This window comes from Podarcis vaucheri (genome assembly GCF_965113315.1).
Source record: "Podarcis vaucheri genome assembly, chromosome: 8".
NCBI lineage: Eukaryota > Metazoa > Chordata > Lepidosauria > Squamata > Lacertidae > Podarcis > Podarcis vaucheri.
In genome coordinates, this window is record NC_138766.1 from 64220901 (window position 1) to 64275677 (window position 54777).

Consider the following 54777-nt stretch of genomic DNA (forward strand, 5'->3'; position numbering starts at 1 on the left):
TGGACTTCATGCTGCCAAGGGTTGAAGGAAGAGCCCCTAGCAGTGGAGGGGCAATGCATTTGCTACTTCACAGTAGGAGCTATGATGTCATCTGCCAGAGTGGCATTTGTGGGGGTTCAGAGACAGATCTCATCTGGCACATGAGCCTAGGGTAGACTCAGGTCTGAAGTCACCCAGTACACATCATGGCTGATCAGTATAGGCTTCTAATTCTTGATTAGGTGTATTGTGATGTGTGTGTGTGTGTGTGTGTGTGTGTGTACCTGTCATGATGAGCTCCTATGGATCATAAATTACCACTAAACCACTGTTTCCTGCACTGGAAAAAAGACAATACCCTAATGCTCTTGTATCCCCTCTGAGTATGACTCAAGGAGCCATTACCTTTCTCTCTCTTATCTGTAAATGTAAACTACACGCACGCGTGCACGCACGCGCGCACACACATACACAGAGGCCATCCCCTTCCCCACACCCTCTCTCTACTGAGCTTTGCTTTTTAAATTGTTTCAGAAGAGAGAATCTGCTTTTTAAGATAAAAAGTAAAGATTATTTTATGGCTGTATCTACAGAGGCCACATTGTGCTACACAAAGAGTTAACTGAAGTCAGCCATTTGCACCCATTCATCCTCTACATCCCATCTCCTATTCCTAATCCAGCTCAGATGGGAGGGAGGGAGGATTTAGCTTTCATGCTTTATAGCCAGACGAAAGGAACAGAGTGAGAATATAATGAAACATAACTGTATAATGAAAGTGGCAAGGTACTGACAGAAACTACTGATTTCTTATGTTGGAGAAAATGTCATATAAAGAAAGGAAGCAACCGATACACACAGGGGGGGGTTCCCCAAGCTAGACCCTGATTCATCATCCCCCCCCCCCGCCGCCCCCCAGTTCCAGTCATTGCTGTGGTTGAAGGAAGCTTTCTTATGATTCAGCTAAGTCATTCGATTGGCAATGTAACAGTCTGGAAAGCTGCAGAGTGTTTCAGTACCAAGGACAGCTCCAGCACTGCTCCTCACTTGCGTTCTTGCCTGCCTGCTGAGCATAGAAATCCTGGACAAAGCTTGTGTGTGAGGCAGCCACAAGCTAATAATTATGACTATTCTGATCTGCATCCTCATTGTGGGTTGGTTTCTGTTTCTTAGCCTAGATTTTAGAACCTTTTGATGAAAACCCAAAGATTGTTACCAATGTTTGAGGCTCTTGCTACAAGAGCTGTCCTCTTATTTCAACACATAAATCCTTTTTTTCCATTTCAGTACAGCTAACATTGTCTCATTCAAAGTGAAGCGGCACCTGTGCTCTCCCGCAAGACTTCGCAGTGCATCAGCACTGGTCTGGAAAATATCAACCATCTGCCCTCTCAGCAGGACCACAATGGTTGTTTCAATATTTGTTTCAAATAACCTGGGACTTTCAACATCTTAGTGGGGATATGATCTGAGAATTATACCTGCCACATGGTGGTGGGCTAATCTTTGGCCTGTGGGCTAATCTTGGCCCACCAGAGGGTCCAATTTGGATCATGTGGCCATTGCCCCCAAACCATGCATACCCACCCATCAGTTGACATCACTGATATCAGTTGATGAGCAGGAGGACAGTGTGGGCTGTGCAATCCTTTCCCCACCAGGGAATGCCACTAGCATGGATGCCTAGATGGAAATATGGTCTCGGGCTGAAAAGGGTTCTCCATCAGTGCTGCAGCTCAAGGCCTTGAAGAGATATTCCAGGGTCCTCACATCATACTGTAAACTGCCATCCCAGTCTGAAAACTTGGGCAAGATTTAACCAATATACCAGGGACTACAATTTGGGGCTTCTGCTAGAATGCCCAAACATCTTTTTTCAGTGTTGGCTGATATGCTGGCTGTGCCTTTTCCGGGAACATCTCACCTAGTCCTAGCTGTACATGCCCTGGCCACAGCCAGACCAGATTACTGTCTATGTGGACCTGCTTGTAATAGCTGCTTAGAAATTTTAATTGCTTCAAAATGCACCTGAGAGGATCTTAACTGGGACTCATTGTATGGAGCCTATAACATCAATATGACATCATCTTTATTGCCTTGCAATTTACTTCTGGCCCCAATTCAAAGTGCTGCTTTTGTGTTTTGGTGCCCATAATAAAAGAAGGAGGGGGGTTTTCAGTAATTGCATCCAGACTCTGGAACCCACTTCCTGAGAAGGCTTTGCTCCTTCTTGGTTTTCAGAATATTGTGAAGGCGCAGGTGTTCTGGGGGGGGGGGGGGGGTTGGAGTATGACAAATGAAATCTGCCCTGATGCTTACAAAAATTAATTGTGTTTTAGGTCTCTACTGGATTTTCTGGGGTGATGTTGTTTTAAATCATAATAATGTGATTTTAGCATTTTTGGCTTTTTGATATTCTTATAACCTGCCTTGGGTGTTCAAGTGAGACAAAGGTGAGATGTGTTTTAAAATTAGAGAGTGAAAATCCTAACATCACACACACACACACACACACACACACAGTGGGTGCCTGAAAAATCCCTCCCACCAATCATTTTCATCATAGCTGCCTCACAATTATTTTCACTCACAATGAAGTGTGTGTTGTGGTAAATCTCAGGGTACTACTTAATTCCATCGCTTTGACTATCAAATAGTACAAAAGAAAGAACATCACTGGTATTAGTTCTTAGCTCACCAAAGCTGTGTTCATAGTCCTTTCTAGCACAGCATCTTTGAGTCAGTATCTTACATGAATTTCAATTCTCTCCAACTTAAATTATCAGGTGAAAGCACAAATTGATGCTTTTGCTCTATTGGATCAGAAGGGAGGAGGGAAAGTCCTTCTCTCTCTCACACACACATACACATACACACACACACACACACAGCCCTTTTGGCAATCACATTAGTGCTTAGTTGTGACAAAGGAAGGGAAACATGGCAGCAGAAATTAAATCAGATAATTATCATCACCTGGATATATAATTGCATCAGAGAGAACAAGAGAGATGTTGAGCCACTTGAAACACATTTTCCCCCTTAGGATTATATTCTGACCATTTTGCAATTTCTCAGCTGCTTATATTTATATTTGCTAGTCTCAGGCCAAGCTCTGCCACTTTCTTATGCATGATAGTTGACCCGTGTGAAACCTAATACCCACCACCCCCAGCAATGATCCTATATTTTTAGAGCACTAAAATACTGGAAGACAGTGGTGAACAGGCCATTTCCATTCTTCATTTTAAAATCCCTATGGTTTATACACTCTCCATCTAGCTAACAGTTCTTTTCACACTAAATTGAATAGAAGATAACACTGATCCCTCCCACACTCCAATAAAATATTATTTCTCCATTGTCACCGCACCGCAGAAGAGGAAAGAACAGGTTCATTCTTGTCCCACACTGGATTCACAATAGAATTTCGCCTGTTCCCAAATTTCAGACACATACTGTACATAAGCAAATGAATCTGTACATTTACCATTAATGCATCTGGGAGTCATCACACTTTCTCTGCCTTATCATTCTATATTTCTTAACAATGTGAATGTCAGACTTCATATTTTCTATTCTTATTTTGTAAGCTTGCAGTGATGATCCCACACTTTGCTTTTTTCAGCTCTTGGCCACCTGCTATTTCTATGATATGCACGATAACAAGAAGAGCTTATAAGAGCAAACTAAAACACATTAAAAAGCAGCAAACTATTGGTGCTAACAATACACTCACAATGAAATCCGATGCATGTCTACTCAGAGGTAGGTCTCCCTGACCTCCATAGGCCTTACTCACAGGATAATGTACATAGGATTACAGCCAATATATATATAATTCCACTACATGGGCACAAAATCAGCTGTAATACTAGGTAATTTTTGTTTAATGTTCTCCCCTGCTTCCTCCTATTTGTACCATAAAACGTGTTAAAGTGCATTTGTGCATGTTTTACAGGTAGCAACAGCCAGAGATTTCAAGACCAATAGGCTTTTCATGTAAGACATTAAGCATTTGACATGGAATGTACCACTGAAACAAAAGCGAAAGGGGGGTAGCAGCATTCAAGAGCCAATTTCCATTTCAAACTGCATTCTGGCACTTTATACTCCATCACCATTGGCAGATCAATATTTAATGCTTGGCGATTCTAGCTCTGCAGGAGTCATGTCAGGGGACCTCTCGAGCCAATCTGCTTGGACAGAGGAGTGATAATTATTCATGGGCTCCTGCCTCTTGCTCTTTCTTTTGCACAGCCCCACTCTGCTGACTCAGTGCCTTAGTCTTCTCTCTCTCTCCCTCCACTGCTGTAGCTGGACCTCTTTGCCTTCACAACCTCTGAGCGTCTGTACATCTCACAATGGCTAAAACTGCAATGGGTAAGGAAATAGTACCATCTCTTTTGTCTTCATCCTGTATAATAGCTGCTCTATTCTAGAAACCTGCTGTCCGTGGTGCTGACGGAGCGCTGGTAATACTAATAATCAAAAATACTGTTTTTATTTCTATTATTCTCCTTGGGTTGTTGTTTTTTGTGTGTGTGTTTTACAGCCCACACCTGGAAGCGGCTGGGAATTTGAGGGTTCCTTATAAGCCTCTGGTTTACTTTTAAAAAGAAAAATTCGCTTCGATTGTTTTGCACCCCTAGCCACATATCAGTTCATCCGGAGTATTAACAGTGCAATCCGATTGCAATCCTAGCTGTCTGCTTTAGTGTTTTGGGTCAGGTAAACCCGAAGCTCCATTTCCAGAGCACTTTTATGGGACTGGCGTGTGGCAAAAAGGAACAAGTTATTCTGTGTTTTATGCGGAGTTGTTTCCAGTCTCCTAAAATCACGCCCTGCTCATCGCCTGGTGTTTGCAACCGGAGGCGGTGCGAGTTTAGGAGAATGCATTGGGGGAAACTGACCAGTCCTTTTCGACTTGAAATTGGTCAGTCTTTTTGAATGAGATGGAGACGGCATTAAATCCAACTATATTTATTGCGTGAAGAGGAAACGAAGAAGGGGTTTAAGAATTAGGTTGCGCTGCCTTTGTGTTAAAGATGGACGGGTGGTGGGGTTTTCCCCTCCCTTTTACCCCGTTGTAGGGTGGGGATTTAGGGTTGCGGTCGCCTTGGCTTTCTTTGTGTAAGGCTGTTATGCAGCCGTTGCTCCGGGCGTTCCCGGCGAGAGCGCACCTGCAGAGAGAGCGACGCCACAGACTCCAGCAGCCCGACACAATGCAGAGCGACCCCACCCATATCGTTGTTGGTGCTGCTGCTGCTGCTGCCTAGTCACAGGCGCACTGGGGAATCCTCCCCCTCCCCTGCTTTTTTCTCTCCCACCCACTCCCAACGCTCAGCTAGCAAGGGAGAAAAAAGAAGGGGCTGGAGGACAGGAAAGAAAAGGCACTTCACCCTTTCCAAATTGCAGCTATTGCTTATCAGCGTCGGTTCTCCGCTCCCTTCCAGTTGTTTGTTTCTGCAGCAACCTCTCCGATCCCCTTGATCTCTAGAGGCTGGTTCTCTTAGTAGCCAGATTGTGGGGGGAGAGGAAAAAAAGTAGGTCACTGGATTACAAACCTCTACCTCTTCCTTCTCCCCACGCCGCTAGAATTGCCCCACCTGCTGTAATGCCTCTAGCGCCCTTGTTTTTATTTGGTCTCGTTGAAAGCAGAAGCAAATCCCCCTCTCCACGCACACACATGTAGACTCAGCAGCCCCCCAGCCACACCCCTGCACCGCACCCAACCTCCCTCCGCATCTGAAAAGAGGTTCATTGCAGTGCTAACCGAGAGCTCTCCAGCAGTCAGGGCTGCAGGTCGGGGAAGAAAGATAGCTAGCTGTGTTTTCGGAATTTATACCTAGAAAGGTTATTGTTGAAGTCAGTAAAATCTCCTGATTTATTTATTTAGCATCGTTTGGAAGAGTGCTACGAGCTTTCCTGTCCTCTTGCCCCTCTGATCCCTCTTTCCTTCTCCCCTTCTCTCTCTTTCTCTGACTTTCTCGTCTCCATCCCAAAACTGAGTCTGCAATAAAACTGCTTTATGGTGGGGAAAACAGATATTGCAGTGAAGGGCGCGGTGGGTACTGGGGAAGTGAAGGGAGACGGCTTGGCGACCAGCATCACACATCTTGAAATGGCTTTTTAAAGTATCCAATTCTTTTCTCCACCTTTTGCAAAAAATGAAACCAATATATTATAAGGGGGTGCCGATTTCCCCCCAAAAAGCACCAACTGACACACAGGCAACTTGGGGAGATATCATATTTCTTTTTTTCCCTTCCCCCTGGTCCTCCCTCTTTCAAACAAAAGCCTTGTCACCTAGGAATCTTGCTCATTTGCTGCACTCTCACTTGTCCAAAATTAATATGGATGCTCAATGAGCCCCACTTTTTAAAGGCTGCATTCTTTTGGCTTCGAGGTGCTCAGTGCTGCAGGAAGCCACCCCAGCCCACTGGCAGAGGGCTTTGTTATTCCTGAGGGAAGGGCATGAGACAGCTGTTTATGCCAATGCAGCCAGACAGGAGTCTGGCCTCATCCCCTTCCCACTCCTCCCCAATGCTGCAATCGGGTAATCAGTATTGATCATTTGTAGTCAGTCAGAGACTGGTCACTGCAGAAGGCCCCTGTTCAGAATTCCATAGCCACAGCCAGCAAGGGATCTTCAGGGTTTGGCAAAGGAGGATTTCATGAATCCAATGCAGGTGAGATGGTGGCAGTCACTAGCGGCTGCCGATTAACCCTGATGATTAATAGACCCTTCCTAGTCACTCCAGGCCTGCCTTACTTACTTACCAAGGGTATTGTCTGCTAGCATAAATAAATGCAGTGCCTTATTCTTAAAACTCCCTCATGAGTAACTGCATTACCGCATAGACAATAACATCTTCATTTTCAGTTAAAAAAATAAAATAAAAAATGGAACTGAAGTCATGGAATCATACAGCTGAAAGAGACCTCTGAGATCATCCTGCCAATACAGAGATTCATTGCTAAAGCATCCTTGAAAGGAACATAGGAACTAGGAAGCTGCCTTAGACTGAGTTAGACCATTGGTCCATCTAATTCTGCATTGTCTACCCTGATGGGCCGTGGTTCTCAAGGTTTTCAAACAGGGTCCTCTCCCAGCTGTACCTGGAGATGTCAGGGATTGTACACAAGACCTTCTGCATGCAAAGGAGATGGTCTACTACAGAGCTGCAGCTCTTCCCCCAAAATATTTTGAATATTAGAACATGGGAACAGAGGAAGCTGTCCATTGGTCCGTCAGACTCAGCATTGTCTACACTGACAAGCCTGGTTTCAGACAAGGGTCTTTCCCAGGCCCACCTGGAGATGCCTGGGAATAATGTGGAACCTTCTGCATGGGGAGCAGATGTTCCACCACTGAGCCATGTCCCAAGTGGACATGTCCAGCCTCTTCTTCAAAACCTTTGATGAAGGAGAGTCCACCACCTCCTGAGACAGTCTGTTCCGCTGCCAAACAGCTCAAACCATCAGGAGGCTCTTCCTGACACTTAGTCTAAATCCTTTCTCTTGTAATTTGGACCCATCGGTTCAGGCCCCACCCTGGGGAGCAACAGAAAACGTATTTGCTCCATTGTCTATGTGGCAGCCCTTCAAATATTTGAAGATGGCTTTTGAATCTCCTCTAAATATCCCTAGTGAAAAACTGCTTATGCAAAATTATTTTCAGTTGTTTACACATGCAAATTTGAAAGAATGTTTTGGTAGCTAAAATATAATCCATCTGTTCCCCCTCCCACTGGGTATGGTTGTCATCTTCTTTCCTTACTGAGACTCTTTGCCTTTTCTCACTAAAAGATGCAGTGATGGGAAAGCTGTATCTATTGAACTTAAGCCTGTAACAGCACCAGAGTTCTAGGGGGGAGGGGGGGGCGACTCCTATATCAGTTGAAACATTCTCTGATTAATGTCCTAGGGTAGGCAAGTAGAGTTGCTATTGCAGAGGAAACGCAGATATTCAGTCCTCATCTCAGTGTGGGAGAGAAACACTTGGTTCTCATTAAGCTGGAAGGCTGTCAATTATTTTTAAGACAAATAATTGCACTGCGGGACATATACTTCCACGGAAAATGGATCAATGAATAGATGAAGAACTAGACACTGATTTGACAATAGATGTATAGCATTATTTAATGGTTTAGGCTGACTTTCCATCATATATGGGCCCTGACATCAAGATACCAGCTTTCCAAGAATTGCATGAATTTTGGTCATTCAGCTCAGCACAGAAGTCCTCGCCAGTTACTGATTTTCAAAGAAATGTGCCAAGGGCATATGCTCAGATCTAGAAGCACTACTCCTACTAAAATATAGGTCAGAGTGAGCAATGGGTGTTTAGTTGGGAAGTTAAGAAACCTGCACATGTCAGAGACATTCTCTTTCTACGTGAAATTACAATAAGGGGCAGCTTGCTGGAATAAGCCCATCTAGTCTGGCATTCTGTAAATGCCTGCAAAACAGGGTGATGGAATTTGTGGTCCTCCAGATGTTGCTGGACTACAAGTCTCATTATTCTGATGATTGGCCATGCTGGCTGGGACTGATGGGAGTTTTGAGTTCAAAAATGTGATCTGGAGGATGGCTACTCCTACTGTAAAATCTTACCAGGAAGAGTTGGTGATGGCTATCACCAACTCTTTGTCCCACCATCTGTTACTAAGCCTGTGAGCATGAAGGCTACAGTTAGCTAACAATTGAGCTGGTTTACTTCCAATTAAATTGCACTTAGGGCTAAGGTGCTTACTGTTAATTGTGAGCAAATACTTGTACTGGGGAAGGAGTCTTAAAAGTGGTGGCCCCTTTCTTAGAAAAGTTCACTATCTGCCATCTTGAGACCAGCTAAGCCATTCCTGTTTAACCCACCTTTTATTCTACCATTGAAGGTGATTGTGATCTTCGATTTGTTAAATTACAGTGTTTTTGTTTTTATTTTATTTCATTTTTATTAATGTATTGCACTTATCTTTTATGTATTTTTAAAGCCATTGGAAGCTGCCCAATTTTAAGATAAAGGGGGATGTAAAATGTTTAAGTAAAAACATGTATAGTTCCCTGTTTTCTAGGAATATTGATGCATATCTGTAGGGGTTTTCTGCATCTCCCATGACAATTTGTTGCTGCTTTGGTTATGTTTTTCCTGTCAAAACCTAACTATATCATTTCTTATTCTAAATACATCAAGAACAGCCAAATTTAAGCACTTTTTTAGTGCCACTGATTTAAACGGGAGAGTGATTTAAGCACATACATAACACTCACACTGAAATCAATGGAACTTAAAAGAGCTAAATTCTGACAGGAGCATGTTCATTGCTTTCCAGTCTAAAAGCTTCACTAGGTTATGGCACATGATGCTAGACAACCACATGCTTAAGTGCCTAGACAGATACAGGCTAATGGATTGTGTCTCATCTACCAGCATCATTAATGTGAATTTATTAGAATATTGGGCTTAATGTGGGGAAATGTCTTAGGTCATAACCCTCAAACTATATCTTCAGCACTTCAACTTTATTTCATGGTTTGATTTCTAAATCATAGCCAGATTGACAAAAATGTGCTGATAACTGTAATTAATGTGTCGCTTGCGCAAAATAGTAGGGCAGAATTTGGCCTAAAACAGAACAAGAATGCTATTATTTTTCTCAGAATGTCCACTGTTCTTTGGTATTCATGCTTATATTGTTCAACTTGATTTTTAAAGACTAGTAACTCAGTCTTCAGAAAGTGTCAAGGAGTTCCTGTTGCCAAATTTATAGGAAGCTGCTCTTGATAAAAACATAAGAAAATAATGATCCAAAGCCAGTGCACACTTCTGAATATAATTGTCTATATAATTAATAAAACATCAACAACATGGATAAGTGAGGATTAAAGAGAATGTATAGTCCTAAAATCTCTATTGGCTTATTGTGGTCTCTGGAATCCAGAAGCTGTGTCATATGGCAAGGCCAGAGAAGTCTCAGATACCTAGTTGTTACTGGTTTCCAGAACTTTCCTCCTCTGCTTTATACAATTCTATACTAAAATTTGAAATGTGTCTCTGTCTGAGTTATAAGCAGTTACAAGTTGTGTTTGTAATGTTTCCTTACTAATTATATCAAGGTTGGGGAACCTGTGGCCCTACTAATGTTGTTGAACAACAGCTCCCATCATCCCTAGCCTTTGGCCATGCTTGCTGGGGCTGATGGGAGTTCATAGTTCAGCAACATCTAGTGGTCTACAGGTTCCCCACCCCTGATTTATACAGTACTTGGTTATTAGGTTTCTGCCTTGGCCTTCCTTCAAGCCACTCATGACAGAGAACAAGCCCTGCTCACATTTATCCTGGGCAGGGGCAGAGATCATCTATTTAAACACATATCTGCTCCATTCCCAGAGAAAATGAGATGGTCCACATTTAAAGGAGCATTATAAAGTGGTTCTCCAACTCTCCTCTACATCAGGGGTAGCCAATGTACCCTTGAGAGGTTGTGGGACATCAGCTTCCATGAGTCCCAGCCAGCATAGCCCATAGTTTGGGATGGTGGAGACTAACAACATATGATGTACACACACTGCCAGGGGATCTTCCTCTGTTGAGCTCAGATATTGGAAATGAGTTTGACTGTGGGGGGAAAGCACATTGAGAGAGGGGTTGTAGAAAGGTAGGTGGCAGTCAGAGTGAGGCTCCTACATTCCTTACCCAAGGAGATGTTTTGCTGTTACAAATCATATCTACACAGCAGTATTATTTTTCCAAATAAATTAAAAAATTAAAAAATTGTCCAATAGCGCCTTAGAGACCAACTAAATTTGTTCTGGGTATAAGCGTTTGTGTGCATGCACACTTCTTCATGCACACGAAAGTGTATACCCAGAACAAACTTAGTTGGTCTCTATGGTTCTACTGGACAATTTTTAATTTTTTTTATTTATTTCAACTGTGTCAGAACAACACAGCTACCTACCTGAATATTATTTTTCTGTGCAACTGGGACATGGGTCTGGTGTCAAACATCTGAAGGGAGCCATAATGGCAGGTCCATAGACATCCAATCAATTTTGTGGCAAAAAGTAGGAATTTGAACCAGAGTCCTACACTCTGTACACTACCCTAGCAGTGGCACACTAGGTCATCATCCATTTGATTATTTTTCTCCAAAATAAATTCTTTAAAGGTGCTAGCTAATGAAACAAAAGCAGTCTGTCTATATATAAAATCAAACCCATCAAAATATATATACATTTATAATATAACTATAAAACAAATTTCAGTAGTCGTATTTATTAAATTTGCTAGTCACTTTATCTTACCCAAAGCAACTTACAACAGCAATAATAGTAATAATTGAAGGGTTCAAGATTCCTCACTATAACTCAGACTTCCATTCTTTGCATGTGATGGGGGCAGACAGATGATTAAAGACACAGGTCTGTGACTATTCTTTTGGACCACCATATATCCCATAGGAATTATGTCAAACAAAAGCAAACTGGCAACAAATTAGTGAGGATGTTGGAATGACCCATGCTGAAATCTGGAGACAGGCTGATTTGATCTGTGAAGCCAAATATATTCTTGTTGTTGACTTTACCCAAAATGGTATCCAAGTTCTTTAGAAACACTACATTGAAAAGTTATGTATTCAAGGAAGAAAATATTTAGGCATCATAATACAATGTCCACAATCATAATCACAACCACATGTGGTCTTCCAGGTGTTGTTGGACTACACAGGATAGTGGCCCCTAGTCAACATTAAGTGGTAGCAGCTGTCCAGAGTTTCACACATGTCTTTCTTTCTGTTGGTCAATGGCCCAAGGGACACCTCTGAAATTTCAGATCAGGTCAACTAGCAGTTGGACTGATCTACACTTTCAAAGCTCTTCTCCCATGGTTGCCATTTCTCTTGCTCTCCTCCCTGCACCCCTCCTGCCCACCTCTGCTAGAACAAGCTATGGCAGGCCACATCAGGCACATGGCCTAGAGGTCATAGATGATGGAACATAAAATATGAGCATGCAAACTTGACCTTTAAAGCCCTAACCCTCTGGTACGCCCTCCCATCAGATGTCAAGGCAATAAACAACTATCTGACTTTTAGAAGACATCTGAAGGCAGCCCTCTTTAGGGAAGTGTTTAACATTTGATGTTTTATTATGTTTTATAATGCTTTTAATTCTGCTGGGAGCCGCCCAGAGTGGCTGGGGAAACCCAGCTAGATGGGCAGGGGTATAAATAATAAATGTAGTAGTAGTAGTAGTAGTAGTAGTAGTAATAGGCAACAATACCTATACCAAATCACCTGCATTTCTCAAAATATGCAAAACCTCTTAATACAGTTGACTGTGGGTATGAGTGTGCATACTGTGGAAAGCAAAATGTCTTATTGTATCACTTCCAACTCTGAAAGCAGTTAACGCCCATCTCCAGACACTACTTTAGAGCCAAGTCACATAGTTCTACTTACACAATCTTAATGTTAAACACTCTCATTTTATACGCTGTGCATGTAAGGGCTAGTATACCCATTTCTGCCTTGCCGCTTCAGGCTGAACTATGGACCTTTCTGAAGAACCATATTTTGCCTCATGTAGAATTATGATGATAAGCTTTTATATCCTGCTCACATGACAGCCTGAAGTATATACATGTTTTTAAGCCAGCCACTTTCAAAGCTGATAAGAATTTTTTTTGTTAGGATATCTTAGGGCAATCCAAAAACAGAACCAGGATTTATTTTAATTTCACCCTGTGCCAATTCGTACATTTGATATTGATTGTGCAGCTGTGTCAGAACACAATAGAATTTGTGGGAGCAGAAAAGTGACATTAATAATTACTATTTTGAGTTTTGGAACAATATTTTCATGCAATATACTGAAAATGACATTTGAAGATTATGTCATATTATGAGGATTATTTTCTTAAAAATAAGTAGCTCTTTCAGTCATCTGGTTTTTTAATGGTACTATTAAATACAAGTGTATTTTTACTTGATCTATTCATCTTAATTTGCAAAGACTGCTTTTAAAGGTTGTATTCCAATCAACCATAACTAAAATGGATTTCTGAGATAATTGTCATGAGAAGAACAAAACTAAAAGCAGAAAATTGCTAGGAACATATCAAAGACTTTAATGTGACTCAGATAAAAATGGCAGTGTTGTCCATGCCACACACCCAATTTCAGTAATTGTATATATAAAGGTAAAGGTAAAGGTACCCCTGCCCAAACGGGCCAGTCTTGACAGACTCTGGGGTTTGTGCGCCCATCTCACATCTATTGGCCGGGGGCCAGCGCTGTCCGGGGACACTTCCGGGTCACGTGGCCAGCGTGACAACGCTGCTCTGGCGAGCCAGAGCCGCACACGGAACGCCGTTTACCTTCCCGCTGGTAAGCGGTACCTATTTATCTACTTGCCCCCGGGGGTGCTTTCGAACTGCTAGGTGGGCAGGCGCTGGGACCGAGCAGCGGGAGCGCACCCCGCCACGGGGATTCGAACCGCCGACCTTTCGATCGGCAAGCCCTAGGCGTTGAGGCTTTAGCCCACAGCGCCACCCGCGTCCCCCCAATTGTATATATAACAATTATCAATTTATCTTTAGCTGGTTGCAGTGTAAGTTTCCTTTTTTATCTAAAACACTCACATATATATTGTAATTGTCCTGAAGTATTTCAGTTAGGATGAACGCTTGAGATGGATGAATCTGACAAAGGACTATTTAAACTTTAGGCTGCGTTAACAGGGTGATCCTATGTTCTCAGAAGTAAGGCCCACTGAATTAAATGTGACTAACTAGCCTATGTGTATCTACTGAGAAGGAAATATCACTAAATTCAGTGGGACACACTCCAGTGGAAAGGGTGCATTAGATTGCTCCCTATGCCTGCTAAGATATTTTCTTCTCCTCCTGCTTCCCTTCCTATTGTTGTTGCTTCATTCTGTACCTTTCTTTTCTGCTCCTGCTGGTAATCAACCACTGTTTCCTTTGCTTAGGCTGAGCAAATCTTCTAAGTGTGGGTGTTTTAAGAGTCTGGTCCATTAGGGAAAATGGGGCACTTCCCCGCCAGTCTGCCCTCAGCCAAATCCTACCTGCCTATCTTCTTGCTTACTACCAATTGGGGAGTTGGGGCGTGGCACAGCCTATCCGTTTCTTCCTCCTTACTGTTGTAGAACTCGACAGGGATTAGGATGGAGGAAAAGTTAGTTGGCTGTGCCTTGTCATTGTCTCTGGCTCTGCTTTCTCTGGGGTTCCTTGCCTTCTGCCTTATATGTTTTGTTTTGTTTGTTTTTTTCATTGAATGTGTACACTGCCCTCAATCCACAGTTCTCAGGGTGGTTCACAACATAAAAACACAATATAAAAGCACAAAATACATGATAAAAAATAAGAACACAAAACCCACAAACCAATAATCACCGCTCTCTACCACCCTTACCTAATGGGCTCCAGCTACCAACAAATACCACTACAGTTTTGAAACATGGTGCCCAGTGCCCTGCTTACCACTTATGACTTTATTTATTTGAAAACATTTTACAAGTACTTTTGAAGAGCTCAAGGCAACTTCTACCAAAGACAGAGTTATTGTCCAAACACTAATAGCAATAACAAAGGATACCTCAACACTGCCCCCAAACCCTCCACTAAAAATTCATTACAGTACAGTAGACACATAACTGTAACCAAGAACCATCAGCAGCAAGAGAAGACGATGTTTCTTTACATGCGTTATCTCAGAGGTGACAAAAAAAATATGCAAGATAAAGTCAAAGCATTAGACATGCCCATTCTAGTATGGCCCTCCTGTATCTGCCTAAGGATCTGTGCTACATGTAGCATCCATGCTACAGAATGGACCTCCATCTTCTAGGGGTCACCAACCTTTGGGGGCAAGTGAGCACATTTGGAATTTTGAGCAAGGGCCATGGGTGTCAGTCACAAAATGGCTGCTATGCGATGTCTGGCATAACACAAAATGGCTGCCACATCTAAAAGAGCAGAAAAAGAGGCAGAAACACAAAAGGATACAGGCATGCCTCCCCTATGTCATGCACTGTGGATTTTTGAGGGGATGTTTACTGAGGCCTTTTGTAAGGGCCATAGGACATACTTGTAAATGCAGTGACTCCTTTCAATTTTTTACACTTCTCATGAGTGAGCATGTGAAGTATCATTAGAAAACATGCAAGCTGGGACTTGGTATTCATATTACTATGGTATTTACAAAATATATTGTCTGTGTTACAAATAGAAGACCTTACATGCCTCCAGTAAATCACCAAAACAAATTAATCAGGTGAATAGAGGCTGTTAGTAGCAGCAGCAGCAGGAGATAAGCAAGACTAATAAACATCCCAAAGCAGCAACTCAAAGATGTGGATAGCCCAACTGAACATTCAACCAAATAGCCCTAATTTTAAGAAGCATTTAAAAACAGGTATTCAAAAATGTTTGCTTCATACAAAAGCAATTCTGGTTCTTCATTCACATTCTCTACAACACATTCACATTCAATTCACATTCTCTATAGCATCATACCAATTTATATCAGAAGTACACCTAACTTTTAACATTGTGGGTTATATCCAGAGTTACGTACCTTCCATGAACAGAAAGACTTCATCCATTTTCAAAAGGGACCTAAGTCCAGTGGAGACCAGTAATGTAGTGGCAAAGTTTAAAATGCAGGGTCCCTTCTTGATAAGTCACAGCCATGTCTCCTCAGAACCACCACCCCACCCCCACAGCCATGCCCCTTTTAAGATTATACAATAATCTTTAAATTCTACAGTAATAATAATTAGGGGTGCATCTCAGAGATCAATGCTGGGATCTCCATGTGTTTCCTTTCAGCTAGATCTGCTATTTTATGCATGCATACATGGACAAATGATTTGGAGTGCTCCAGTACCTTATTTTGGAGTGACCTAAGCTGCATTTTCCTTGAAGTTCCATGGTCCATAATAGCATTTGCACACCATTCGCTTGAAACCGAAGCACCCTATGTTTTCAATGTTCCTTAATGCTTAGTTTGGGGTGGCATACAGGAAAAACTCCTCCTTGGTGTTGTTCCCACTTGCCTCCTATAAAGTGACCCTAGGAGCCAATCCTCTGGCTGACCCATCTCCTTTCACTCTGATTGGCTCCAATCAGTAGCTTTTTTAAAAAAAAACCTCCCATTTCATGATGAATGGACAGCTCTTGGACATTGGAAACAGGGTCTCCGCCGAGACCCTGCTGCAAATATAGTAATGGGTCTTTGACTCACCAACCCCTCATGATCCCAGACCACTACACCTCTTGTGGAAACTCCACCTGAAACAAGGGGAAGGAAGTAATTTTGGCTGACTCATCCATCTCCCTCCAGCCAGCTTCCACGTGGTTCCAGAAGGCCTCCTCCAATCCACAGAAAGAGATATCTAGGGGCCGCAGGAGGGAAAAACCAACTTCCCACCACTTCTTAACATGGGAGCAAATGAGATCTCAGGACTGAGTCCAGTAGTAATATATAATAAGATTGCTGGTAATAGTTCAATCTCATGTTGATTAGACAGACTGACTAGTTAGCAGTACGTATTTTGGAGACAGTCTTATATTCACAAGGAATCAGCAAATTTCCTGTTTTCACTGTTTAAATTTTAAAATATGAGATTTCCAAAGGAATGTTTTGAATGGAGAATATTGCATCATAATTTTAAGTGGTTTGGTATTGTTAGTACCTATTGGTTGTTTTGTTTTTGGAAGCTGTCAAATAGAAAAAGCTGCCAACTCTCTAATACTAAATTCATTGCATTCTATTCAGCAGCACTGAGTACTGTCAAAAACTATTACATGCCAACTAGCAACTACTGCCAGGTACTAGATATCCTTGCGTATTACTAAACCATAGACTAGTGTTTTTAAAACTATTGTACACCAGTTCCAAGATACTAAATATAATTGTGTGTCATCCATCAAGTACTCTCAAAAGCTAAATTAAGCCTACACAGCTTGGGATCGCTCCCTCCAAGCTAAATGCAGCCCTATAGCCCACCAGGGATTTGATCAACCCCCAGGTTCTGCTGCCTCCTTGGGAGCGTAAAAACACTGGGGAGGGGGTAGTGCTAAGCAACTGTCGAGCAGGCATATATTACATAGCAGGTGGGCTCCATTCAGCTTGCCTGGCCTCAAAATTGCACACAGACTGTATTTTTACTATTTCCCATCAGCTATCAAATACCAGCAGGAGCTTGATAACACCTCTTTCGCAAATCTTGTAGGAGCAATGGAGGTTTTCTATACCTCTGGTGAGACAGCATATCTAGATGGGTCACAAATTGTGTTGCCCTGATTTAGGAGCTCTTGCGTAGAATTTAGTCATCATATTTTCTGTCTTGGGGCACTATTTTTAGGGATAACTTAGGCTTTATTAAGCTGTTTTGGCACAGGCTAGAGAAAGGATGTGGAAAGTTTTTCAGCCAAGGTTGCATTTCCTTTGGCTAACTTTCTGGGAGGGTACCACATGCTAGTGGCAGGCGGAGCCCAAGGCAAAAGTAAGCAGGTCACTGAATGTGAATTTTACCTTTGCACAACAGGCTGGTTTCCACCCATGCATGCACACATCTGTATCCTCCATCCAGGCAGGTAAAAGGCCTTATCAGATTTCAGGGACACATTCTAGTCAGGCAAAAACACTTGAGCAGAAGGTGCAGCAGGGCTGGTCGTGGGGAAGTGTGGGCTGGGAGGGGCAGACAAAGAGGCTTGGCCACCCAGCCTGAGGTACCCGGTCTCTGGGTTAGAGTAAAGTAAGTTGAAATATTAACTCCAAAATGTGGCAAACTTCTACTGTGAATTCCTTTGTGATCCTTTGAATGGACATCTACCACCCTGGCTCTATTCAGAATTAGTTCAATATTTATGAACATTCTCTGCAAATTCTTAGAAAGTCCTTTAACTCATACAGCTGACAAATGTAAGTTGGTGCTTCTTTGAGAAGCCACTGCCGAGCAGTGTAGACTCTGGCCCCAAATATCTGAAAGACCACCACCTTCTCTAAAGACCCTCTTGGGTGCTGAGATTGGCAGATGGGGCTCTCTTGGTAGCTCGTCAACCCTCAGAGGTTTGGGATCGTGGCCTGGGAATGGGCATTCTCTGTGGTGGCCCCTAAGTTGTGGAATTCCCTCCCCACAGAACAGAGTCTGGCACCTTCATTATACAGCTTCCAGAGAATGCTGAAAACACACCTCTTTTCTCTGGTTTTTGAATCCTGGGGGTAAATTTTTTTAGAACCTATCTTATTTTTTGTGGTTGTAAGTTGTTTAAAACTTTTTTTAATATTGTGTTTTCATGTTGTAACAGAAGCCCTAGGGACATTACAATCTAGATAAATTTGTACAATGACGACCTACTTAATTATGGGCACCGGTGATGTCTTTACCTCAAGCCAGTTTAAGAGTCTTTCCCTCTCTTCGGTGAACCCTGGGGGCTGTAGTCCTAAATCAGGAACTAGGAATATCTAACAGGGAGTTATCAGCATCTTCACTAAACTACAATACCTAGGATTCTTTGAGAAAAGCCATGGAGACAGTTAAAGGGATAAGCTTGCAGTGTAAAAATGCCAGCTGTATTCCATGCTGATTGTCATCAAGATAACATATGCAAATTCATGCTGATATGCCAGCAAGAGACTCAGTAAGAGGGTCTCAGCAAACAGTTGCTTTCATGTATTGCATTTGTTTGCTTCTAATTGATTCACTTGCAGTTGTTTTGTAATTGTATATGTTCTACCATTCTATGTACAGTATTTACCAATTCCTGATTAAAATGTAGCACACATTTGAAGTCAGCCTACCACAGGCTACAGTTAACATATCATAGCCTTAGGAGAACAGCACCCGTGCTTCTCTGTTTAAATAACAGATGAGATGCTTAGTGTTAATAAGATGTAAATCACTTGCCTAGTCTGCAGCCAACAGCTTTACATACAATTCTATCCCATGTATCTTCAAGAAATTCAGGTATCGGTCAGTACCTGAGAGTGAAAAAAGGCATTGACAAGAATGAACTTCTTTGAGAACTATGGATCCTTCTTCCAATTAGCACAGGGTGGTACCTATCGTCACAACAACTCTATGATGTAGATTAGGTTGATAGGGTAACTGGGCAAATGTAACCAAGTGAAAGCTTCCCAAGCAAAGTACAGTGGTACCTGTACAGTGGTACAGTGGTACATATGCTTCAGGTTACATACGCTTCAGGTTACAGACTGCGCTAAGCCAGAAATAGTGCTTCAGGTTAAGAACTGTGCTTCAGGATGAGAACAGAAATCTTGCTCCGGCGGCACAGCAGCAGCAGGAGGCCCCATTAGCTAAAGTGGTGCTTCAGGTTAAGAACAGTTTCAGGTTAAGTACAGACCCCTGGAATGAATTAAGTACTTAACCCGAGGTACCACTGTAGTCAGTTTCCAGACTTGTGGAGCAGCCACCAAACAAGGCTCCTCTGTGCTCCCTTGTGTTGTTGTGGACTTGGACTTGTTCATAAAGAGCTTGCCTGATGTCTGGGACTACAAGTATCAACTATCCTCTCCAATCTCCTGGACAGCTTTCATCCTGACATTTAGAAATGGATAATGGACAACAGTTTGTTTCCAGTATTCTCAAAAGAGCCTAAGAAGAATGCCTAGTCCAGTATTCTGGTTTCCAGAAATTTGCAACCAGAATGTCTCAGGGGATTATGAAAATAAAGGCCATCAACTCAGTATTCTTCCCCTGTTGTTCATTCCCACCATCAGAGGTTGACCACCTTTTGAAATTTCTGCTGCTTTTCAATCCTTGCTTGCTGCATAGTTGCCTTGCTGATTTAAGAAGCAGCTTGAGTCCTTTGCTAGCATTCACTTCAGTGACAGAAGGACAACCATGCAAGGAAGGGGAGAGGCAGCCCTGCAAGCTCTGTCCCACTTATGCTGCATCACATCTGCGTTGAAGGACATTCTTCCAAAGTGAGGAGGCTCTTCCTCTTGTGGAAACTCCCTGCATGATTTAGAATCCTGCTTTAATCTCACTATGAAACCAAGTCACACCTATAACTCCATAGGCAGAGGAGGCTCCTGATTTCAGAAGAATGACCTTCAAGGGAAGGTCATGTGCTGGAGAACACGACATAGGATAAACCCTGCAGCTGGATCAGACCAAGGACTCATCTAGCTCAACACTCACTTCTCACAATGGCCAACCAGATGCCATTGGAGAGCCCATAAGAACACTCACCTCCCCACCTGCAATCTTCAGCAACTGATACTTAAGAACCATGCTATATCTGCCAGCGTAGGAAGCAAGAAGGCTTGCCAAATGCATGATTTATTTATATATTTTATTTGTGAATCATTTCCCATGAGGCATCTTGAAGCAATTTGCAATATCATTGTAAAGCAATTTACAATATAATTATGTATTTGCCAACAGGATTCCTTGCCGGCCCTGCACCATAAGGTCCCAGGGCAGGTTATAAAAATACAATATTCATTGCATAAGTGAATTGAATGCCTGAACAGGCTTTTGGTGCCCCCGGGGGCAAGGACAGCTCAGAATTACAGTCCTTTTAGCTTTTTTTGCTCTTTAGGTGGCTTGACTGAAATGTAAGTAAATTCATTGTTTGAAGGATGCTTGCACACATTTGATCCCCCCTCCCTTTTTTAAAATTGATATATATCTGGATGCAAATGCTAGGCAGCAAGTCATATCCACTCTCAGTCACATCAAAAGCCAGTGCAAGAGCCCTTGCTTTCCTCTGGTGGAAAATAAAAGGCACAATTAAAATTTCATTTTGCATTAGTGTTTGCATTCGCTCAGCAAAACCGACACATTAACTCATGTTTGAGAAGCGAACATAACAATATTGAGACTAGGAATGGATTCTCTGTAGCTTGTTCAAACAGAACTGCAGGAATGAAGATACTGTAAAATGGCAATTTCAAGCCTTCAGGGATATTATTACCTTTTGGCATCGGTAAGCAAGCAATATTAGTATTACCTTAATATATACCTCAGGATCAAATCCTGTAAGTGCAGCACAAACAATTCAGCTTGGCAAGGGGTCAACATGGAAATGATAGAATGGCATATCAATCAGATCTCTATCCAGTGTTTTTTTAGGCATCCAAAAGAAGAAGTACAATGCCCATATACCTGTGCTTATTTTTTGCAACCTTATAAGCATCATAAATCCAGTCCCTTAACTATTCATTGTTAAGCACCCACCTGATCACTATGGCTTCTTTGGTCATTGTTTTCTCAACGGACACATACAAATTTCTGTTTTGAAGATTCATGCTGAGCAGTGCAAGAGAGCCATGGTGCAAGGATAAATTTCTGGCAGTGGTGATGATCTTCTGTCTGGCCCATGGACCAAATTAGGCTAGCCAGGCCTCCCCATGTGGTCTGCAAGACCATTTTGGCCAAGCCACACCCACATGCTTGACATGGGGTGTATAAAGATGTGGCTCAGCTGAAAAGGGGCTTTGCAAGCACCACAAATCATCTGATTGTCAGTGCCTGCAAAGCACCATTCCACTTCCCCACACAATTTGATTTCAAACCACACAGGCAAATGAAAACTGGTCATCTGGTTTCACTGTGATGTCAAGTCACTGACAGATGGGCAGCCCCACTCACTTGTCAAACGGCCCATGTGAGGTGGGGGAGTTAAGAGTCTAGTCTGTTAGCCAGATGCAGTTTCCCACCCCTAGCCTATGAAGAGTATTTGGAGTCCTGATGATAGCTATGTTTAGGTTGTCCAGCTAGCTGGGAGGTAACTAAACAGTCAGAATGTTTGGGCAGATGAACCTTACAGCAAAAATATGTGCAGATTAGCATGTTGCTCAACAACTAGACAGGAGCCTAAAGAGAGTTTATATGCTGTGGCACGCTCCTTGCTTCAACTTAATGGAAATGATAGACTACTAGTTGACTTCAGGACAGTACATCTTCACACAGTGCATAGTTAAACCATGGAACTCACTCCCACAGAAAGCAGTGATTGATGACAACCAACTTAGATGGCTTTAAGACTGGTATGACCTGTCTCCCTTCTTATTTATCCTGGCTCTGGAACCCCTAGCAATCCGCATCCGAGCAGCCACATACATCAAGGGAGTGGAAATAAAAGGCAGGACCTATAAATTAGGACTCTTTGCAGATGACCTAATGGTCACAACACCAGACCCCGTAAGCACAGCAACCTCCCTAATCAGAGAACTCAACGCATTTGCAATGGTGTCAGGCCTACAGGTAAATTTCACAAAGTCAGAAGCTATGTGCTTCAATACCCCTCCTCACACCCAAAAAGAACTCACGAAGGTCACCAAAATAAAACTTTGCCACACCAAGTTCAGATACCTAGGGGTACAAATAACCAGAAACCTCAATAAATTGTACCTCCACAACTACAAGCCCCTGTGGCGACAAATTAACAAAGACCTAAAGAGATGGAATAACATGAACCTCACTCTCTCAGACAAAATAGCCATGATCAAAATGATCACACTCCCAAAACTAACCTACCTATTCCAAACCCTCCCAATCTGGATCCCCTCAACCCAACTTCACAGTTGGCAGAGAAAACTACACTCTTTCATCTTCTCACATAAAAAACCAAGAATAAGCCCCAAATACCTGCACCTCCCCACCTCAGAAGGAGGATGGGGAATCCCCAACATAGAAGCATATTACAACGCCAACCAAATACGCCATATAATCCCATATATACTAGAAGATGAGACAAAACAATGGGTACACCTAGAGAAGGACACAATTGAAAACACCTGCACCACAACATACCCACTCCTCCCAAACAAACTAAAGAAAATTCCCACAACACTTAACAGGTACACACAGACCATGCTCAAAGCATGGAAAACACAAATAGGCAAACTATCCCCAACCCCATCCCCACTAATCCCCCTGGCATACCACCCATTATTCCACCATGCAGCACAAAACCTCAAGATAAAAACCTGGCGAACCAAAGGCTTGTATCGCCTAATAGACTTTTATAAAAATAACAAACCCTTGTCAACACAAGAAATACAAGACAAACTAGAAGACACCCAAATGCCCTGGTTAACACAACACCAACTACATGCCCTCTTAAACAACCCAACAGTAAAATCAGCAGCAACTAGGCCCCTGACAACCTTCGAAAACCTCCTTCTAACAACAAAGGGAAACGGTAAAGGGATGGTATCCGCAATATACAAAATACTACTCCAAAATCTCGCAAATCCCCTAGACGCAATCAAAAATCAATGGGAGAATGACATAGGCTATGAGATAAACCCCACTCAATGGACCAGAATGTGGTCTAAACCCCCCTTTAAATCCATATCAACGAAAAGAAAAGAACTCACACTGAAACTCACCTACAGGTGGTACCTAACACCAAGGAAACTAGCACTAATACACCCAGGAACCTCACCAAAATGCTGGAGAGGGTGCACCTCCACAGGCACATACTTCCACATGTGGTGGGAGTGTCCCAAAATCCAACTGTTCTGGACAACAGCCATACAAGAAATTTGTAAAATAACTAAGCAAGTAATAGACACCACCCCAGAATTGGCCCTACTAAACATCTTCCAAGACAACAATGCCCATTTACACCACAAAGAACTCATAACCCACCTGCTCTCAGCAGCCAGAAACACCATAACCAGACACTGGAGAGACCTGTCAGGAGTAAGCATGGACCAATGGTATCAAATAGTATGGGAAACAGCCCTACTAGAAAAATTAACTAATAAACTGAAACTGACACGGGGACAAACGGAAGAAGATGCCTTCACCCCGGTATGGCTCCCCTTTATCACACACACAGCCCAACAGGACAATGACAATAATCCACCAACAGCATACAAATCAATATGGCTAACCTGATCCAAAACACCCACCCACCTCACTCACACACGAAAACAAAGATCACCACAGCCAATCACAAGCAAACAATCACACCCTAGGCCAACCCCAACCTCTCTCACCACCAAAGGAACACAAGTGAACAACAAAAGCACGCTGACACCAAACTGTACATACATTAAACATAATAGAAACACCGCCACCCAATCCCACCCTTATCCATCTTCCCTCTCTCCACCCCCCTTTCTTCTTTCTCTCCTTTTTTATTTTTATTTTTATTTTCTTCTCCCCCTAATGCCTCAGCAAATGAAACGGATTTGTAAAAATGTTACATGGGGAAAAAATATATATGAGGCACTACACTTCTGTAAAACAAGAAAATCCTTAATAAAATATTTAATAAAAAAAAAAGACTGGTATGACAGATGACACTTGTAGCATCAATTTGAGTTCTCCCAGATTCTCATATTCTCAAATGCCAGCTCCCTCGGCCTGAAAAGCAAGATGAACTCTGCACCCCAGAGTCGCCTTTGACTGGACTTAACCATCCAGGGGGCCTTTACATTTTACCTATTTCCAGTCAGCTCACCACATTTCTGCAGCAATCAGCATTTTTAAAAAAATCAATCCTTTTTGTATGCAGCTTTAACTAACATACATATTTTGCAAGTGGTTTCCCCTAATGTAGTGCATACTATAAGAATGCTTTGCATTTCCACAACAGTCTGCAGCATGTAGATTGGTTGTGAGCCTGACTAATTCATCTTAGATTTATGTGAATCCACCTATAATAGTGAAAGTCAGTTGATTTTTAGTACTCACGTTGGCTCTGGAGCCCAATCTACACTATACATTTAAAGCAGTATCATACCACTTTAAACAATCATGGCTTCCCCACCAAAAATCCTAGGCACTGTAGTTTGTTAAGAGTGCAGAGCTCTGTTAGGAGAGCCCTATTTCCCTCACAGAGCTACAGCTCCCAGAGTGGTTTTACAATTAATTTCTCTTCTCTTCTTAAAGTACTATGATACTACTTTAAATGTATTGTACAGATGGGTCCTCATTACATTCTTCTTTATCCCTGCTTTCTATGGTCAAAAGTATGGAAGACAAGTAGTGACCGAAGTGAAATATCCACCCCTGAATTACTGGGAAATAGACACTCACATGTCTCTGGTACTCTGATTTCGTTCTTCTACATGGCAGAAAATTAACCTTGAGAAGAATGGCTATTCCATGTAGCCCTCTACTCCACAGTCTACTATATGTGCTAATTCCACATACCATTCTTTGAGATTACATGTGGTCCCAGGGTTAATGACTTGCCTTTGGATCATAGAATCGTAGAAGAGTTGGAAGGGACCCTGAAGGCCACAGTGACATGAAGGTTCAAACCCCACTTCTGTTACTAACTTATTATGCACCCATGAGCAAGTTGTGTCAAAAGGCCTAAGGCTGCAATCCGCAACACTTTCCTGAAAGCAAGACCCATTGAACTCCATGGGAACTGACTTCTTAGTATAAAAATGCATGGCCAGTTTCCTACATGCGTTGTTGGATGAATTGTGGCCTACTTCACGGTGTCGATCAGGGGTGGGGAACTGAAGGGCTGGATTTGAACAAAGCCAATCCTCCAAGAGTCCAATTCCCATAGTGGCAGGACCCAAAGTAGAAGTGGGTGTGGCTAAAGTACACAGGGCTGAAGACAAAGGGAGAATAACAATAAAAGAAGAACTGAAATGAAAAATTTAAATCACGTCTCTGAAAGAAATTAGAGGGTCGCTAGCAACCAAGAAGTCTACTGACATCTACTGGAAGGAAATCAAGTCTCAGAAGAAGAAGAAAAGAATATAGTAGTACAGGTTTGCTACACCAAGTGAGTCCATTCCCCTGCCAAAAGCAGCAGGGACATGGGTGGAGGAAAGGCACCAAAACCAACCAGCACCTCAATTTCATCCAGATTCAAGGTGCTAAATGAACTGTCAAGCCCCAGCTGCAATCAGGAGCACACTGCATGAGCTGTGGGATGTTCCCTAATGCTCTAGGTGCAGGTGACATTAGGTGATGCTGGATGATTGACAGTTGTGGGAGGGCTGGAGGGTTCCCACTGCTGGTGCAGACAAATAAAAGAACATACATGTTAACTCAATCAGTCGTTAACAAAAGGGGGGGAAACACAGTGTTTAACATCACTTCCCTTTGTGACCATTGCCTATTACTATTTTTAACAGTAGTTGTATTTTAACTGTCAGTCAAAGCAGTCTTAGCAATCTAACCAAAGAGTAGATACAGCAATGTTTTAAAAACTAGGGGAGGAAATATGAGGCTAATGCCTAGTTCTAGGATTTCTATTAATGTAATTTTTCCATAACCATTTATTCATTGTGGTTGATCAGAAGCGTGAAACTCCACATTGCGAATCACAAAGGGAACCAAATTAAGGAAGCTGCCCAGCAAATCTGTGTCAGTTTGACACTGAAAGAAAAATGCAGGCTTTACGCCGGCAGCATATTTAATACAAACCCAAAAGGCACGCGGCATAGCTGAATCGTTTAACCTTCAGAATTCGAGAAACTGCTTTTGCCAATGGAATGACCGAGGGATCAATGTAAATGCAGTTATGATGCACTAAAGGAAATACGACCCTCGCATGGCCTGCATTTCATGCTCCATCTAATTTGAACCTCCTGCCTCTGCCTCTCGTGGCGTCTCTCCCAAAGCAGAAAATGAAATTGGATTCAGGGTCGGGAACTCAAATGCATCCTGAAAGCCTGCCTAAGCAGCAAAAGGCTCTGCAAGGTGGGGCTGAGCTAGATTATTGTTTCCCCTTTGAGCCCACTCACCACAAAGGAATCAGCTATGCCTGTATCTGTGTCAGCAGGTTCCAGGAACCCTCTTGGTTGAGAGATTTTGTGAGTGATGTGCGAGTTTGTTTGGGCCCTGGGTGAGAGATGGGAGGCTGAGAGGTGCTGAGCATGCCGGAATAAGGATTTTTATATCCATATTTATTCATTCATCATTTGTATTAATGGTTTTATTGTGCATTTTTGTAACGTGCTGCTGTTTTGTTTGCTGTACGCTGCTTAGATATATTTTATGAATTAAGTGGTTCAGATGTCTAAATAAAATACATAAATAAGGTGGCCAAAGGGTGTTTTGTCTTTTGTCTGTAAATCATCCCTCCAGTGGTCTGCACTTGGTACCCTTCCTTAGATGTCTGTGCTTCCTGAAAACCCCATGACGTCCTCAGCTGGGTTTCTAGGAAGCTCAGAAAGATTGGGAGGCTGCCTACTCCTTGCCTGACAGCTGTTCGACATTTTCCTTTTAAAGAAATCTGCATGGAAAGACTTGGCTAAAAATTACAAGGAAGAAATTCCCTTAAAAATGAAATTGGTGAGTGCACAGCCACAGGTGCTCAGTAGACAGTTTCCCCATGTTCCAGTTAAAGCTCTGAATGAACCCCTCCCATGTGGCTCTTAGTGGTGATGTTTTTTATGAAATGGAGAGAGAATGTACAGTATTTTAAAGCAAAACAATGAAGCACCGAGGGGCCTGCTCACTCTGCTTTTATGTTCACAGAATCCACAGCAATAGGCAAATTATGCTTTTCTTCCCTCCCTACATTAAAGTTGATCCGGCCATAGATCAGATGGATGGATGGATGGATGGATAGATAGATAGATAGATAGATAGATAGATGATAGATAGATAGATAGGATAAAATTTGTGCACAGGTATCCGCAGTGTTTATTTTTACTGGGCCATCTGCAGGCATCTCAGTGTATGTCCATACATCCATCTCTGTAGGAAAAATTTAATCTGTAACCTCACTGAAAGCATTTCAATTCTATTTTATAATCTCAAGTCCAAACTATGTTAAATATGTAGCTTGACATTGCATGATTCTTTTTTAAATATTAAATAGCAGCTTCTGAGAAGGGAGTTGAGCAAGATTGGACTGCAGTGAGTGAAACAAGCCACCTTCAAACAATGGATTATAAAGTTGGCTTGTTTCAACAATCCATAGTTCATATTAGCTGCAGTTTAGAAGCAAAGGTCTCTGAGCTTCTAGGTGCCATTCTAATGGAGAGAAAAGGAAGGGGTATGCAGAATCAAGGGTTACCACTGCCATAATAAACCATAGTTTCTTGTGACATGCAGATGTAGCCACGGTACAGTTTTGCTGTGAGATTCTTCCAAAGTTACCTCCTACTGAGATTTCTCTGATGGGATTGTTTACATCCCATTCAGCTGCTACTTAGTTTTTAAAAGAATCACACAAACCCAGACCATACACCTGCAGTTTGGCCTCCAGTCCGTATGAAATAATAATAATAATAATAATAATAATAATAATAATAATAATAATAATAATACATTCAAAACCAAACAAGGCAATCTCAGTTGTTAGCTAAAATTTATATTTAGATCTACAGTGTATGTTTCATGCAGCATTATTTAAATGAAGTGCATTGTTATGCAGTTCATTCCTCAGATGTTTTGAATGCCACTCACAGTTTACTATATTTTACTCAAAGCCCTAGATTCAAAGAACTATGGACTTTGGACCTGCATTCAGACTCCCCATGTCATATTGCAGAGCTCTTTTGACACTGACAGGAGTTTGTGACATGGCAGTGAGGTAGGGGATTGATGAGAATGCCACTCAAAGAGGGTAGGGGGGGAATACTGAAAGTAGGTTTTGGAATCCCAGCCAAAGTATATCCTATTTGCAATCGTGCTGAGAAACATGCAGGTTAGATGTTGATGTATTTGCTACATATATGAGACAGACAATTCAAGGCTAAAAGTAACCTCTTGTCTTTGTGAGTTTTCTTTGCATTCACATGAGCTGGACCTTGGAGTACTTGAAGAGTTGGCACTGTGGTGCAGGATCCTGGCTTCATAAATGCAGATTGGCATACATTATAGGTTCCACACTGTGCATCATGTGTGTAACATCACACACGCATGACAGTTCCCCCCCAAAAAAAATGTTGGGCAGAACTCAGAGCTTCTGGACCTACGTGAAAGCCTTGGGGGAAAAGAGGTTGAAGCAAGAGGTTGAAGCAAGACTTAAATCCTCAGTGCCCTTGGTGGGGAGACTTTATTCTTTCACTTCTCATTGGAAATAAACAGTTATCAGTCTTTAACTGCCCATAAGTGAAAGACGATCCCTAATGGGTGAGGAAAAAAGGCAGAAACTACAGCCTTAGTCACATTTACTGCTACTGGCATGTTGAATGTGTGTATGTATGAGAGAGAGAGATCAAAGATTCTTCAATGCATAAGAAATTATTTTAAAAAGCCACCGTTTATGAGAAATCTTTCATCTTCTTAGATATTTTTTACAAAGTTTTAGTTGAGCAATTCATTTTGCAGATCTACCACCAACACTAATTGCCATTTAAATTAAACATTCTGAAAGACAGGAATCAGGAGAGGTGAAACAGATTAATACAGTCTCTTTCATTTCAGCCTACAAGGAAAAGATGAAGGAGCTGTCGATGCTTTCTTTGATCTGCTCCTGTTTTTACCCTGAACCTCGAAACCTGAACATATACACATATGATGGTAAGTAACTTTCAGTGGATATTCTTTGGTTTAGCAAAGGATTCCTTGGGCTGCCTTTTATAAGGGGTGTCACCCCACCCATATATATATATATATCTGCCCAGAACGTTGGAGGCTATACACCACACCCCTCAACAGTATTTATAGGAACTCAAACACCAGATTCTGCTCTGTTCCAGTAACAAGAAGCCGAAAGCACCAGCCTGAAGATGACGAGTGAGACCTCGTCGAAACGTCGCACAGACACCCCGACTCTTACACGGGAAGACACCCGAAGACACCAAAACCTGCATATATATATATATATATATATATTGTGTGTGTGTGTGTATTCTAATGTCTGTGGCAGCCCAAGAAGCCATGTGCATTATCTGTTGCCATTGCTCTTTTATCAGCACAGATTATTAGCACAATATTGGGTTGAAATGTTATAACTTTTCCTTTACAGACATGGAAGTGAAACAGATCAACAAGCGTGCCTCTGGCCAAGCTTTTGAGCTGATCTTGAAGCCCCCTTCTCCAGTCTCAGAAGCACCACGGACTTTAGCCTCTCCAAAGAAGAAAGATCTGTCCCTTGGAGAGATCCAGAAAAAGCTGGAAGCTGCAGAGGAGAGGAGAAAGGTATCTAGCCACTTACTTCACGGTCAAAACATGTAACTGGGAGGAGGAGAAGGGATCCATTCAAGTTAATCTACTTGCAATCCATGTTATTAATGGCATCAAAAATGGTGAAGGAGCACTTGCAAGTTATACATTGCAAAAATGTTGTTATTGTTCTTCTTCTTCTTCTTCTTCTTCTTCTTCTTCTTCTTCTTCTTCGTGGCTCTCCAGAGTTTCTGGCAAGGGTCTCCCTCGGCCCTACCTGGAGATGCTGGGAATTGAAACTGTGAGGAAAGATGCGATTCTTCACTGCTTTCCTTAACACACAGTGCTCCATGTTGAATCAATGAGCTGCTTCGTTTGCAGAAATCTATGGTCTGTGTCTGAAAGCAAATGGAACTGTCACATAAGAATAACCAAGCATATGACTGTTTCAGTGCTGAGCGGACATGGCTCAGTGATACATGCTTTGCATGTAAAGTATCCCAGGTTGGGCTAGGAAAAGACCCCACCCTAAAATCCCAGGCAATACTGAGCTAGATGGACCATAATCTGATATAGCATGACTGCTTGGTGAGAACATTTCCAGTTGTTGCAGCATGAAAAGGGGCCTGAGCTGATGCTAGCATGAAGCTCTACTATGGCACATTCATTTCTGCAAACAGGCATCTTAAACACCTCTAGATTTCTGTAACCTAGTTAAGATATGGTCTTCAAAGGTACAAGCTCTCTTAAAAGTCTTGTGGCACTTTTAAGACTAGCAGATTTATTGTGACATAAGCTTTTTGTAGACCAGAGCCCACAGCATCAGAAAACATATGTCATGGTAAATCTATTTGTGTCTAAGACTCTCATGGTATTCCTACTTGTTTTGAGTTCTTACACTGTCCCCCAAAGGCAGGAGTGTGAAACAACACTTCAAAATGAAGTTAGACACATAGGAGAGCTAATATTGTGTATGTGTCTGTACTATTGCTGTTACTGCTACTACTATGCTTTAAACAATTTAAATGTCGCCTAACTGCAAAAGTGGTATACAGGAAATACAATTCAGAAAAGGTAAAAATCAGTCCCTACACATTCAAGAAATCAGTAGATCACTTGCTTTTTCACACATCCCAATCTTGTACCTAGTTTCTCATTCACATTCCTCCCCACTTAGATCAATAGCACTCACCTGTGTACAATTGGTATCAAGTTTACACCTGAAGACTACAGGCTTGCTTGCAGGTTACACTGAGCACAGGTGCAAGCCATCTCCACACAAATACAAGTGGTTGTTTGGAAGAATGTGCGCTTGTTGATTTGGATGGCTCCAGTGTTGTGTACACAGACTGCACACTCAAACACTACAAGTGAATAACTGTACGTGTACAGCTCAACTTTTTGTGTATACATATTGCTCACTTGCTTAATGTAATGTGTGAAATCCCTGTCATGATACCCATGAACTATTTCAGATGTCATGATAACCAGGGCTTATTTCCTCTGCCATTTCCACCTCTGTCACAATTAGCTACAGTTTAGCTTGTCATCTAAACCCTGAATTGAAGCTTTGGTGCATAGCTGTCAACGTTTCCCTTTTTTTAAGGGAAATTCCCTTATTCCTAATAGGATTCCTCGCCAAAAAAAGGGGAAAGTTGACAGCTATGCTTTGGTGGTGCTATGTGGTTGGCTGTATCATTATGAGCACCAGTGCCTGTAAGTAGTATTTATATTATTTCACATCCACCCCTCTCATTTTCAAGAACCACAAATAAAATCCATCCAAATATATGCTCCCCAATGCACTAAAAAAATGTATATGAATATCAGTGAAAGAAAGAATTCATGCCATAGCATCTATTACCCAGTCCTTCCCCAACTGAGTGTACTCCAAAAAAAAATGGATACCTGTGGCTGATGGGAGTTATAGTCCAAAAAATCTGGAGGGGATCACATTGGGGAAGGTTTCTATAACTACTGGACTCAAAATACTTAGCTGTTAAACCAACTTCCAAGGTTTTAAAAGCAAAGATTGAGTTGTACAGTAGGATCTTCCTTAGCCAGAACATTAATATGAATTATATTCCAAAGGGATTCATATTCTTAGTAGCGTTTGGATTATGGTGCAGAAATTACATGTGATCCTATTAATGGATTTGCATTTGTGTGAAAGGTAATTGGGAAACCCCTGCTGTTTAACATTCCATAGAATTGGGGATAATGTTCACCCTTTTAAGCATTCATGCTGTCAGCTGCTCAGTGGCCATCTTTTGCTTGTTAATATCATTCACCATAATGACTATATGCAAAAGAAGCTTCCACCTAATCATCAGCAAAATCTTCTCTGTTACAGCAGATGGGCAATGCCATCCAATTTCCTTTTCTAGTCTGTGAATGCAGAAGCTAAATAAACCTTTATTTTGAACCTTTATTTTAAAACAAGCCAGTGGGAAGGGGAGGTGTATGTCTCCTCCTTTGCTTCTTATTCAAATATACTAGAAGACTGTTCATGATCTCCTTTTCTGGTAGGTTCAGGGTTCTCAATGCAAAACAAGCATCTTTGCCCATGACCCGCTCTCTCAAAGTTTGTGTTTAATCTTAGAATTTATTGATCTCAGATAGAGAATACAAACTTGCCCCATAGTTACATGTACAGCTATTCACAGATTCTTTTTTACTGTGAGGAAGAATACTTTGAAACTAGTTTAGGAGCTCGTTCCTAACTCTTCAGTTGATCTGCCTGGCCCAAGCCACTAGTAAATTCAACAGTGTGGTGCGTTAGCTCAGTCATGTGAGCAGCTCAGATCTTTCTGAGATCTTCTGAAGTGGAAATTGGCCCCTTGCAGTCTGAACCCATATTAAATCATTAATACAAGCAAGATAACACACACACACACACACACACACACACACACACACACACACCCCTCTTAAAAACCCACTAAGCATGCAGTAGCTGTTGGAAATCACTGCACATATTAGTTCTCTCCTCATGGTGAGCTGACTGTATTCATTTCACATGCCATGTGCAGGATTTTATTGTTTTCCTGCCATATTTCATGAGCAAACTAGACAAGACAGCAGGAGATATAAAACTGGAGCTGGTAAGTGAGAGTAAATGCAATTATCATGGAGCGGGGAGATAGAGTAACTGTATGCTTCCCCTGAAGGGCAAATAACAGCTCTAGGGATGATGTGAATTGTAATAAGTGCATGAGGGAAAGGGTTAACTCTTCTCCCTCCAGTGCCATATTCCCATTATTTTTCTTCTTTTGAAAAACTGTAGGGGATTTAATCATGGACTTCTCACTGCCTTATATCACTGGAGCCCAATTCACATTCAGAGTAGTTAATGGTGATGTGTGTGTGTGTGTAAATACACAACTGAAGTGGGGTGTACACCAGGTGTGAGGAACCTTTGGCCCTCCAGATGTTGCTGAACTACACTTCCCATCAGTCCTAGCAAACATGGCCAATAATCAAGGCTGATGGGAATTGTAGTCCAGCGATTTCTGAGGAGCCAAAGGTTCCCAACCAGATGTCATCATCTGACACCAGTTCACAGGTTGTGTGAATCATCCCCCAGCTGACAGTAAAGGCCAGCTTCAGGACGCAAAATAACCTTGAGAATTTGGGTCATCCCTGTATGCTACCTTTAAATATTTAATCCATATTTAGATGAATAAAATTAAATAAGGAAAGTAAGAGAGATTTTAAAATGCAGATAGTTTTGTCCACCCGTTCAAAACAATCCAAACAGTAATGTAATAATACCTGTATTAAGGAGGAAAGCCAATAGTTAACTTCAGTGGGGAAGGGATAGCCATTGGCTTTTTGCTTAACAACATGCAGCAGGAAGAAGAGTCTTATAAAACTCAAAAGCTAGCTCGCTGTTTCTGTAACTTTTAGTGGGCAGTAATCAAGACAGTATGCTACCGCTAAAGTATCCAAGGGTTATAAACACATTCCAGCTCTTTAGCTAAGAAAAATTACTTTCGGTAACTCCTTGGGTTTGAAGCCAGATTAAACAACAAAACATTTGGGGCATGGTGAAATCATGAATTCCCTAGGATATGGAGGAAATGTGAACTTCTGAGACAATTTGCAATCAAGTAAACAAATATACTGTGAAATACATAACTTGAGTGAAATACAAAATGCACAGGCTGTGATCTAGCAGTGGCTCCCACCAGAGGAAGCCATTTCTGTTGATTTCTCTGCCTTCTGACAGCTCCCTTTGCCCCTTCCCAAAATAATGTACTCCAGAGGGTAGGTGAACCCACTGAAACGATATGAGATGTGGCGCTAGACAGCAGGAGGAAGGGGCAGTTGGTGCATCAGAAGCATAACTCCCAATCAAAATGTAGTTTTTAAAGCAGGCCACAAAATTTGCCTACAATTCCATAGAACAACAAAAATAGAATGGCAGAATATTTGGAGGAGGTTCTGTTAGTAAGAGTGTTGCTCAGGGATTCATGTTTGTCAGATGCTCTCAAAAAAATTCAGACATTTTTATTGGCATTTCAGACCAGAGCTGGGGGACCTGTGATCACACACCATTGGACTACAACTCCCATAATCCCTTATTACCCAGGCCAGCTGTGGTTGATGGGAGTTGGAGTCCAACAGCATCTGGGAGGCCACACAGCTTCACCATCCTTGCTTTAGACAAACTGAAGTTCACATATTATCCTTCCAACCCTGGCTGAATGCTTTTCAAACAGACTATCCCCTTGGATCTCTTTCTTTCCCCTTCCTTTCACAGTCCCAGGAGGCCGTGGTGCTGAAACAACTGGCAGAAAAGAGAGAACATGAGCGAGAAGTCCTTCAGAAGGCTTTGGAGGAGAACAATAACTTCAGCAAAATGGCAGAGGAAAAACTGATACTGAAAATGGAACAGATCAAAGAAAACCGTGAAGCTAACTTAGCTGCTCTTATTGAACGCCTCCAGGAGAAGGTAACCAGGCTGAGATTATTTTAGGAGGGGGGAAGTGGTCATCTGTATTTCAATATGCATGATGGGCATTGTAGTCCAAAACATCTGGACTGAATTCATGTGGCAGTTTACTCCATTTCCCCAATGTTTCCCTAACTATTCATTTCTGCATTGTATTTGAACATTCACATGATATAAAACTTCTGGAAAACTAAGGGAATATAGTGCATGCTTAGTGCTGATTTCCAGGTTATTTGATTCCAGAAAAAATCCATTTGCAGCCCCCTAAACCCAGAAAATCAGGGGAGTAAAGTGATGTAATTTGAGGTAGTTTGCCAGCATACAGTTCTTTCCTGCTGTTTTCATGGGGGAATCATGCAGGAATAGAAGATGTATGTGCAAAAAGAGCAGGGTAGCATTTGTTGTCATGTCAAATCACACCCACTGGTGTGAATAAAATTTAGCACAACATGCCAGTTTTATCACTTAAAAAGCCACAGTTCCATAATGCATCAGGTACTGCAGTGCAACAGGAACATCAGAAAATGGGACAGAAGTGCAGAGTATTATAATTAGAAAAACTAAACCAAGATGCCTTGTGTCTTAATGCAGCCTAGAGGGTGCCAGGTTGGGAAAGGCTGCCCAGGTGCTAAAGGCGAAGAGAGAAACAGCCAAAGAAAGCTGTGCAGGCATGGGCGAAATGCCCTCTGCTTTACCCAGAAGGTGTAGAAAAGGGACCAAAGGCAGGAGACATGCTTTCAGCTGATTTCCTGCCTCAGCCTAAAGGTGACTTTTGATGTCCCAGAGATGTCATAACTTTCTTTCAGATGGATTCAGAGATAAGCGTGCAAAGATGGCATGTGGTGTGGAAGCACAATCATGTCTGCTTACCTCCCACCTTCTCAGGTGTGCCTAGCCTGACTCTAATGCAGGGTACCCAGCTCCCACCAGGCAGCATGACCAATAATGAGGATGGGAGTCCAACAACTTCTGAAGGTGGCATCAGTATGGAGAAGGCTGCTCTAGACCAACTACCTGTCCACACACTGGACATCATATTTGGTAGTGTCTATACCCACTTAAGTACTATTTTTGTTGACCCATGTTAATGACTCCAGAAATTCCATGTGGAAGTTCATTGAACCTGGAATTTCTGGGACCACATGTGACTCTGCTCCCTACCAAGCACAGCTGCTTCACGCTTAAAGGGTGGCCCAAACTCTCTTTCTGTCTCCATTCTCCAGTTCCTTCTAATCCAAAGAGGAATGGAAAAGACAATTAGTTATCCTAGCCAAGGAGCATGGGTTATATTCTGCCTCAGAGGTGGGGAACCAGTGGGCCTCCAGACTACAGTTCCACATCATCTCTGATCATTGCCATTGTTGGCTGTTGTTGATGGAAAATGGATTTGAACAACATCTGAAGGACTACCACAGGTTCCCTGCCTGTTCTACCTAGTTTAAAATGCTTCTAATATCCTTGCTTACTTTGCAGTACATGAAACCAAATAATGGTTGTCTTCTAAAATTCTTTCTGGAGAAGGAAGGTGGGGGTTAAATGTTTCCTGTTTTTATTTTTATTTTTATTTTCTTCCTCCTAGGAGAGGCATGCTGCAGAGGTCCGCAGAAACAAGGAGCTCCAGGTGGAACTGTCTGGCTGAGCCCAGCAGTGGAGAGGGTGGGATAAGTCCCCACCCCTCCTCCAACTCCCCTGCCTATATTATTACAGATCATGAGATATTAGTATGGGAAATGTATGACATGGTTTAAAAAAAGAAGAAGAAGAATCAAGAACTCAATAGAAAACAAAACAAAAAAATAAAACAATGCAGTTTTTGCAGAATGATTTGCTTGATGTTTAAAAATAAAACTTGGATCTTATTTTGTAAATACTTACATTTTTGTTAAAAAATACAAGTATTGCATTATGCAAGTTATTTCATAATCTTTACATGTCCTGTAACAGGCTTTTGATGTTGTCTGTTTCCATTTGGTTGAATTTGTTAGATCTGTTCCTATGAAGTTCCCTGCAGCAACCTCCATGCATTCCAAGTGAACATCTAAGTCAGTGGAAGGTCTATGGTGCTAGAGTCAAGCCATTGCTTAATTACCTAGAAAGGTTTGCGATCAATACACTTCCTTAAAACAATAAGCAAATTACAGGCATTGGGACTTGGCAGAGCAGTCCTGAAACACCCCCCTAAATCATTAAGCAGTCATGTTTTAATTACAGCCTCAGTGCTCCACTAAACAACAAAATTGCAGTGCACCACACATCTCTTGTTACATCTCTACACAGAAGTCAGACCCCATCAAATTCAATGGGACTTATCACCCATTGGAGAAGGTAGGAAAGGAGTAAGCGCCACTGAACACAGTGAGACTTACTTCTGAGTAAACATGCACAGCGTTGTGCTGCAAATTAGTATTCACAGGAACAATTTCTTCTGCCTTTTGAAGAAAAATGCTTCTGTTTTTCAAAGGCAAGTGTCACTGACAAGGAGGCAAGCAGAAGCAAGTTTTGACTTTTTTAAAAATAGGCATTTTTAGCATTTAAAAATAGGCATCTGCAGCTGAGAATGACCAATCATATATCTGGCCAAAAGAAGCTTATGGGTTCGGTGGAAGCTGGATTTAAAAATAACTCAAAATCTGCCTCTTCACCAATGAAGAAATTATTTAACTTGAGTTGAGAAGCTTTTAAGTGTAGATGCTGTGACCTGTTCTATTTATCTTAGGCCACAGTCCTGCCCACCATTGCTAAAATCAGTGGGGCAAGCAGGTGCACTTTTGTGGGAAGGATTCAAGCCTTAATCTAATCTGTTTCATTACGGCACGAGACGCTCTGTAGGACATTTTTCATCCAGACTCAACAAGCTTAATCCTGCTGACTTCTCCTCTCCTGCCTAGTTTTAAAAAGATACCAAGAATGACAAGGGCTGAAGCAGCAGGAGCGACTAGGAGCCAGGATGCTTGAGCCAGGTGTGGCATTGCTCACCTGCTTTCCCCATAGAGCTGCCAGTTTGAAGTTGTCCCTCTCCCTCCTGGGAATTGCTGCCTGCATAGTCTACTCTTCATTTGTGCTATTTTTCCTGTATGTCATTGTGAGCAAGCTGTGATTAATAAAGAATTGGGGTTCTGTGAACTGAAAAAGGACTGGTCTGTTGACTCGCTCATTCCCTTCTCCCAGCGTGAAAAGTGTTGGTCCATATAAGCTAAGAAGGAAAATATCTGTTTCATTTGTCCGTTTGTTTCACTTCATATCCCCAAGCATTTTGACTTGCCTTTGTTCATTGATTGGGATTGTTTCTGTGCGGCATTTTCCAACCAACGGGCACTGAGCATCAGACCACTCAAATTTCAGATTGGATAAAGAGTCCCCGTTTTATAGGCGATGAAAGATTGGCAGAGGAAGGTGGGTTCGGGGGGTGCGATGCGCACCAGGTGTCAGCCGTGAGGGCAGGTGACATTGCCGCACCACCCACCCACCCCCCCTGCTCGCTGCATGGGCGGCAGGCTGCTAGGGGCGATGCTGCTGCGGGCAGCTAGCGGCGCCCCTCGCAATGTTCACCACGCGGGCGGCGGGCAGCTAAGGACGCTCACCATGAGGGCGGCTAGCCCCACCCCCTCTCCAGGTGCCGGGGCAGGTAGCTCCGCCCCTGGATGAAAGAAGATATACCACCTTATAACCTTTCCATTTCATTAATGGAACCACCTGCTGCATTTCTTCGGCTCACAATGTGGGTGATCATTGGCATGTTTTTGAAGACATTCTGTCACTCTCCAGTGGGAGGGGCACCTCCCGAAATAAGGCTCGAAATGAGCATTCTCTCATAATCTGAGGTTGTGGTTGCTTGCAGCTCACAATAGCTTCTCCAGTTCACAAATGTGCCCAAAAAGGTTGGTGACCCCTGCTCCAGGGCATCGCACTACATGTATGTGTGAATGAATGAATTTTCATTTGGCAGATCCCCATTCATTTGTAATGTAACAATGAACAAACAAAGGGAGGGGGCGTCCTTCATATTGATATTTATTCATTTAAAAATGAGCATGCAACCCTAGTCAAAACCAAGAGGTTCCTATAAGAGAACCAGTGGAAGTTCCTGAATCACTTCTACAGCGCCACGAGACTAATGCTTCCATTTAATCGTCTTATATTCGAAGTAGCGCCATATGTAGTTCAGTGGTAGGCCACATAACTTTGCATGCAGAAAGTTCTGTGAAGTGCTGGGAAAGACTCATTTGAAGACCTGGAAACTGCCAGTCACAATCTGAGCTAGATGGTCCAGTGGTATGACTTAGCACAAAGCAGCTTTCTGTATTCCTATATTTTCAGTCAGTACTTTGTTAGCTGATCACATCTAGTGTAACGATCACATCTAGTGTAACGAAGCGGTGCACACATACCTGTCAATTACCTGGAAAAAGTGGGACATCCTGCCCCACCCCACTCCACCCTCCATGCCATTCGAAGCACCTTACTCTCATGTGATTTCGGACCAAGGTCTTGCCCCGAAAAGTGCTTTTTCCAGGTCCACAATCTCACATGGGTCGCATGATTCACACGGGATTTCAGACTCAGAAGATGGGGCCATGTCATATTAGAGAGTATGTACATGTACACATGCACACAAGAGGGGAGAAGGAGAGCTGAGTGAGGGGAAATCATGTATTGAACTCTAGCCTCCGATCTAGCTATAGCTGGAAGCAAATTTTCAGACAACAACTGAGGGCTGTGAATGTGGGTAAAAATTCCCATCGGCATTGAAAGATGCATCTGTCTGGGTCAACAGCAGAGAGCAGGGGCAGCCAGGTACACTTGCCCCAGGCCTCAGATGGCTAAGCTGGCTGGGGGGCTCCGAGAGGGACCAGCTGCTTTTTTATTGGAGTTTTATAACTGTATTCTAACATGACTCCCAACTCAGACCCCAGACAAGCTTTGCAAGGGCCTGGTCAACAGAGCTTAGATGAGCATCATGATAACGGATCAGAAGCACATTTCCACGGGCAACACCACACAGCGCTGTGTCCTACTTTCAGAATCTAGTCTCAGGCTGAGTTCTCAGAAATCCTATGCCTGGATTGTGCCTCTTCAAAACTGGAAAGGGATCTTGCATGAGCGAATGTTCCTCCATCCAAAACCAAAAACCCAGACTTTAGAAAATTAGCAGGTCGCAAAAGACTCCAGCCACCACCCTTCCAAGATGGCGAATTTGCAACTTAGTAACCTCATCACATGATCAAAGGTTACATTCAACTCAGAGCAGAGAACAATCATTAACCCATTTAGGAGCTTAGAGTCCCATAGTATGCCACTATGGGGGAAAACCATGTTAATCCTTCAGCGATAAGACATAGGCATTTTCCATTTTTGTGTGAATTAAACAATTATGCTTAACATTACGCACATTCAAGTCATGCACAACCACGCATACACGTGGCGCTGGAAACCTGGAAGGAGGGGAGAGACCTGAAGAGCAACCAAGCCCCACTGTGCCTCCGGCATGTGAGGAGACCCTTCCTAGATGCCAAAGGGGACGTCTCCTTTGGGCTCTGGGTACAGGCTCCCCATGAGCTAAAGGCACTCCCCACTTAAGTTCATTTCATTAATGTGAGCAGGGGGCCAGAACATAACCACCAAGTAAGTGGTGTGTCACCTGTATTTCAGAAATGCAAACAAAGAAACACAGAAGCACCTAAAAGGGCATAGAACAGCAGGATATATTGTTTTCTCCACACATCCCAGTTCCACATACAGATTGGGAGGGAGGGAAGAGTGGGCATTGGAACAAATACCACAAAAAAATTCTCTGCTAAGGCTAAGAGAGAAACAGTGAGAGCTGCAGTGTTTTCAGTGACCTGGACTCTCTTCATTACCTCATCCGTTGGCAACTGATAAATCCTTTTTTTGCAAGATATAATATCAGACGCATATATGATGCAGATTTCCCAGAGATAAGTCACAACTGTGGATCTCTCTTCTTCTACATCAATTTATCCCTGAGCATCTTCCAGAAAACCTGTAAGAGGCAATTCAAACATCCAAAACAACCAACCAACAAACAAACACTTATATTTGCAGATCATAAGTCCTATTAATGCTGTAGTCTTTTCTTAAAACACACACACACACATACACCAGGGCCTCATCTGATTTCACATTACATTTCTGAGGAACATGTAAAATCCTAGTTTATCGCCAGAGGGCAATATAGGATCATTAAATATGAAGAAATTGCTTTTTAAGGAAAATCAGGCAGAGGGAGCTGTGAATTGGCCAAAGCTGCATCATTCTTGGGGTGAAGTTGTCCTTTAATGGTGATGAAAGATTATCAATTTTGCAGTCTGCTCTTAGGAGTGTATGCGCTCTGCTTGCATATTTGTAAACAAGGCAAATATTATTTTAAAAAATGCATGTACACATACAAAGCACATTCTTTCCCTCAAATAATCTTTGACACTGTAGTTTGCACCTCACAGAATTACAATTCCCAGCTGCCCTTAACAAATTCATTGCGGCGAAGCAGGGTGGGTATGTGTTTTGAATGTGCTCTAAAGGCACCGTGTGTATGTCGCCCTAGTCTCCACAGCTCTTTTATTCAATGGAAACTAAGCCTTGTAAGTGCTGTTTTGGAAGTTCCTAGCTCTTAAAAAGAAAGAATGCATAACAATAACATTAGCAGCAGCCCCAAAGCGCGTTCAAGAAGCCCTGAACTTCTCATTCTCAGTCTATATATATCTCTCCCTCTGAGGTGAGTTCTTTTCTGGTAAAGCGTGTTCTCCTTCATGGAGAGCACGTGTTGCGGTGGGGGCCGCCAGGACACTCCAAAGTTGGGGGGCGGGCTAATTGATCGTTGGCCACTGATACGATTGGGGCTTCCCTTGTTGTTGGGAAGAAGTTAATGTTGCCATTTTTTGATTGACAGCCAGAAATAGTAAAACTCCTTGCACGAGGCTAGGGCTTCCTCTTTTCGCCCGTGCATCAGATTGCCCGTCCCTCCCTCCCTAGAATAGGGTTGTTCGCTTTGACCTTGCTATGCCTGTCATGGGGTCGTCTGCTTTGGAGCGGGGGCCTGGTAGGAATTTTGTCCATCTGGCTAATTGGCTGGGGCCATTTGGTTTTTGCCTACTGCATAGCAAATCGTCACAACTTGTAAGGTTCGCGGTTAGGCATTGGTTTATGGTTTGGTTGGTTGAGGGGCATGGATTGGCTGTGCCTGCCCCTCTAATGCTGCTGCTGCAAGGGATTCCGTTAAAGGAATTGGGGGCTAACTATTGCTTATCCACTCTGTCAAGGGGGCTCGGGCCATAGCAATGAGCTCCTGGTTGCATTTGGGGAGGGCTGAGGGCAGGTTCCCTGCTCCGTCGCTACCCCCCAAGTGTATTCCCCTATTCTGACTTTCGCATCGTGCGGAATGTCAGTCTGTCCTCCATGGTGGGGGCAGATAGTCGCAACCAATGCCTACACAACCACTCACAAATTTGTATTTTAATAAAGTTGTGGCCAAAATTATGCCAAAAATCTTAAACAAAAACTTCTGTGTGATGTGTGAGTTATTGGGGTGGACCTGGGGACCTCGACACGCAAACAGTAATAACAATACACTACAAGCACTGACCATTCCCTATGTGAATTATCTCAAGATCGGAATAGTCCATTTATGAATGGCCAAGTTAGAATGCATTTGCATTTTTGGCCAAAATGTTGCTGTATGCTACACAGGACTAGAACCTTTCTAAAGAATAGCCCCATTCAGGCATTTGACAGGAACTCACGGAGGGAGATATAGGACTGCACACACTGGCCTCACCTTCAGCTTTGCCATCTCTTCATCCTAAGCCCTTCATATGTCGAGTGGGAAAGTCTGAAGGGAGCATTTCAATAGGTCCAGCCAATTTGTCTTTAGAATCCTCAATCACATGGAGGATTCTGAGCGCATTCAGCAGAACACACGAATAGTCTGATGAAAGGCATAAAATGAAGCTAGATCACCTAGCCTGTGCTTTCAGAACAGGAATGTCGCCATGCATCTAAAAGTAAATTACATACAGATCAACGTTGATCTGTTGAATGTTACCCACACGGGCTGACCTGCTCCGCCCATCTCCCCACCAACATGTTCAAAAGCAGGCGTGCCAATATACCCTGCAATTGAATCACAACAATTGCTCATGTAGTTGCACAGAAAGCTCTAGCAACCTGCCACTCATAGCCCTCCGCAGAGACCAGAACCACAATAAGACACAGCACTCCGGCTCATTGAACTTTGTGTACCCTGTTGTGTTCAGCACACGCTTGCCGACCTACCTAGCGGCAACGTGCTGGGGCTGTGCATCTTCCTGTCACACACCACTCTGGAGAATGTCTCCTTTAGATGATGTTAGCTTGAGACAATGGCAAGAGCACTGAGCGAGCTGGAACTGGGAGGAGCTACTGCAAGTCAAGTGACAGATCAGCTCGCATTCACGTCTGATGTGAATCGTCTTAACAAAGTCAACCGGACGGCTGTTTGCAAGAGCTGCTTCCGTTTAGATTTGTTGTCAAGCCAAGTTACATCTCAGATATGGGCTGGGCCCATCCACTGGAAGGAGAAGACATCTGTTCTGGACAGCTGCTCCTGCAATGCTTCTTCCCTACAAATACACACACCCATTTTGCCATATGTTGTCAGACCCATCTCAGTAATATGCTGGCTCCTCAACATGCAAGGTCTTGTTGGAGCAGACTGCTTTAAGAAGCATGCTCTTAGAAATGCCTTTTCTTCTGAGCTTCAGATAATTGTGTTCTCGCATGCAAAAACACTCACAAGTACACCAGCTTGTTTTGCTTCCATCACATATCTCTAGCTAATTCTTAATAATAATAGACACCTTGCTATTATCTTGCTGTAATAATTTATCACCGTCTATATCGATCTTCCTTTGCACCGCCATTTGTTTTGCCAGAAATGCATTTCATCCCTTCTTCCCCACCACCAGCACTGTTTTTTATATCTGTTTGTTCATTTTCTATTCGGCGCTGCTGCTCTTTTCTCATATTCAAAAGGCTTTGAAAGAAGAAAAGGAATGGAAGAAAAAGCCAGTCATTTTAGCACTTGCTTTAATAAGCTACTTTCCCACTTGTTCTAACAACTAGTTATGAAAAGAAAACACAGATTTCTCAAGCATAATAATAATAATAATAATAATAATAATAATAATAATATAGTTCCTAAACCTATGACTGGTGAACATAATTACCATGTCTAGGCTCTCTCTGCAGTGATCCTCAGTTCATATGAGTTATGGGTTTTGTCCTCAGCAACGATCCAATCTTCACACAAGTGGAAAGAACACAATACAGTGGTACCTCAGGTTACATAAGCTTCAGGTTACATACGCTTCAGGTTACAGACTCCACTAACCCAGAAATAGTGCTTCTCGGTTAAGAACTTTGCTTCAGGATGAGAACAGAAATCGTGCTCCGGCGGCGTGGCAGCAGCAGGAGGCCCCATTAGCTAAAGTTGTGCTTCAGGTTAAGAACAGTTTCAGGTTAAGAACGGACCTCTGGAACGAATTAAGTACTTAACCTGAGGTACCACTGTAATAGACCAGAGACCAAGGCTTCTGATGGTGATCTTTGGGCTCCAGTAGGTTCATATGAGCTATTCACACTTCATGACAGATGAGTGCCTCAAGAGGCTTGGCTCCCAGTATGTGACGCCGAAAGGTTGGGTCCTAGCTATCATGAGGAACCAGCAAGATGAGGGGACAGAAGCCATAGCCAGTGATGGAGCTAGGAGACCCATTCCTCATGTGCTGTAAAAATGCAGCTACAGCCTGAGAATCCCCACTGCTGCTGCCTCTGCACCCTTGCCTTGGGAGCACAACTTCAGACCTGCATAACCGATGAAACTATTGAACCAATAAGGATTACCTATTGTACAAGGCTAGTGTTTGTGATACTAGTCAAGGCCCATGACCTGTTTAGTGGTGGTAAAACAGTATTTGTTCGTAGGCACTCGAAAGAGCAATCAGCTTTTTAGAAGGGGCTTTTTTTCTTTGAGACACTTGTGGGACAAGAGGGGCTTAATGGCTGAGAGGGGAGAGAGAGAGAGAGAGAGAGAGAGAGAGAGAGAGAGAGAAGAAAAGCAAAGGCAGGTGTTCATTTTCTGGGGGTACTCAGGGGTGCACAGTGCTGGCACCCTTTTTTTCTAGAAGAAAAGCACTGGTGGTGTACAAAATATGGAACTTTTGCTCTGTGTTTCCATTTATCCTTCCATATTATAGTCAGTGTTAAGAATCCAAGTCGATCAACCTCAACACTGAAGCAGATCAGCTCACTGGGAATATCGCATGTAATAAGGCAACAGATGTAGCAAGGCAACACTTTGCTTTAAGTTTAACTGCTCATACATCATGAAAGTATGTGAGACTTTTTAAAACCACACCGGTGCTAAAAACCTGTTCAAGTCACACACAAGAAACCGTACAGAAGCCAATCGTTCTTGTGAAATGGAATATCGATGTTTTGTGTCAGTTTCAAGCGTGGGTGGGAGAGAATCCTCCTCTACCAAACAAAAGAGCTGCAGAAGCATTTAAGGATTTCTCAGGAAGAAAGAAAAAAGAAAAGTTGAACTGTGCAAACCTTGATTACACTGACATTTGTTTGCCAAGGTTGATCTTTTTGTTGTTTGTTTGTTTGTTTCTGTTTTAAACGGACAGGCAATATATTTTATTACTGGGAAATGAGCTTAGCATTCTGCATAGGGTTTTCCAGGAGTCCATTCGTGCAACCAAAGTGGTCTGGCTAGTCTGCGAATTGAGTAGACCTGACCTGAGCTCAAGAAGTAATGAGGTGCTTGTGTGATTGCATTGCCATAGACATTCCTTTGCAATCCAAGCCATGTATATACCGCATTAGCCAGAGCAAGGTCAAAAGTCTGTGGAGCAGTTGCACAGCAAATGTGGATTGAGTTGCAAACGGGGCCTGTGGTGAAACAATTATCTTTTGAGTGTGTCAGGCAAGCAGTGGCTTTGAACCACGGCTAAAACACATTGCAAACAATATGTCAGTGTTGTACTTCCCCTTTCATTCATTGGAAATTCCAGTATCAAGGACCAGACAGAGAGGCTTGGAGGACCACATTTACCCCCCTGGCCTTACACACACACACACACACAAGTACATGAATGGAGCTCTTAAGTCTTCTTCTCATTTTAATGTTAAACAATTATGGATTTGTGCCTTGATGATGGCCAATATACTTCAGAGTTCTGCTTCTCGCAATTAATGTTCAAACTTTTTTTTTTTTAGAGTCCAGGGCATTTACAATGATGTATTTTGCAATGCTTATGTTCCTAAAATGTGCATAACGTTACGTGATCATTATGATCAACTGAAGCACGTTTATAAAAGTATCCAAGAAATTTGAGCTTCCTCCTCCTAATTCTTAAATCAGCCTTGGACAAGGTGAAGCTCTTCTGATGTTTTGGACATCAGCCCCACCCAAGATATCATCCAAAACATCTGGAGGGAGCACAGAGATGAGACAGAAGCACTTCCAGTTTAAAAGTTTTGTTTTTCTTGTATAGGATAATAGCAGTTTTCTTTCTTTCTCTCTCTCTCAATAAAATACTATCTCCTTGCTATAATAATCCATCTGTTTCATGGAGTGCTGTGCTGACTACATACACTTTCCTCCAGAAAGGAAGCCCCTTTTCAATAAGGACCATTCAGTACTAGTACAGGATTTCCCCTTGTTGTTTATAGCTTCCTTTTAAAAAACGATGCAATAATGCTCAAATAAAATTCAAAGGGGGAAACTACAGACAGTGAGGCATCGATATGATGCAAGGGACATTGTTCAACTTAATGGATGTGTTCCTTGCAAAGCAATACAGAGAACTGCTATTTTTAACATGTCGTCATAATGCTGGGTACATTGGGGTGCCATACGTCCGGAATTTCCTGGACATAGCCAGAATACTGCAGTTGGAAGCAGTGCCCAGGTGGAAATCGCTAAAATGTCAGGGAAAATCCAGACATATGGCAACCCCTGTCAGCAGTGTCATTTTTGGTGATTTTCCTTTAAAATAGCTCAAAAACTTCGCCAAGAAAAGCTCAACAGTTTTTTGTTTACATTCCCTTTCTATCACACTTGTGTGTGTACAATACTGTAAACTATAGACATTGCAAAGTGCATCTATACACCCAGCATTCAGGTTCGTTAAATGTGGCCTTCATCAACTGGTGAGAATGGGAACGATAATGAATGGCACCCTCCTCATCTTGGAAGTGACTCAAGTTGGAATGAGTTGTAGGCAGTGGCGTAGCGTGGGGGGTGCAGGGGGGGCCGGCCGCACCGGGCGCAACATCTGGGGGTTAGGGTTAGGGGGCGCAAATCTACGGGTTAGGGGGCTCAAATCCACGGGTTAGGGGGCGCAAATTACTTGTCTTGCCCTGGGTGCTGACAACGCACGCTACGCCACTGGTTGTAGGGGCCCTCGGACTGGAATGCCCAGTTAGGACTTTCCAGTAGAGGGTATTTATGCTCCATCCATCCACCCTTCTTCCTCTTTGTCTTCACAGAGCAACCTCCCACCCTCTTTTAAACTGCGAGCTTTAATTCCTGAGTAGGAATTTTGGAGCGAACCCGATTGGCACCCGGGACTCCTGTATTTTGCCTGTTTAATACTCTAGGGTTGCAGTTGGCTTGGTTGTTCTTGCCTGTTTTGCATTCTTTGCTGGCTAGTGAAGGAGGTTATGATAACAGTCGACTGTACCCTGAGACATTTTTGGATAGAGGACACTCAGAAGTTACCACCCAAAGCACATGGCTTTGGGGGTCCTGTCCCTTCTAGGCCAGGGATGCAAGCCTGGAGCATGTTTACAGCTCATACCCCCCAGCGTTCATCTAGTAAGGAGGAAAGTTTATATCCCATTCCTTGGCTGGGGAGTTACAAAATGTGTGTATAAACATGCTCAGAGGTGGGGAGGGGGGGATTGCCCCACAGCTCCTGAGCGAACTTCAACTTCAAATGGTTATTTTGTAGATCTCCTAATTTTATTTATTTTGCAATAATGTAACCTTTCCTCCAACATTTTCTGGGTGTAAGAGCAATAAGACTTAAATAGGGATTCGGTTTATAATGGGGGAAAGTGTCATAGTTTATGAGCTTCTGTTTCCCACAATAATGTTGTCATTATCTGCAGATGCGGAGACCATCTTATCAGGAAGTCTGCTCTGCAAGATGAAATCAGGTCTTTTCATGGCAGCACCTAACCCTTTGATACTCTCCCCACACCACCACCCATTGCATCCCCGACCTGTTGAAGACCTTCATTTTCCAACAAGCAAAAAAAAAAAAAAAAAAAGGTTTGTTTTTATCTCATTCTGTGTCTGTATGTGTACTGGATCTGAATTTGTTTTTATATGTGAAATCATTGTAAGTATTTTCATTGTTATTTTTTATTATTAAATTGCTTTTAAATGTTTTGGGAATCAATTCAGGCATAGAATGAAATGAATATGTCTTATGTTAAAGAGGGCATTCTTACTTGTTCAAACAATGCAGAGTTGTGTAGCCTCGTAAAAGACCAATTTATTACAGTCCATGCTGTTATGGACTAGATTCTAATTCCTGAGATGGAAAGTTTTCCTGAGTTTTGAAGTAGATAAAACACATGGATGTAGAGAGAGTCATGTTAGCTGTGAGGTGCAAGGAAAGTGAAATACAAGAAATACAGTGAAATACAAGAAATAAAAGAAAGCTCATACCAAGAACTAACTTAGTTGGTCTTTAAGGTGCTACTGGAAGGAATTTTTTTTATTTTGACTATGGCAGACCAACACGGCTACCTATCTGTAACAAGAAATACAGTGATAATTGAATGTATGTAAAGTAGACTCTTCCCAAAGCACAAAACTTTCCCTTCACAATTATGATACAAAAGCACTTGGTCTGCCTTCTCCAACCTCCATCTTTTGGGATCTCCCATCATCTCCAACCATCTGCCATGGTGCCTGTGGCTAATAAAAGCTAGTAGCTGAGTATCTAGAAGGCACTACGTTGGGAAAAGCCAACCTACAAAGATCGTTGCAGGCAGGTAAGCAAGACAAATTATATTGCTGGATTGACATGCTACTTAAAGCAACCAGGTGCACACCAATCTTCTGCCAATTGGCACCATTCCATTGTAATAGATAACTGGCAGCCTTACTTAATATGAGATTTTTTAAAATAATTTTAAAATAATTTTTTAAAATAATTTTCAGGAGTGGGGAACCTGTGGCCCTCCAGATATTGTTTGACTAAAGCATCTATCATGCTCAGCCATTGGCAATGCTGGCTGGTGTGGAGCCAAACAACCCTGTTCTAGGTACACCCACACACCCTGTGCCATAGTATTCAGTGAACCAAGGCAACACTGAGCAATTTGGGGAATCTCTCTTCTATGTTCCTGTAGAATTAGATTGTCAGCTCATTTTCTAAACATGCAGGTGCTGCCTTAAGTAACTATACAATTAGCAGAAATCCAACCTGTGGAGCTCATATCACATACTTGCAATGACACAACCATGTTTATTTAATTTATTTGTGCCACTTTGGGGGTGGGAGAAGGGGGAAACTTTGCGGGGGAAATGCCTAACATAAATCATGGAAGACCAGAAGGTTTCAGAACACCAATAAGGAAAGTAGCCTAGTTCATGTTGGGTTTCAATGCCACCCACCAACTAGACCTGCCTATCCCTGGCAGGTGGACCCCAAGAGATGCTACAACCAAAAGGAATGCAGTCCTCAACATGAAACATCTGTCCACCCCTGGAACAAAGCTTCCCCATGTACAAGTTGCAAAAGGCAAGGTCTCCAACTCAGTACACAAGGTTTATGCGCAATCAGCTGTACCTATACAGGGTTTGTTAAAACCTTCAGAATAATAAGTAAAGCTGGGGCAGTAGGCTCAAACCAGATTTTCTGTCTCTTACATCCCACCCAACACTGAACACGTGAACAGTGCTCTCTTCTTCTATCGCAGAAATGAACTATCAAATTTTCAGTTATTTTTAACGTCCGCTTCATGAACAATGTCTTGAAATATCACTTCATGGCCCAAAATTAGAAAACAGAACAGTAAAACAGAAGATGCACTGAATGGTACACTTAAAGCAACACACACAAAGGTAATTATGCCATAATCTGTTTAAAACACCCTTTTTCTCTCATGTAGCTAGACAAACTTGCCAGTCAACTTTTTTTTGTTGTTGTTCTCAATTCTTTTATTTAGGCACAATGCAAATACAAAAGTGATCAAATCCAATTTGGTGGAACCCTCTTTAGTCATTTAAAGAAACAAGCCTGTTGAGAATAGATAGGGATCCTCTTCAGATTACCCTCTTGAATTCATTTTAAACCCTACAAAAATGCAGTGACTACGGTACTTTTCTGCACAGTATGTATATACATCACAGCAATCAATTTTGTGGCTATGCATAGCTGCTGCTCACCTGGTTTTTGCCCTGGGATGCAGGATCACTGTACTACAAAATCCCACATTCTGTGATGTGAAAACTACAATCATACTAGAAGGATAAAGTATGCAGATTTAGGCAAACCGAACTATGATTCAGTATCTTAATTTTGGTTGTATTTTTAAACATAGAATAATCACTTTCATTTTCTCCAGTTTTGCTTGCTCTGAACAGAACATTATGTAACAATAGAAATGCAGGCACAAGAAACATTAATGAAGAGCATTGGGAGGCAACTAAAACTTGTGCTGGACCAAATTTTCACTTCTCAACTAATGGAAGGCCATATAAAGCCTTCAAGTTTCTATGTACTGGATAGCAGTTCTTTATGCAATTGTTTTTTTGGGGGGGTTAATGCTGAAACTTGCTTTAAAAAAACAAAACTTTGCTCAAGTTCTCAAAGGAACTATTAGATTCTATGTCAGCGGCCATGTTTTCCAATCACAGTTATGACCACAACATTGCAGCTTTTTATGGGATACAGCTAAGTGTGTGATGGATGTCTACCAGATTGCAACCTTCAAACACACCAATAAAGCATGGGACAAGGAACTGTGGCTTTCCCTACCTATTCTGCCCCTTGTCCATCCAGCTATCCCATACCTGCAGGCAGAAGCAAGACTATTTCCATGTCCAGTCAAGAAAGGCAAGGCAGACTATTGGGTAGTGTCCACCATTAGTCATCCTCAGAATAGACCCAGTGAAATTTATGGACACGACTCATTTCAGTGGGTCTAATCTGAACAGAATAAAGTTGGACACAACTCTTAGTTATCATGACTAAGTGCAACCCAAGTGCAACCAACTTAATTTAGATGCAACTCCTGTTCTCTGGATTGGAACTTGGCACATCTGCTTGCAGGAACTTCGAGTTGAAGACACGTCCTACGTTCCAGCAACATGGCAGACGATGGCCTGTGTCCCCACATCCCCAAACCCAGCACAATCTATCCCCAAAGCTCTAATGTTCATAATCCCTCCATCTTAAAAAGCAAAACAAAAAACATCCAATGGATTGGAGCTGGATGAACTTGGTTGAACTTACTTGCAGTGGTAAAGCTTCTAGAATTAGGATTTGACCTGCAACTTTTTAGTGTTGTTTGCCCCAATGGAAGAAAACCGCAACGAAATTTGGCACAAGAAACAGAACAGTGATTCTGTAATTGGGATAAATATACCTATTGGGGAGAAGGATAAACTTGCAAGGCAAGACTGAAGCACTGCACTAGTCACAGAAAGATTCTATTCTTCTTAGAATACTGATGGAGAACCAGTGACCCTCAAGGTGTTGTTATACTAGAGCTCCTATCATCCCCTGAACATTAGCCATGCCATAGCTGTCAACTTTTCCCTTTTCTTGTGAGGAATCCTATTTGGAATAAGGGAATTTCCCTTTAAAAACGGGAAACGTTAGCAGCTATGAGCCATGCTGGCTGGGGCTGATGGAAGCTCCAGAGGCCCACAGGTCCACCACCAACATCTGAGATAAAGCTGGTCCATCTGATTTGTCAACGCTTTTGCTCGGAAATACAAAAGTCAAAACATAGTTTACAAACAATATCTCCCTTGAAAAACATTTCAGTATCACAAAACCCCCACAACCAAACAAAAATGTGAGTTAAGGCTCTGTTTTTTTTGGGGGGGGGGAGAAAGACGAAAATTCTACTCTTTAAAAAAAAGATCCAGTGTTTTCAGACAAACAGGATCATTTGAGAAATGCCACTAAGATAACGAACGAGTCAGCAAAATTCTATTTTATTATCATTTTTAAATTAACATCTATGAAGATTTTACAAAAAATGGATAAACTTCTGGCAACTGCTGGTTTTTAAAATCTGCTAATAGAAAGCAGGGTGGGGAGAAACATTTTCTTTGTACAAACTCTGTTAAAACTGGAACTGTACCTTTGATAACAAACTGTTAAAAGGAGTTCAGATGCCTCAGCTCAGCTGGCTATTTTACAGACAACGCACCCCTTCACCACCCTGCTAGTTCTTAAAATGCACCAATCTCCGTTCCCCATGGTCTGTAAGGTTTGCCAAGGCCGGCCGACTGTGCCGGTGTAGACGGGCTGAGAGCATTGGGGGACAACAGATGGAACGAACCAAAAGAAAAGGGGAATGCAGACAGGGAAGCCATGGAAGACAGCAAGGGGGGAGAGAGTTTAGAAGCTGAAGTGACCACGGGAAGCACTGGTCCAATGCTGCCATTAGGGGGCGCTCTCAGTGAAGATGATTCAGCATGGGGAGCCCCACTTCTGCTGTGGTGATGATGACCTTCTGTGGAAGCTGCGCTGCCGCTCGTAGTAGTATGCCCGTTCTGAGGCAGCAGTAGTGGGTGGGAGATGTGGGGATGATGTCCAAAGGCACTGCCCCAAGGGATGTGTCCAAGCCCTGTATGGGAACTGCTTGCGGCTTCCCTCTGAGAGGCGTAATTATTCAGGTGAGACACAAGGCGGACACGGAGAGGATCAGAAGTGTCCAGACCTTCGATGATGCTCAGGTAGCGGGCAACTTCGGCCAAACACTCTCGGAAGCCCAGACTTCGATAGTCCATAGCAAGAGCGTGAGCATCAAAGTAGCCTAGAAGAAAGGAAGAGAAGGAAGAGTAATGTCTTAAGCATGGGCAGCAATTTCCATTCCTCATTTGCGGCCGTCTCTCTCAAGAAGATGGGTTTTCTCCAGGGCATGCCCCACTAAAGATGTGCTACTCCACATTCACTTTATAGAAACCCATGAGCAATAGAAATATTGATCAGACCGTCATGAAGCAAAGTGTCTGGCAAGTACACTTCACGGCTCATTGTGACTGTGCCCATAATTTTTATTTTATTTTATATTCCACCTTTCTTCCAGCATGGAACCCAAGGCAGAATATAGGTGCAAAGCTGGTTATTTCGAGAAGCCAAATCTCATGAATGAGAACAGGATCTGGAATTCAGTGATCTGCTCCAAGTCCACACAGACCCAACCTCAAAACGGCCAATAAGCATTTGTGATGTTCACAGCAAAGTCTAAGCGCCAGTTAAAAGTCCACAATCAATCAAGATACTCTGAAGCACAAACTCCAGGGTTTTTTTATGGGATTGTTCTGCAGTCACTGGGTTATGAAGTACACTCCAAGATTTGGTGCTACTATCCACCAGTATATAGTTTATTACAAGCTTAATAACAGCATATTAAACATTTGGAATGACTACTATATAGATATATATGCACACATGCTGGTCTCTTCTTCCATACCTCTTCTACCATTTTGTTAAATGTATGTCCTGTCTTTTGGCCCATCAGGAGCCTTCAATGTGGCTCACGGATTATAATCTTAGCAGCTCAGCTACCAACAGCCTTTAAGATACTAGTACACAATGAAAAATACTAAATGGCTGAGACAGTGACACGTACATGAGATCCAGTGCCTTTGGCACACAGGAATTAGCTGAAGATTCCTCCAGCCAAAGGGAAATCATGCACAGCCAGACCCTTCACAAACTTAATCGGCTGTACTTTCCACTGAAGTTAGCAAACGAACACAAAATTGTGCTTGCCAAACACAAATACATCCTGCCCTTCAGGTAAGATCCATACCTCACTTATTTTGAAGTAGAGCTTTTACCATTTAGACTGCTAGGTAGTAAGCAGGCTGCAGATGTGCTGCTAGAGGGTGGCTGAATTTTGAACAAATCTAGTACAACACACAGGCAGTGGGACCTGCAATGAGATGTTGCAGTGTCGCATGCTTCCACTCAGTTCCAGCCAGCCAGCCATGCTCTTTCCAGGATACTCCAATCCATTCCCCTTCTTTGTCCACTCCTCCCTGCAACAGTCAGTCAGCATCCCATGCCCATTCCTTCCTGAGCTGTTGTGGAAGGACACCCCCCCCCCCCACACACACACCTTAAGAGCTTTCCCCACCTTTTGGTTACTTCCAGAAACCTTGGATCTCCCCCAAGCTCAACAATGATGCTTCGCTTTGGCTACCTAGGGAACCACACTCAGAAAATCTGATCGGGATTAGTACACAGAATTGACTTCCATGCAAGGTTAAGGATCTTACCTTTCCCCCCTGCTGTGTGCAACATTTTCAGGTGATCCACAGTCATCTGCAGGATTTCAGCTTTCTCCAGTTTAGCTGATCCCTAAGAAATTGAAGGCAAAGATCAGCATAAAGGCAGCTGGATTCAAGCCAAGGGAAAGAGGCAGCACAGAAATAGCACACTGCTGCCTAATACTGCACCCGAATTGCAGCATCCCACCTCTCACATACACAGAGGGCTGCCTCAAAATTACCTGCTTTTCAA

The 54777-nt window shown here is 42.6% G+C and overlaps 2 protein-coding genes across 2 annotated transcripts in view; one reads left to right on the forward strand and one right to left on the reverse strand.

Annotated features, from left to right (window-relative positions):
• The first annotated feature begins 4117 nt into the window (after positions 1-4117).
• STMN2 (stathmin 2) lies at positions 4118-37222 on the forward strand. The gene is made up of 5 exons (XM_082234930.1): positions 4118-4362; positions 29350-29445; positions 29894-30066; positions 34796-34987; positions 36567-37222. Exons 1-5 carry the CDS (start codon positions 4344-4346, stop codon positions 36624-36626), a joined length of 540 nt encoding a protein of 179 aa, XP_082091056.1. The 5' UTR covers positions 4118-4343; the 3' UTR covers positions 36627-37222.
• A 13609-nt stretch (positions 37223-50831) lies between these two features.
• HEY1 (hes related family bHLH transcription factor with YRPW motif 1) overlaps positions 50832-54777 on the reverse strand; it is a 5327-nt gene continuing 1381 nt past the window's right edge. The window contains exons 3-5 of the mRNA XM_082235242.1: positions 54767-54777; positions 54534-54615; positions 50832-53062 (exon numbers count right to left, since the gene is read on the reverse strand). The exon at positions 54767-54777 is cut by the window's right edge and continues 73 nt beyond it. Coding sequence (XP_082091368.1) covers positions 52476-53062; positions 54534-54615; positions 54767-54777 — 680 coding nt within the window. The 3' untranslated portion in view covers positions 50832-52475. The remainder of the gene's footprint in view (positions 53063-54533; positions 54616-54766) is intronic.

What these genes read in the sequence shown, in the direction of transcription:
- STMN2 (XM_082234930.1), top strand. An exon ending in GAACATATACACATATGATG is followed by an intron (nt 29,446 to 29,893) that starts GTAAGTAACTTT and finishes TTTCCTTTACAG; the next exon opens with ACATGGAAGTGAAACAGATC. An exon ending in CTGCAGAGGAGAGGAGAAAG is followed by an intron (nt 30,067 to 34,795) that starts GTATCTAGCCAC and finishes TTCCTTTCACAG; the next exon opens with TCCCAGGAGGCCGTGGTGCT.